The sequence below is a fragment of the Lytechinus pictus genome, chromosome 15, assembly GCF_037042905.1.
Source record: "Lytechinus pictus isolate F3 Inbred chromosome 15, Lp3.0, whole genome shotgun sequence".
NCBI lineage: Eukaryota > Metazoa > Echinodermata > Echinoidea > Temnopleuroida > Toxopneustidae > Lytechinus > Lytechinus pictus.
The window spans coordinates 29,580,001-29,638,884 of NC_087259.1; the positions used below are offsets into that span (position 1 = coordinate 29,580,001).

The 58,884-nt window shown below is 34.3% G+C and overlaps 3 protein-coding genes across 3 annotated transcripts; 2 read left to right on the forward strand and 1 right to left on the reverse strand.

Moving 5' to 3' along the window:
* Positions 1-6,130: 6,130 nt before the first annotated feature.
* Positions 6,131-19,937, reverse strand: LOC129278061 (uncharacterized). Its single transcript, XM_054914275.2, has 4 exons — positions 19,563-19,937; positions 13,836-13,996; positions 9,573-9,694; positions 6,131-9,104 (listed from the first exon to the last, which is right to left on the reverse strand). The coding sequence occupies exons 1-4, from the start codon at positions 19,779-19,781 to the stop codon at positions 8,410-8,412; spliced, it is 1,197 nt and encodes a 398-aa protein (XP_054770250.2). The 5' UTR covers positions 19,782-19,937; the 3' UTR covers positions 6,131-8,409.
* A 2,378-nt stretch (positions 19,938-22,315) lies between these two features.
* Positions 22,316-33,332, forward strand: LOC129278062 (procollagen galactosyltransferase 2-like). The gene is made up of 4 exons (XM_054914276.2): positions 22,316-22,727; positions 25,676-25,904; positions 26,476-26,610; positions 31,348-33,332. The coding sequence occupies exons 1-4, from the start codon at positions 22,483-22,485 to the stop codon at positions 31,603-31,605; spliced, it is 867 nt and encodes a 288-aa protein (XP_054770251.2). The 5' UTR covers positions 22,316-22,482; the 3' UTR covers positions 31,606-33,332.
* Positions 33,333-44,256: 10,924 nt separating this feature from the next.
* Positions 44,257-55,494, forward strand: LOC129277560 (probable inactive glycosyltransferase 25 family member 3). The gene is made up of 6 exons (XM_064109909.1): positions 44,257-44,415; positions 45,338-45,527; positions 45,983-46,115; positions 47,000-47,127; positions 48,382-48,585; positions 50,418-55,494. The coding sequence occupies exons 1-6, from the start codon at positions 44,268-44,270 to the stop codon at positions 50,764-50,766; spliced, it is 1,152 nt and encodes a 383-aa protein (XP_063965979.1). The 5' UTR covers positions 44,257-44,267; the 3' UTR covers positions 50,767-55,494.
* The last annotated feature ends 3,390 nt before the right edge of the window (positions 55,495-58,884 follow it).

Consider the following 58,884-nt stretch of genomic DNA (forward strand, 5'->3'; position numbering starts at 1 on the left):
TCAATTTTTTTCTACCAAAAACTAAAACAAGTGGATTGAAAATGATTAAGTGCATTAGTTATTTATTGCCACAACTTGTTTCATCATAATGGAGACACATCATTTACAAATTTATTTCATGTACATACAGAACTTATAAAAAGGAAAGTGGGGTTGTGACATCAGCCCACCTAATGAATATTCACGAAGACATGCCTATAACTGTTTCACCAGAATAATACAAATCTTTAAAATTCAATATCTTTGTTATTTGTTATCCGACTTTGATGAAATTTAAGCATTTTGCTCTGTGAATTTTACTCTACTTATTTAGATATAAATATCTTCAGCCCGGAGTATCCCTTTAAGTTATACATGACTTTGCACAGTACCAGTGTCCTATTCTGCCAAAAAGAAAATCTTTTTTATTTAACCCTAATCAAGTTATAGGCATACATCAAATTCTGAATGTTGCAATCAGATTATTTTTACCAAAAAGAATTATGTACAAATTATCACATTTCAATTTAAGCTGAGCTGATATTCATCAAAATGGTTGAGAATTTGATATATTGCCTAAGAATTGGTCACCTGTCTTGTGTGATGTCTTGTAAAGTGTGATTACACCATGTGGTAATTGAAAACATTTTATCTTTTTTTCAAACCACACTTCTATTTGAACTCCAGAATATCTTACTTTGTGTTCAGTTTACAAGGTTGCTGCAGTAAGGTGGGGTTATATTGGGTAACCACAGGAAAGTCTTTCAGATGTTAGAGAAACTACCATGAAATCTTTGATAATCAGAATAAAGATATGCATTCTGTAGATACAGGTTCGGATCCAGGGCAGTGGCGTGTCTAGCCTGTGGTTCAAGGGAAACATACCCCCTCTATATTTTTAGAATCACAAACCCAAAATACATGTATATTAATATAGCTAAATATAAGAAAATTGTAATCTGTGCCCCTTTATCTTCATATTTTCTTGTTGTTCCCCCTCTGTTTCAAATTCCTGGATCTGCAACTGCAGGTTTGGGGGAGGGGACTTAGCCATGGTGTGCCCCGCCCCCTTTGCCCCCAAAATGTACATTTTCGTGTATGTTCCACCCCTCTTTCTTTGAAGCTAGTATCCCTTTGTTCTTTTGGTTGTCATGCTATTTTTGGTGGAGGCAGTTGTGTTCTTCCAGGGAGTGAGAACTAATTTATTTTATCTCATAAATTCTTTTGAAAATTTCTAACCCCTCCCCATGAAATCCTGGATCCAGGATCTGCCCCTGTGTAGATGGTAATAATCTTTCTTGATAGTGTGGTCAGTTGTTTTGTGTATTGTTTTAATATTTCCTTCCATTGAAAATATAAGAAAAGATTGTGCTGGTACGTGGTACCAGGTGATTCTTTATATGCGATATGTATGTAGCACTGAGAGTAATACTACATCTTATGCATCATTATTTCAAAGCGTGAATTAACTCTTTGAATATTATGTTCCTAAATATTATACTTATATTTTCTTCACATGATAATTGTAAAATATTGATAGCAGTTTCAAGCATTTTTTTTGTTAATTAGATGTGCATGTTATGTTTTAGGTTTTAACTCTGAGCATGCATAGCTATGTATAAATATATGTATGATATAAATTGATGAATTTGGAAGGTTTTGAGGGTCAAATGAGAAAAAAAAGTGAGAGTGAGTAATAATGATGCCATTTTCTTACCATCCTCATATAATCTTGTCCTGATTTTGATAGCTTTCCATTCTTTTGTATGTACTGGGAATTAATAGCACTTGGTCTAGTTATTTAATGTGATGCATATATTTCAAAACTGCCAAATCTTTGAAAATTTACATTAAGGGCGTTCTTGCACTATAACAAAGTATATTGGCAATTCAATCAGAAATTATGTCATTTTCACAATACACCACGGCTCTTGATGATAATGACTATAAGTCTTGGTTTTGTTAATGTTTGTGGACGAATCAACTGTATGTTAATTCTTGCATGGTAGAACAACTCAAGATTAATAGAATTGACTTTCATTTTTTTATTTGTATAACTTTTATCAAGTTAATGACATGAAAAAATGATTTGAATATAAATATGTGATCATATTTTGTGACTCCATTTTCAATTTGTATAAAAGTATAAAAGATGATGTTTTCTTCATTGTTTGAATTGTGACAAACTTCTTACATATATTTTTGTGATTTAGGATAAGTTAGTTTCATATTGTAGAAGAAATACTGGAATCAATGAATAGTTTATTTGTTGCTACATGCACTTTTAATGTTTAAAGTATGCCTTTGACAATTTCATTCTAAATCTATGCAAAATAAGAAAAATATATATATGACATATCTTCTTTCTCAATACTTTAAACACACTCTTTACAAAAATAAATGTAAAAATCAGTGTATTTCCTTGTATTATGTCTTGCCCAATCAGAGGTCGTCATTCCTAGTAAAATCTGTTATTTTGTTTCTAAAAGACAAAAATTCCTTTTACTATTATCTTTCTATTGATGTACACAAAGATATAAAGCCAAAATGGAATACATATAAATTATATATGCTGTTGTGACGGTGCAAGAACGTCCTTAGCAAAACATTTTCGCGCAAGGCAAAGGGCGTTTTTGTGTGCATGTAAAGCGTGAAAGTGTGGTGTTAAGGGCGTTCTTGCACCATCACAACAAAGTATGATTGACTGTTTCTTCATATTCACTGCTATGGAGTTTAAAGATGCCTTGTAATGTTGTGTACAAGTAATAATAATAATAATAATAGTTGGATTTATAAAGCGCTTTTTGCCAGAGGATACAAAGCGCTGCTATTATTACCCCGGCTTTAGCTCGAGCTACCATCACCGGCGCTCAGTGCATGCAAGGAATTACTCCTGCCGGGTATGATAGAAAAGTAGTCACATTGTCTAAAAAATATGTGCCTTATTTCAACATTATGCAGCATTGATGTATATGCTGTACACATGTCATATGAAAAGAAATGTTTTTCATTGAGGACAAGTGTACCTACCTATTAAAATATGTTTGTAATAAATATGTCCTGTACATTTAAATGAATGAGTAAGGTGTTTTTTTTTTCTTGTTTGGTTCATCTCTGTCGCCCATATTCTATTCTTTGGGAAAATTCAAAAGGTACATAAAACATATACTTTCACAATACACTTAATATTCATTTCTTTTGTTTATATCTCTGTATTGGGTAATTCTTAAAAGAATTATTTGATGATTGAGCATTGCTCAAAATTCAGTTCAAATCAAAATCCATACAAAGTGCATTTTATCATTCAGATTCATTGTAAGATTTTAGTGTTAGATGGTGCATGTGTATAAGTGACCATTTACCAAAGTTTTATACCGGGTTTGAAAATCCCTTTGCTCTTTATGACAGAGTTAAACAATATCTAAAACTGAATAAACTGAACAAAATATATTTTTAAAGTGCCTTTCAGACCTGAAAGAACTCTAAATGCGTTGTGTATAATTCATTCTGCCATCAAGATACACATGTATGTAAAGAATGTTAATTATGAGGGACTAATTTACTAAACATGATTTCAGTGAATAGTTAGGCATTTTTTTTGTATAAGTTGATTCCTTGGCGATAAAAGCACCTGGGTAGCTTTTCATGAAAGGTCTTGTCAGTAATTTTCATTGACAGATGTTAATATAAGCTACTGAAAGTCCTTGTATCTGATTGGATGAGAGCGAATCGGTTGCTGATAATCATCAACAATATTCTTTGTGAAATCCTCCCTTGAATGGGAGTTCATACAGTCGAGTCGTGAAGTGGAAGACTTTCATTGTATGCTATCTTTATCAATCTTTCATCCCCCCTCTCTCTCTCTTCTCTTCCCCCTCCTCCTTCTCACATCTTCCTCTCTATAAATACACATTGAAAATTACTTTAAAATGGTATAATATTGATCACATTAATTAAAAGAATTGAGGCAGATATCAGAAATAAATTATCATGAAACTTTATTTAGTTATAACTATCACCAAGTCATGGATTCTTAACGCAGAGCATTCATTACAAAATCAACATGTACTTAAAAATATTGATGACCTGTATTAAATCTCGGAATGTGGGATTTTGTCATTTCTATTTACAGATATTTAAAATGGATAGATTTCATCATAATGCTGAGAAATATATGGACAAGATTGAAAAGTTATTCTGTGCAGTTGAATGACAAAGCTTTATTAAATAGTGATAAGAATAACACTTAATAATATATATCAATAAAAATATTTAAAAAATAATAGTAATTATGATTGATGGTGATGGTGATGACAATGATGATGAGTATGATGATGGTGATGACAATGACTACAGTAATGTGGCAGAACTTTAGTTTTTTTTTAAAGAATATCATAATGTCACAATGCCATTACCAAACTGTCTTGGCACTTTTCAAAGTAGTACAATAAAAAAGCCACTTTTCCTGTAAACCAATAATGGCTCAATCCCTATTAGCAATCTCAAATTAATGAATGATTAGATCTCCATGTAGTAGACCAATCAGATAAATGGGATATTCAATATCTACAATTCATGTCATTGAGTATTCATACATTGCTTGGTGCAATATTAGGCAAACTCATGGAAAGGCTGTCTTTCTTGACAAATCAAATCAAATGTAGGCCAATACTGGTCCATATTATTTAACTCAACATTGTTTTGGATCACCTGTCTTGACTACAGAAATAAAGAGGTTATAATTACTTTACATTCCTGTACGAAATATAGAATGACTTGCAGTAAAACAAAAACAAATTGTCTTGTTTTGCACATGAATACAGTTTTCAGTTCAAAATCATCCACAGAAAAAAACAATTTTCTGTAGTCTTGGCCAAAACATTTTGCATTAGAGTGAAAATTTTTTATAACATGATCAATTATGATTAAGGCTCGGAGTTGGTGCAACAAAGCTAAGCCACATTTTTTTGTGAATAAAGTCAATGAGATATGATGAATAAAAAAAATATATTGCAAAACAACATAGCAACAGAACACTGCATGCCATTAAGATTCTTTTTCTGAGTACAATTTATTTTTTAAAGATGTGCTGAAATTGCATGACATTTTCTTAAAGACAGATGGAATCATAATACAAGTCTTAACATCATAAGGAAATCTTCATGATGTCACAAGTTTTACTTTGCATTTTTTTCCAAATTCAGACTTGAAACGTAAAATGGTGGTTTGTCAGCATACAGATCGCACATGTTGGTGGGACGATGTGTCTCAGAATGTCTCAATACTATGAAAATATTGCTGAGCTCATATCTGAACATGGCTTTCATCTTATCAAAAGTTTGTTGTCTGCCTTACCAGATCATTCTTAACTTATCCATTCCAGATCACATTTTTTCCAATGATAAATCTGAGCAACGCCTAGTTTTGAAAGTGTAAACAATAGTGTTCAGCCTAACTAATATACATGTACAAAACTTGTCTGTTAGTGTATCCTATCTAGAGAAAGTCACAAGGAAACATTATTCCTGCAATTGATCAAAAGAACAGACAAAATGGAAAACATTAAAAGTGCATGTAGCAACAAATAAATCATTCATTGATTTCGGTATTTCTTCTAAACAAGGGATGTGACATGATCTGAAAAATTAAAGTATTAAATTTGCACCATGATTTCGAATTGGCATGATTTAGGAAGACGATTCTGTTTGAAAACAATATTATTGGCTTATCTCTGCTAAAATACATATAGGTCTGATTGTTAAAAACTACTAATAACCATTTATGCACATAAAACCAACAAAACAAGAAAATTGTAAGGGTCTCCATTGCCCTTTACATTATAATATGGCTATTTTGTATTAATTCACAAATATATTCAACATCAAATATCCTTTCCATCTTGAAGTGTACATCTCTGTGCTGTAACAAGTAGGTAGTGCAATAGAACTTGTGTCCCTTGTTGTCTTTTGCAATATTTATACCTCAGTCACATTTCCCCTACAGCGGCCGTACGGCGAGTTGAAAACAAAAATTTTATTCATTTTTATACAAACCACCTACATGAAGCTGGTACAAAAAATGTTAAGATTGTCGTTTTTGGTTCGCCGTACGGCCGCCGTAGGGGAAATGTGACTGAGGTATCCCCAGTTACTTGCCCATTCCCTTCTTGTTTTGTTGAAATGGGATTTGGAAAGAAAGCACGCTAGAAAGTAAAATACATGCTGAAAGATGCGTCTGAAAAATCACTATTGGAGTGTTGCAAGAAAATTGCAATTGATTACAGGTCAATGTTAGAACCCCCAAATCAATTCTCGCTACCCCAAATAGGAACAAAAATCTCATAATGCGCGAGACGAGATAATTTTCACTCCGTCGGGTCGTCATCACAACTTCCGGTTCAGAGTCAGGCTCGCGCGAGGTTCGCGATACTGAGTTTTCCACCACGCTGAAATCGATGCCAATCAGCGTAATATGTACAGATTATAATACTTTTTATTTAATTTGGTCAGTTTTGATTCCATTTGAATTATGAATAAAAATATAAAATATATTTCACGTGAAAATAATTTTTATTCATGTTTTTATCTGTTGATCTGAATGGCAAAACAGTGCATTGGACTTCCGAACAGGAAGTTGTAATACCAAAAAAGCTATCCCATAATGCAATGCGCGTTACAGGGATTTTCCCGGATCTCGGCGAAATCGCTATTTGGGGTAGCAAGAATTGAAAGTCATAGGCCTACATTTCATTGCAAATTTATAATAGATTGATAGCCTGCTTCTTGCATCAACAAGTAAAGTGATTTGCTTTCAGGTAGATCTAAATTTGAAATTGAATTAATTGCAAATATTTTCTTGCAAACTCCCTTGGAATTTTGATAGAGGATTCAAAATGAAAATGATTCAGTAACAAATTTGATCATAATCGCAACTAGGCTCGCAACCTTTAAGTCGTATAACCTTTAAGTTGGATATAAAGGGCCAGAGCTTTATATATCAAAACCAAAAATGGTCAATTATTTATCCAGGTATCTACAATGTTAGGCACTCCTGAGTCTTCTACTCCTTTTGTGCACAAAATTATTAAACTGCCCTTCTATTCAAAAGTTATACATGTACTATAAGAATAAGAACCCGTAAATACATGCTGTTATATATTTTCATTACTGCCTAACAGGAAAATTGCTTATTAAAGGAGAAAATCATAGGTAAATTTGTGATAATCAATTCCATGACAAATCAGAGTCGCCTTACTTTCCTAACCTATGTCATCATGTAATATGTATTCATCAAGTTGCCAATTTGAGATTAGCAAAGTCATAGGGATTTAATTGTTCAAACGAAACGTACATAGCTCTCTTATAGTAACTGGACTGCTCAAAACTGATCTAAATGTATCTTTCAAAAGCTATAAATATACTAGGAACATCTTACCAAATATGTATAATTAAAATTACCATGACATAATAATAGCAGCTACAGAATTAGAATATGGTGCTAAGATAAGAAAGAATACTTTGTGAATTGAGAACAATCATCAAGCTGCATAAAATTCCTGAAAATTTTGTACACTTATTAGTTTCCCCTATTGATTTTTATTATTTGTGTTTTCATCAACACCATGAATAAATAAAGATATGTGGCTGTATTGTTCATACATACATCATAGAAAACTTTCTTCAGAAATACACCGGACAGTAAGAGTTGAAAATAAAGTCATTGTAAATATTATTCAAAATAAATATTGAAAATCAAACATGGGTAATTCCTTTTCTTTTTTGGTAAAGCAGGGAGGTGTTCCACAATTCTATTTGTAAAGTTACAAATATCTTTATGAATGGCTGAAATATGAAGCGCAATTATGCAAGCCAATAGAGTATGACTGTATTTCAAATAAAGTAATATCATTGCAAATATTATTTTTTGCTTAATCCACCACTTGGCTTCCAATTATAAACTTAAACTTCTAATTGGCTTGCCATACATGTATATCAACCTCAACTTCTGACAGGTTTGTATATACCAACTTAAGCCCCCACTTGGCTTTCCTAATAATAACTTACATGTAAGCCTCCATTTGGTTTGCCTTACATGTATATCAACATAGGCCCCCGTGTGGCTTATCATACTCAAGCCATTCATAAACTCAACCTTCGTTGCTCATTAAAAACACAATTGAATTTCCTGTAATATCTAGGAGTCAGTGGATCAACTGTTGCCTCCATGCTGAACGAATGGAGATTTAGGAATTACAAATGAAACATACTGTATCTTAAAATTAAGTTCAGGTACCTCTCTAATAGCTCAAAAAATAGAGCTGCAAAAGCCAAAACAAGTGAAAGGAAATAATTATCAACACTATAAAGGTGAATCTATAATAAACTTGTTTTTAAAAAAGAACACTGTCGTAGTACTTCTTGAATAGATAATCTATCTTCTTACAGAGAAGAGTGTAACTTTGTTGCCTTCGGGATCTCTTGTTGACCAATGATCATCATTCAGGCGTTCTGCCGTTCCAGCCTTGTTCAAATTCCTTATATGAAATCCCAATGATAATGAGTCTAGTGGATATGGTTTCAAACCAGGATAATGAGCTAGTGTGAACTCACAGCGTGTTGACAGGGTATATGTACTGTATCGGAGTGAGCTGGACGTAGATTTATGCTCTAGAGGAGTGACGCCAGTGAATTCTTGATAGAACTTGTCCATGTCATCAAACTTGCTTGAATGACGGACGAATAGAAGAAGTCGCACACCAGGTGAGGGTGCTCCTGTACGCACCCCCCAGAATGGCAGTGCCCTCTCCGTGTGGACACAGAACTTGGTTGCAAACTCTATCTGGGAGACTTCATCAGATAAGGCCTGGCGTTTCCAAGGTGGGTTGGAGAGGACTTCCTCTACTCTACCTGCACCTGACGTAAACATCATGACCACGCCCATTGACGGAATGCCATCGGGGGACACAGCAATGGCAGGAGAGTTCTCTTCCTCCATGATGGTTGCATGAGTGAAAGCTCCAGAGAAGTGTGACAGAAAGGATGATATGCTATCCCTCGTAGAATCACCTTGGGCACGATGCACAGAGATCTCTATCAGACTACGTGGCGGGTTAGTCAGTTTGGCCGCTGAAAAAAATATATAAGAAATCATTTAACGTACATGAAGATTAAAAATATGTTTGCAAATTCAAAGCAAAATATTTTTTGATGGTATTACTGTTCTTCCAAATATCAACGAGTTGTGCAAATTGAGCCCTTTGAGTTCCTTGAGCCATTTGAGTTCTTTCCAAATTCCCTGAACATAATGACTTATAAATGCAGCAATCAATGTTTACATGTAGCCTGTAAACTTCTGAATTGTCTTATTGGTCCAATATGACCATATCCCTGTTTTGACAATCTTTAGTGGGATTGATTTCAGCTTAGAATTCAGGATTCCACAAACTTAGGTTTTAAATATAAACTGAACCAGATCTAGATCTAAAATGATTTAGTCACAATTAACCTTGATTTTAAAGACATTCTCAGGAAATCATTGTCTGCTCCAACTTCCTTTTAGTTTTAAGAGAGCAATCAAATTAACAATTTTCTCACCTTCTACCTGCATAACCTTTGATCCTGCACAGTCATCCAGTTCTTTACGCATAAAATGTTCTCCTAAACGTTGGTAATCATTACATGAGCTAAAGTATAGTAGAAGACATTGCTGATCCCATCTATATGAAAGAAAGCAAAACAAATCCCTTTAAAATAACTTTGTTATATCCTAAATAAAAAAATGAAATCCTAATAAATTCTTTCATGGATTACTGAAAACCTGAACCAATATTTTTAAAATCAATTTTCTCATGGGGAACTTTCCCTTTAACTGACTATTTACAAGTACATTCTTCCCAAGACAAACTGCAAATACCAGTGAAAACAAAGTACATGTATTGTGTTCTGTGATGTTTTTTTATAACTCTTTCTCTTTGCATGATATCAGACATCTCATGTAACTGTCTATTGAAACTTCTACCCATGTATGGGTTGAGTTCTCTTGATTTGGTTCCACTTGAAGACCCTCATTATAGTACCAATGTCTGTTCTTTTTGTTCTTTACAGAATGTTCATTCTAGCATTCAAATAACATGAAATAATAATAAAGTAATGTTGAAAAGAAGTTAGCTCTTATCATTGTCAGATGTAACATGGTAAGAATACAAAAAGGATATGACCAAGGAAAATAAATTTGGTAGTACCGATAGAGGTGATATTTATGTTTTTTTTTTTTTCTATCAATGAAAATAAAAATGAACATCACGTAGGCCTACATGTATTTAACAGGGCATAATGCACTAAATGGAAATATGCCACACATTACCCCTGCCATTTATATCATATTCCTTATAAAATGTCTGTTTTTACATATTTATTTCAAAATATATATATACAACTTTAAAAATAAAAATGCTCTTACAAGAAGAGATCCTTCTAAGGGTGTGTTTAAATGCTTCCATTGCGAGGACAGAATCAGCATTTTCAAACATCGATTCAAAACGCCGATCGTAAACGTGGTTCTGGGAGTGCTGTTTATGCTTCACTTTTCAGAGGCGAAATCACGAACTCCAGCTGGCTTCGCATCGTAATTTTCGTTGAGCAGGAAAGCGAGGTCAAATTGGGCGCGCCCTTTCTCGAAAGTTTTTTTTTCCGAGAGTTGTTATTGGGAAGGTACGTTGACTGTTATTTAAACATCGAACAATTTCCGATATTTAGTCATTGCATGGAGCTACTTGACATAGCCATATATTTTCCACCATGGTGAGGATAATAGTGAGAAAAAATAAGAATATTAAAGTATACATAATAAAATAATAAAACATCTATTTGTTTATAGGCATCGGGCGATGTCTCCTCATTATAACTCATGTTCCAGGTTTTTTTTTTGTAAATCCCTCAGCATTCATCGTGATGACAAATTGGAAGAGTAATACTAGTGATAGTACTTAAATCAATTATCACACATGCAAATGTAACAAGGGAGATGAGAGGTAATGATCGAGAGTTAACATGCGACCATGGAGCAATGCGACTGTATTTGCCCGCGGATTTTCATCTCACCGGAAGCATGCACCAAATGACGTCATTTAAACACGTTTACGATCGTGGTTCTGTTTATACTTCCCCAGAAAGCCTGATTCTGGTCAAACGACGTTTACAAACGCACCTTTTTGTGAGTTTACGATCGGCGTTTTGAAACAGCGTTTAAATGAAAGTAAGCATGGACGCAACCGTGTTTTGGACTTATCACGTTTGGAAACGCTGATTCTGGCCTGAAATGTGGAAGCATAAACACGGCCTAAAAGGCTAAATGTAAAACATTAGATCAACTCTAATCAAAATCAAAACACCAGTAGCGACCGCACAGAAACACTGTTAGTGAAGGTGTTGTTAGTGCTAACAAGTCACTAACAAATCAGCCACTAACACCATGAGCAGAATGAACGCACAGAAAGCGCTGTTAAGCACAGGTGTTGATAGTGGGTTTGAGCCTTATAGTTAGGCAAAATCTATGACGTACTATAGTGATCTATGTGTGGATTGATACAATATAAGGACCTTTATCCCATAGGCTCAATGTATTATTCCCATTAACCCAGGGTTCGGATTTGCACCATTAATTCTAACTTTGTGATGACATTGTACCGCGGTGTTAATTACTGAATTCTGATTATTTTAACCATAGTAGGTCCATGTTTTAACATAATACATAGACCTTAACATCGATGAAAAAATTATATATTAACGGCAAAAGTCAATAATTGTTTGATAGGGGAAGGGGGCTGTATATGTTTGCTCGTAGAGTGGAAGAATGACTTCCGTCTTTGGAGGTGTAAATCGGGAAGCATGATGTGGAGTATAGTCATACAAACAATCGAACATTAATCAAATAAAAAAGGCATTTAAAAATATGTGATATAGTTTTGCATAACTTACGTAAAAATTATATTACATATTATATTTACTATATAGGCGAGCTGATGATGTCATTTGTCATTTCCCCACTTCATAATTTGTATCATGGACCAATGAAAAAGATTGACGATTAACGCGAGTATTTCTTTGATCCAATGATAGTCACCGTCATCTGGTTATGTGCATCTTAATGAGAACATACAGGTGTTGTTACATTAGTACCATGACTACCAAGGGTATCTGATCACTCAAATACGGAACAGTTTCCCGGTCCTGATTTTTGTTGGCAGATACCCTGTTTCAGCATTTGCCTTTCAGTCAACATGCTTCATAATAATGGAGCAGCAAACTTGAGGAGCAGACGATTTTTATGATATAAAATATGATATTATTCGATCCGCTAACTACCGCTCAGACATAAGGACCTCAATAACACTGAGAGATACACGATCTATAAATGTTGTGTGCCACGTATATCTGGAATATTATGGAGAAACTTGGGAAAATTGAATTTTAAATGGTAAACAATCAATCACAATATTGCCTCTATATTAAAATATGCGGACATTTCCCCCAAATAAAACACATGGAACTAAGATTACCAAAGGTTAACAAAAACTGCACATCAATTTTCCATTATTTCATTGATTTGTTATCAACTGCGCATATAATTTGTGAAATATAAATGTCCAATCACTAACTGCTTCAGTCCCTTCTCACGGTGACCATCATAGGACCAAAGAAGACTAGTATGAAGATGTTATTCAGATGACAATTACAGTCACCTGTTAGTGAATTCATTATCTAAGCGATGGATGTCCATCTCTTCATAGGTCCATGTTTGTATATGAAATCGTGTTCATTTAAACTGAATTTGTCCTTACAGTTGAAAGTAAAGATGACCACTGCTTCAGTAATCATCATGACCATTTACAAGTTTTAAATAGGCCTACGTGTAGTGTTGAAACATAAATTTACCAGTTCACGGTCAAATCAGGAAAAGGGGAATGGGGTATGGGACCTTTTCTATTCATGACTTATATTGGTTTTGCAATCACAATCATAATCACAACATGTACATAATGGGGGGAAACAGGGTAATAACAACAGTAATAATAATCATAAAATAAGAAAATCGGACTTGGCTTCGTAATTCTATTCTAGGATATTCATGGTGGCATGATAGGCATCAATGTTTTCAAAAATACTGTACAGTATTCACTTCATTCAATTCATATTTTATTTATTATTCTTCATTATTTTCCATTTAAGAATTATGTTATTGATTGTAATTACAGCCTTCTCATCTAATTTCATTCTGTTTTCTCCCACACGTATTGGGGATTGGAGCATTGGCGGATCCAAAGCAGTAATCATAATTTTTAATATAAACATGCCAGCCATTTTTACCCAAGTGTGCCCCCCCCCCTTTGAAGCAATAAAAGACCCTTTTTTGCATGTCAGTTTTTGTTGGGACAACAATACCTTCAATTTTAGACGTAAACCTTTTTTTGCTTGTCATACTCTTTCTCGGGAAAATGTGCCCCCCTCCCCCTTTCCGGGCCCCTTTTGGAAGAAACTGGATCCGCCCCTGGACTGGAGTACCCTTTTAATTCTATCTAGGTCTATTTTAAAGCACTTGATATACAAGTTTTACGCAAGACACGCAATAGATATTCACTAACATTGTCACTATCGGTGCCATTGGCACTGTTAGTGAATAGTTCAAACATTAGCGCTAATGTTAGCTTCTGTGCGACCTTGTAATGTTAGTCTAACAGCGCTAGCTAGTGATTGGGCTAACATTATGCTTCTGTGCGGGCAAAACCTCGCTAACAGTGCTGTTAGTGCTCTGTTAGCACTAACAACGTTTCTGTGCGGTCGGTACAGAACAATACTTACTTTAGAAATTCACATTGAGTATCCTTGAGTAGATGTTGAATGTAATGTGCTATTCTTTTGGCTTTATCCTCATCCAATGCTTGGTCATCTATCGTCAAGAGAGCCATTATACCAAGACCTTCTACTCTGCTTGACACACTCTTTCCCCATTCCCTGTGAATCTGTGAAAGATGAAACAATGTGATAAAACATACTGCAAATATAAAAGGTTTGGGGGAGGTTTCACAAAATGATTGAAGTTGAACTTTAATGTCAACTGGATCTCATTCATTCATGGCAGTGCAGTCTGCTGGCAGTGCTTTATCTCATCATGTATAAATAGTGTCAAGTAAAACTAATATTAGAGTTAATTAATTAATAATAGAGCAATTAATTCTAAATTTTCTAACAAATACATCTAAAACTATCAAACTGCCCACAGAAAGACATGAACTTTAAACCCTGATGCTTATATTGCCATGTCATCATTAAAAATCTTTACCAGACCAATACAGATATGGCAAAATAACCAAGGTTTAAATGGTATCAATGGAAACTTGTAGTTTGTGTTCATCCCACCGCTGCCATAGCATAAGTGAAAACAGTGAGAAACAAATTATTGTCCTCACTGCATCAGAGTTCTATTACACAATAACAATAATTAAAGGAAAGGTGACAATTTGTTTAAGATTAAGCACTTACTGTCCTTTGATATCATGAAGAAGCTGTACTTTTCTATGATTTTACATTACATTGATTACTGTATTACATCTTGGGGAAGCAGTGCAAAAATACATTTAGATGAGATACAAAAACTTCAAAATAAATATGCCAGAATGCTTTTGAAAAAAGATTATAATACATCACAAATTTCTTTGTTGCAGTCACTGAAGTGGCAATCAGTAGATCAGCGTATAAAATATCAGTATTGTGTTCTTGTATATAAAATAATGAATGATTTAGTTCCAAATTATTTAAAACCTTTAGTATGTAAACGGCCCGTGAAATACGATGCCCCCTTCAGCTTCCCAAAGCTAGAATTGAACATAAAAGAAAATCTTTCGCATATGTCGGACCCAAATTATTTAATGCACTTCCTTCAAATTTACAAGTTTGTACCTCCTTGTTAGTTTTTAAAAAATTATGCAAAGCCTTTCATACGAATTGATAAAGAGCGAAATGATATTCCATTGATTTACAATGCTATGTATGTTTAAATTGTCACTTCCCACTCTATATTTTGGTGTTAATTGTTTCTGATGTTAGATATTTTGTATTTTTGATGTTGTTTGTTGTTGTTTTTGTTGTTCATAGTTATCTTGACATGTATTTTAAACTGCAGGGTGCCTTTGTAAAGCAGTTTTAAGAACTGAACAGGCCTACCCTGCAGTATAAAATAAATAAAACAAAATAAATAAATATATAAATAAATAAGATAGTCATCTTAATATGTTCAAAAGTGAAGAATAAATGTTATTTATGCCCAAGTGGGTGTTACACATGTATGTTAAGCACCTGTAATCAAAGCTACACTATGTGGCAAAGTTACTCTTGCAGAGGTTCGAGGTTCAAGACCTGGTCACTTCTTTCACATGTTGACGTTAAAGGTTGGCCCCAGATGCATATGTAAATAATCTGATTGATTCAAGATTCAAGATTGTTTTATTGGTCCATGAATGCTAGGCATACAGAGAAATTTAGTTTCCAATGGCTTTAAAGTTTAAACACATAACATACACACAAAAATGCAAAATAAAATATATCATAGCAATCTAACTCTACATAAACAATACAACTTAGTGATAACTTTTCTGCAATAGGTTGATAACCCTTAGAATTCATAATTCGAAATTCATAAATTATAAGAAATAGGTGATGAGATGTCTGCATGCTGCTAACCCCACCCCCCATCCTAGTATGCGGTATATAATCATCATAAATAAAATTGACACTTACAAAACACCCGTTCAAAATAGAGTGATAGATACATGTATGTAGGAAAATATGAAAGGAAGCTGGTGGGAAAGGTAAAGTGTAGAAGAAGAGAAGGAAAGGGAAAAGAAAGAAGGAGAGAAGGAGAAAAAGAAGAAGCAGAAGAAGAACTGAGTAGGAGAAGAAGAAGAGGAAGAAAAAGAAGGAGAAAAAGAAAAAGTAAGAGGAAGAAGAAGAAGAAGAAGAAAAAGAAGATGAAAAATAAGAAAAAGAAAAAGAGGAAAATATATCATCGTGTTACTTTTGAGTTATACACATGTATAGAATTAGGAATAAAGGAGTACCGGTAGCGTGAAAGGCGTGTGCGGGGGGGACAGAGTCGTATTCCTGAACGATTAAACCGGAACCAATCATTGAGGAGGTGGTTATTGTCTGCCATTATTTTTGTCTGCTATTATATTTGTGATTACACGTCTGATAAAAAAATACTGAATTACACACAAACAATGCGCCAATTCCAGATGCAATCAATTTTCAGGCACCTGAGTGCCAAATCATAACATGACTGCTCATGAAAAGTAAACAGAAATGTGTGCATTTGTATAAGACATAACACCTCTTCATCCCACTGCTGCCATATTATCAAGAAAAACCTGGACAGACCAATGGTGTAAATGATGCAAAAGACCAATGTTTGAATAAATATTCTTATAGCAAGGCTCGACATTAGCGGTGGCCCGGTGGCCCGGGGCCACCAGAAATTCACCTCGGGCAACCATTATTGAAAAAATATTAAGTTTTGGTGGCCCGAATCGGGCAACCAATAATTTTCAGAATAGCGCAATTTTTCTCCCCATTTTGCACGCATTTATCAACTTTCTACAGTTCAAATTGCAAGCCAGTTCGTCATGCGCCCTTTTTGTTGATCTACACACAAACACACACACAAAATTGGCCTACCGCTATAGCATTAAGTAGCTTTTATCCAGCCGGCTGCGCCGGCCGGCTGGCGTGAGCTTTGCATGCTTCAAGCAGCTGTGAGTCAGCAGCCTATTCAGACTCGGGGAGCTGCAATACGAAATGTTGCTGCTAAGAAATCTTCCACAGAAGTGTGAAAATCCAAGTCAAAGTCACATTTTACACCAATGAAATGCCCTTCTACAGACCTTTTTGCTAAAATCTGGTGTATCCTGATTATTTGCAAGCATTAAAAAGAGGAATCATGACCTCTCTTTTGACTCAAAAAGACCGATTTCCAAATGAAAATAATACACATAAAAACACATAGGTGAGTACATCACAGTCCCACGTGTGCATTTGTATGTATGTTGTTACTTGGTTTCTTTCGAAGCTGTGTCTTTTCCGGTCTTTTCTAGCCAAAAATAAACAGACAGTTACTTTCTTTCTTGTTTATAAATGACTTCTTAAACAACTCTTGAGAAAGTAAATACTTTGGGAAGGCATTTCATTAATATGAAATGTGAATTTTCCAACATTTTGGAAAATATAGGGAAGGAATTTTCTCACACTTTTTTTTTGCCGTTTTATTATTTTCTTTCATTTTTTGACAGTGGTTAAACCATTTATACCCATTTATTAATTTTTAATGTTTTTCTTTATATTTTTCGGGCCACCAAACTTTAATACCGGGCCACCAAAAAAAATTATTTGAAGGTTTTGGTGGCCCGAACGGGCCACCACCAAAAAAAGTTAATGTGGAGCCTTGCTTATAGGCCTACTGCTTTGCCAAAAATGTCAAGACAAGCCCTTATAACTTACAAATGAATTTATTAAGGCCATATGCTTATGTAATAGAAGTTACTACTGGTAATGGTATTAAAAAACAAAACGATGAATAAATTTATTTTCCAATATTTGTTCTTTCAGACACCCAAGGCTTTACCCTACATTTATCCCGGGGGGGGGGGGGTACTTCCATTGACGAGTGGATACCAGGCACATTCATAGGGTTTTAAAAAGCACCCCTAAACAAGTATTTTCCATATTCTGAAAATGCACCCCTTAACAAAATTGGCGTGTGAAACCCAACCTTTAACAAGTATTGGAAACAAAACGGTAACCTTGACAAGTATTCCCTGAACCAACCCCCTAAACAAGTACAGCAATATTTTAATTGATATGCCATGGACGTCAGCTTTACCTTTAAAAGGATGGTCCAGGCTGGAGAAACTTATATCTCAATAAAAAGAGTAAAATTCACAAAACAAAATGCTGAAAATTTGATCAAAATCGGAAAACAAGTAAAGAAGTTGTTGAATTTTAAAGATTTGCATTATTCCGGTGAAACAGTTCTAGGTATGTCTTTATGAATATTCATTAGGTGGGCTGATGATGTTATATCCCCACTTGTTCTTTTGTATTTTATTATATGAAATTAGGTTTATTCCATTTTTTTTTACCAAGAACTAAAACAATTGGATTGACAACTGATTAAGTGCATTAGTTATTTATTGCCGCAGATTATTTCATCATAGTGGACACATCATTTCCACATGTATGAAAAAAAGAAACATTTATGATTTCATGTAATAACATAAGAAAAAGGAATATGTGGAGATGTGACTTCATCAGCCCACCTAATGAATATTCTTGACGATGTGCATATAACTGTTTTCACAAAACATTGATAAACTTGAAATTCAATAACTTCATTATTTGTTATCCGATTTTGATGAAATTTTCAGCATTTTTCTCTGAATTTTACTCTATTTATTTATATATAAATATTTTCAGCCTTGACAATCTCTTTAATTACATAGGGTTTTGTACCGCCCACCTCCCACACCTCGCTCACATCGGACCCTGGGGCAAAAAGTACATCCTTCTCATGTCTGAGAAGCATTTGTCTTTTTTATACCCTCGCAAATTTGACGGCAAACACGTAGCTTTCCTAGCAAAATATATACCCTTTTTTAGTATTTTAGTGTTTTTGACACCCTTATTTAGTTAATACATCATTTTTACGTGTTTTTTTTACGCGCCTGGTATCCACATGTCAATGGAAGTGCCCCTCCCCTGGACATTTATCATCTCCCTCTCTCTCTCTCAACCAATTTAATCATTGATAACGTAAATGAATTTTAAAGTGCCATTGGATTATTTGAAATTCCAATAGAAAGTTATTAGTAAGAATAAAGACAATCGAAGTAGTGCCTATGTAACATTAAACATCATAATACAAGAGGATGCAACACACTATAAGGTTTATGGCTAATCAGAACCGCAATGCATTATGGGATCACAAAAGGGGCCGTTGCGCACGCGGACAGTCCGCAGTACGCGTGCGCAGAACTACATGTAGCTAACGGCCCCTTTTGTGATCCCATAATGCATTGCGGTTCTGATTAGCGATATACCTTATTGGATTTGGAATCGAAGAAGTATCAGACTGAAAAAGCCCTGTATACAGGCCTACATGAAGTGAAGGCTTGATACAGCAAGTCAGCAATACAAATTTAATTTTTCAATATTTCAATAAAAATGAAAAGAAAATTTACGAAATAATAGAAAAGAAAATACTAGTAATTCAAAATAAAAAAGTTGAAAAAATTAATCATTTACGCCCACTCTTCTTTTTGGTAGTTTTCCATAGGCATCATGCATTTCAAAAATAAATTCCTAGTTTCAAAATTCAAGTTTAGCTTTGATGCCCTCCATCAAATTTGATTAAGACTAAAGTAAAGTAAAGGCTAAACTAAAGCAAGGGCCTAATTTAATTATTTACAGTTGACAATGCATAGACAATGAACATTATATTTAATGTTTATTCTATTACAATTTTGAAAATGATCTTACCAGTCTGTGCCTTGAGGCTGGTTTACTCGCAGGCATCAAGCTGCACATATCTTGTGAATGGGGAGAGAATATCCTATTCCGGAAATACATTGGTGGGATTTCACAGGTTTTCACCAAATCAATAACAGCCCGGGGGAAATCTGTTTCGTCTGCCGAATTCGTCGATCCTCCTTCTAAGAACTTTCCATCGCAGTCTTCTACTACTCCAAAGGTTGCCATAATTGCATAAAATCTGATAAATATCTCTCATTAAATACGATAATCAAGCAGTGGTTAATAGAATACCGCTGGTCGGCTTGGCTCCTGGCTCCCGATAATATTCGAGCTGAAGTATATAGCGCGCATATATTGTAGATCAATATAGTTTACGTGATTGAGAATATTTCGGATAGAGACAATTCGTCCTGCAAACAAATGGTTAAAAAATCGACCCAAAATTATTTTGACGACGCAAAGTAACTTCACCTGTAGGCCTTTAAGTTCAAGTTTTAATTTATTGAAAAAAACCCACAGACATATTACGAGTACAAACAATGAGCAGTGATCAAATGACACAAAAATGCATGATATGTATTCTAGGTATTTGTAGGCCTATACGCTTAAACATATTTGTATCATTACTATCATTATTGTAATTATTATTATTATTTTTATTATTATTATTATCATTATTATTTTTATTATTATTATTCTATAATCATGTCCAGGACTCGTGTCAGACCGTTCTATGCAGTTTGGCTCACTCATTTAGTGGTAATCAACGTTCACTGTCATTTTTTTATTTTTATATGTTTTATCTTCTATTATATACGCGTGCAGAGTGAGGGAAGTATATAGGACTATTTTGTCTATTTTCGGTACTTTGTCTATTTTTCTATACTTCAGTATAGATCTCCTTCCCATTCTTGCCTCTGTCATTTCCAGTTATGCATCAAGCCGGTTTTTATGATTTGCTTTCTGAATATGCAATCTTCTCCCAATGTTGCAATGCCTTAATATCAAGTTATTTTAGCCCGGCCCCACCGGCCGCCCTCTAGCTCTATCACACTCTCTCGGTTCCCCTGGCCCTCGATCCAGTTTCCCTTTCTTTACTAAGTCCTTATGGTATTTTCTACTCTCTCTCTCTCTCTCTCTCTCATCTGCTAACCTTCAGTCGTATTTCCGTTCCCGGATTTTATTTCACCTAGTTTTTTTTTTTTTATTCTTGACCATATGGGTAAATTATTATTTACCAATGGGCCTTTTCATTGCATTGCAATACTGTTTTCCTTCAATGCTTATGGATTGCCCAATTTACACGTCTTTATTATTATTGTGTATTATGTACTGTTAGTGCAATTTCTATGTTTTAAATATGGAACATGAATCTGAATACATAGTCTATTATACCGTCTATAAGAGCCCGGGGGGGCCACTTCCATTGACGAGTGGATACCATGCGCGACCACGGGGTCTCGAAAAGCACCCTAAACACGTATTTTCCAAATTCTGAAAATGCACCCCTTAATAAGTATTGGCGTCTGAAACCCTACCCTTAACAAGTATTGGAAACAAAACGATACTCTTGGCAAGTATTCCCTGAAATGAACCCCTAAACAAGTACAGTGATGGGTCCGTCGGTCGTCGGTACCTTTTAATACACACCATTTGGTTTAGTACGGCCCCATGCACCTTCTACACCTCGCGCAAATCGGACTCTAAACACGTAGAGCTGGGGCAAAAAGGACATCCTTTATAAAACATTTTAATTTTGTTTTATCATCCCCGCAAATATGACCCTAAACACGTAGCTTTCCTAGCGAAATAGGAATTTTTTTTCATTATTTTTGTGTTTTTGACACCCTTATCACGTTACGTACGTAACGTGCCCTATCATGAAAAAGACATCCCTTTTACGTGTTTTTTTGGTCGCGCATGGTATCCACTCGTCAATGTAAGTGGCCCCCCCCCCCCCCGGGTATAAGAGCCAGGGGGGCAGCCTGGAGTGGAGCCAGCGGGCAGATCGCATGCCCAGCGCCATCATTGTATGCCGGAATCGCAGAACGGAATGGTGGTATGAAAACAGTGACCCAGTCGGGTTAAACACAATATCATTTTACAGCCCATTTTATGTTTCGATTCATTATGAATCACATGACACTTATTGTGAGACAAGCAATTCGAAATATTGTCATATTTTGATGATTTTCTCAAATTATTCTGAAAGTCCAGAAAATGGATAATAATAGGATAAAGATTTATTTCAATGGGTCTTGGAATTTCTTTTGGGATGAATTTGCCTCCTGTGATAGCTAAAAAAATTGATTTAAATAATTTATGATGTAGGCCTTTAGATACCTACATCACATTAGCTATAAAATTTCAGCTCCATGTATCCCTATATTGCGAGTTTTTTTGGACGAACTGATTGTTGTGCCCATTTTTACCTCGGCAAACGGGCTGTGTGTTATCAATGCAGTTACGATTAATATGCCACACATTGTTCGAAGACAATTCAGACGCGTCTATTATTTAGGGGTGTTTATTTATCCTAGAATTAAAAAAAGTTATAGAAAGTGATAATTAATAAGATTATTTTCTGATATTTCAATCATCTTTATACATAAACCTTATATTGTTTTGATATATATTCAATTCAATTTTTATAATCATTACTATTTAGTCAGTCGGTAGATATATTTATCCCCATAAAATAATGCACTTGTCCAATTACTTGATTGCATTTATTATAGCACGTCTTTCTGCTACATCTACAGCCGTAAAGAAAGGAAGTATAATGTTAGATGTATCACTCTATACCCAGCCGGGCGGGTCAGGGTGGAACTCCAGCTGGTTTCCGAACAAATTCATCGTTGTCTGCTAGAATATTTTTACGCCACGTAGCGTAGGTACGCCAGAATCCTCTGGAATATCTGTCATTATGATGGCGAAAATGCGGAGTTCTTGTATCTATTTACAGCTCTTCTGCTGTATTTTGCTGGGATTATTCACGAGGATTACGTGGGTGTTAGCGGCGACATCATCGCCGGAAGTTGAAGCCGAAATAAAGATGAAGAAACCGACTGTTTTCATTCCGATATTAGCTCGGAACAAGGCACATACCTTGCCCCATTTCTTCGGGTACCTGGAACGACTCAACTACCCAAAAGATCGCATTCACTTGTGGTGAGTATTATTCCCATCATCACTTTTTCCCAGTTTTAATCCTGCACCGTAGTTTATGTACATTATGATTGCTCTCTAGTCTTGCTCTTTTACACCCTGCATCTTTTCAATTCAAATTACTCTGCACCCCCTGCTCATCTCTCCATCTGCATCTTTCCCTCTGTTTTTTCTTCTTCTTCCGTTGAGTACAGTCCTCTTTACAGAGTAGTCGTACTTGTATTTGTTTCCATCACCGTTCCAATTCCATTCCCATTCTTCTTTCATCTCTCTTTCTTCTTCTTTTTCTTCTTCTTAATCTCGTTCTTCTTCTCCTCCTTCTCCTCCTCCTTCTTCTCATTCCTCTTCTCCTCCTTCATCTCCTTTTCCTTCCCCTTCTCCATCTTCTTTTCTTCTTCAACTTCTCTCTTCCTCTTCATCTTTTCCATATTACTTTGAACAAAAAATTAATCCTTCATATATCCTTTCATTTTCACACTTTTCTTCCATTGACATTATTTTAATTCTTTCTTACGTTCTTCACTCTATATTGTTACTATTATTATGATTAATTAATGATATCCTCGTGCACCTTTATATCATCATCATCATAACTGTTATTTGTATACCAATTATTACTATTTTGTTGATCATTATTATTTATTATTATTATTATTATTGTTGAACTTGTTGTTGGTGTTGTTGTTATTTTTATTGTTATTATAAGAAGTATTATTGTTGTTCTTGTTATTATGTCATCATCATCATTTCTTATTGTTAATGTTATTATGAGTTTGTTGACTTCTCTCATTTATAATTCTTACTAGTACTAATTGTATTTTATTTTGTCACTTTGTTATTATTGTTTAACCAGAATGATAATATTCAAAATTTACATGTGTACAGGGCTTAATGGTGAAAATCTTTCCAAGATTTTACAAACATACTCGCCTTGAAGGTTTTGAGACTAATCAGTTGCAACATAAGCCTATGGGTATATCAATTCAAACCCCTTTAAATTCACAGTCCATACTAGTCTAGACTGGAATCTTCACACTTGTCTCTAGACATTCCTCATATCAGTGCCCCTCTGTAGTCATAAGAACAGAGCATGCCTTTTCATGGTCAAGTTCAAAGTGTAGAGAAAGGTTGAACCTGGTTTATCTGGGTACCATTTGATCATGATGACAGGAAAAGAGATCAGTTAGAGGAAACGTTCTGTAGTTAGGATGGTCATCTCTCATCTCTTGTTTCCGATTGGTGTCTGGCTTTTGTTATGTCTACTTCACTGCGTTCGAGTCCCTTTTTCTTTCTTTATATTGTCAGATTTTGTATACATGTATGGTTGGTATAAATATAGTTAAACTTCATTCTGAAAGCTGTGATGATATGTAATGTGCATACGTGAGGGATGCAGTCGAGAGGAGAGGAAGTAAAGGAAATTAAAGACAATTAGGTAATTCATACACTATGTACACAGTGATTATGCACACAAGAGGGTTAGTAATAAAAAGGGTCAAGGATGTGAACAACAGTGCTCTCATCAAGGGGTGTTAGGTTATGTCAAGTTAGTGAATTTGAATCTTGAAATAGTTTAATATTAAAAAAAAAGTGTTATGAATTATAAGGGGAGGCCCAAGCTGGCTTCAAATTGTTGGTCCTCATGAGAGCAGGAGAAACATGCCAATGAAAGTTTGATGAAAATCCATAAGAATTTACAGCAAAGTTACATGTAATGTATGAACACTTTTAAAGTTACATCTTGGTAAATTCCATCTAAAATATTTCACTGATGTTGTGGAAGTGATGTGATTCAAATCAGTACAGAAGTATTTAATATTTTGTTGTTATTATAATCGATGTAAATGTTGTTCATGTTAAATGATAATGTTAAGTGATAATGTTAATGATTTGTCTCTTGAGAATTTCACTTAATATGGTGGCAGCAGTGGGATGTACCAGTGCCCATAACACAAAGTTTCACGATTGATTTATACACTATATAGTTTGCACACGTATGAGTGTTAGTAATAAAAAAGGGCCAAGGATGTGTGTGTTGTAATGTAAAGGTTATGTCAAGTTAGTGAATTTGAATCTTGAAATAGTTTTACATTAATAAAAGTATTGTGAATTATAAGGGGTGGCCCAAGCTGGCTCCAAGTTGTTGTTCCTTGTGAGAGCAGGAGAAACATGCCAATGAAAGTTTGATGAAAATACGCAAGAAATTATATAATATTAATAATATATAAATTTATAGAGCGCAGAAACTATTCCATGAAGTATACTGCGCTTTATGGGACTACTAAAATGCTTGTTATGAATTACATGTAAATAGATGTGTTTTGAGCTTTGATTTAAAGTTGTTTACGGATGGTGCTTTCCTAACATCCAGGGGTAAGCTATTCCAGAGCTTTGGGGCTACACAAGCAAATGCTCGATCACCTAGCGTTACTTATAACAAAGTTACATGTAATATTTGATGACTTTTAAAGTGACAATTTGATAAATTCAATGTAAAATGTTTCAATAATGTCATAGCAGCAATTTGATTCAAATCAGTACAGAAGTAGGCCTATCATTTGTTGTTATTTTATTGTAATGTTGTTCTTGTCCTTATCAATGATCTCTTAAGAACTTCACTTTATGGTGGCAGCGGTGGGATGAAAACCAGTGCCTGTAACACAAAGCTTAGTATTTGATAGTAGGCTGATTTCTATGATTGATTTCATTGATTATTTTGTGTGATCAATCAATGTACAAAGAAGTTCTACAATAGATTGCTGAGCTATATGTTACAGGGCCATTACCATTTGTTTGTTGTAGTCATTATTGTAATGATTGAATGATTTGTCTGTCAAGAATTTCACTGATGGCAGTGGTAAGAATCAGTTCAAGATGACAATTTTTTTGTAACATTCCCGTTATTGTAATGTTCTTAATGTTGTTATTTGTTCATTTCATCTTTCACATAGGATCCGTGCTGATCACAGTGTAGACAACACCATCCCTATGTTGAAGGAATGGATTCAGAAAGTTTCCCATCTCTACCACACTGTTGATTATGCCTTTGAGGAGAACCCTAAGGTTTATGCCTTAGAGAAAGGCCCTCATGATTGGCCTGCAGCAAGGTTTAATCATCTGATCACTCTCAGAGATGATGCTCTCCAAGAAGCTCGTAATGTGTGGGCTGATTACTTCTATGTAAGTGAGAAATTATCTTATCATATATGTAATAGATGATGATTGCAACACATTGCATAATGCCATCCACTCCAGCCTCTAAACACTTTGCAAAAGATTGCAAGACCAAGAAGGAATATCTGACTGATACTTGTAATATGTTCCATGACAGAGAAGGATTTATAAACTTATTATCTTTTGAGGAATCTGGCAATAGATTAATGGAAATCCTTAGTGTAGAGAAAGTTAAGGATATATTGATAAACATGATCTTTAGCAATTTCTTTTTAACATACAGTGTACATGTATCCGAAATGATAAAATTACATAAATAAACAACATTTGATTTCTAGTAAATTAAACTTAATCAGACTTTCATATTATGTCAATGTGTTCAAATTCTCTATTCTTTTAGGAACAAATCAGTCAAATTATATTGTATGTGAGGCACTTATTCTGTTTCTTAAGTGCATTATATATTTTTTGTATGCTGTAAAAGTAACTTTGGAAATTATATGTAAATAAGGATTGAGAAATATTCAAAGGAATGTGACAATAAATCTGTTTATTTGTTTTATCTTATGTTCAAAAGACCATGGATGTTGACAACTTTGTTTGGGACCAGGACATCTTGGCTACTTTGATGAGTGAGAATAAAACCATCATCGCACCCATGCTTCAGTCTACAACATACTATTCTAACTTCTGGGGTGGAGTCACATCAAAAGTAGGTCATAATGTTTGTTCATCCTTCTGTTGAAATTGATGGTAGCAGTACTAGAACTGATTGTCTGCAGGCCATTCAAGGCTTCATGTTTGCATGTCTGTCTTCATACAGCAAAATGTTATGAAACTTAAAGCCAAACTCAGTAGTGATCTGTTTATTTTAACAAAAGTGTAAATGTAGGTGAAAAATGGTATCACATCATCATCGATAAAGATCTATTCAGTCAGTTTGGTCTGACAGAGTTTGACCAAGCCAAATATTGTAAAATGCTGTCTGAGATCAATGTACGCTGAAAATGGCATAGCATGGACACATGATTTTGAACATAATTATTTTTTTAAAGACCTGTAGGCCTATAATATCTGAATGATTTGTTCATTCTGATAATCAATCAGCAATTTCTTTATTTTCTACCAGAATTATATGTCACATGATATCCCTCCTTCCTGCAGAAATAGTGGCCAGTTTGTCATATTAATTTTTTTTATCTTTGTCTGGCAAAATTGGAATTCATCTTTCATCGCTTGTATCATCAAGTACATGTACAAATACAATACTTGCAATTTTTGTGAAAAAATTATTATAATCTACGAAGGCGAAGATCGAGCATGCAATCTTAAACACATAGGAGTTATGCCGAAAATTTATTTACAAAATATTATAATCTAGTTCTTGAATTTATGGGAAATAGTCATAGATATGATATTATGATCAAGGTTATTTATCAATTTCAATGCAAGATAGACAATACGGAACTTTTATATAACTTTGTTTTTTTGTTTTTTTTCTACAAATGGGAATAGAACTTGTACATGTCAGATGACATAGTGTATTCCTTTGACTGACAAATTGATAATGAGGTTCTATTAAATGACATTTTGTAAGTTTAAGAGACAACTTGTGGGAAAGATATAATTTGCTGATGCAGCTACTTTCAAAATGCCATGGCTAATTTAAGATTTAGAGACCACTAGCAACCTATCATTCATTGATTGGTTTTATTGAATTATGAAAAAAGCCTGCATAGTTTGATATGATTATCTACCACTGCTACAGTAAATGTTTGGCTCAAGTTTGACATTTCCAATTATACTTGATTTGATTGTGCAGAAATGTTCCCCCAAAGGACCTCCATGCATTTGTTTTATTTCCCATTTATCATGAGTAGTTCTATAATGCACTGTTTTCAACATTTCAAAACTCCCCTGCAAGCTAGCAAAATGAAAAGCATTATAAAAATGATTATTACTTATAATGGTGCCATGTATGCCTATTAAAATGTACTCCATGTAGGCATACATTGTAGCACAATGACTACATCCCTGGATTAGCCAATACCCTCTCTAGCACCATAAATTCATCTTCAAAATAATAGTCTATATTGTTTTTACAAAGTTAAAGGTCTAATTTTCTATTCACTACTACAGTACAAAATAGGTTTAAACTTTAAAAGATACATTTTAATTCATTTTACTTCAAATTGGAGAAATATTCTTTTATTTACATTTAGATTCTGCTCATAATTGAATTGAAAATTACTCAAAATTAAAAAATATCAAAAGTATACCAATCCAATACTAATGTATATAAAATAAATTCATAGGAAGGATATTCAGGGCAGTTTAAAAAAAATATATATATATATTTTTTTGATTGATCCCAGCTGAGACAGGTCTAGTCATTTTAACTTTGTGTGCCTTTGTTAACCTTAACAAGTTCTCATCAGGAGTTCGGAAATTGGAAATAATCATCAGTCTTCTTTTCTGCTGCTAAAAAAAGTGTAGGCTGTAGCTGAAAAAAGATGAAGCATACACCAGGAAAATTGAACATTAGTCTTCAGTTTTGTGGTTTAAAATTGGTTTCATATCCACAATTCATAGTATGCAGTACACAATGAAATTAACTCAAACCAGTTTTGTTTTAATTTTTGAAGCATAATGTGCATGTTACTTTGGTATTTGCTTAATGTGGTAATACTGAACAGTACATGCACAAGTTTGCATGTAGCTTGATAGATAGTGTATTGTAAAAGGCTTTTCATGTTGGCATAGAGAATCAGTATACTCCTGTACCATGTCTTTTTTCTACCCTATATGTACATGTAAACAAGCATTTAGAATGATCCTATCTTTTTTTTTAAATCAAAAGAAGGAAAAAAGGCAATGTTCAGATTGTGAGTCAGAACACGTCTTATTGAATTTACTGTGCCATGAAACATAAATCAAAGCTAAAGATACTTTCACATTCTCCCTGTAGAAATCTATGCACCTGTTGTCTCAGATATAATGTCATTATTAATCTACTTCTATGATGTTAGGCCAAGTGTATTGATCTGAAACTGAAAACATTTGTCAAATATCTTGATGCACAATGCAATTTATTCATTACAAAGGCATAAGGCCTATGTTTCACAAACTGGTAGAAAATAAAAGATCTATAAAAAATCTTTAATAATACATATTTTTTCAATTTACTTTTTTTTCTTCATATATTAACATTTTAGACTAATATGTTTACCTCACAGAGTTTTAGAACATCAATTTACAATGGTGAATTGTAAAAAATGCCTGAAGAATGTGAGTTTTCTTTTTTTGATATATTTCAATGAAATATTTTTCTCTTATACAGGGCGCGACAAACCCGCTTGCCCGGAGCAAGTGAAATTGATGTGCGGGCAAGCATTTCTCAAAGTCAATTGCCTGATCAGGCAAGTGGTTGTTTTGGAAATAAAATATCAGTAGACCCTCTAAATTTCAATATCTTTTGGATAATCACAACTATCTCTCAGATTATGTCAAACCAGTAAAAAAACAGTGGAAACTGATGTAAAATCAGCGCCAATTACCAATAATTTATCGCCAGGTACCTCGTACCTCGAAAAACCGTGCCATCGCCTCTTACGTTCTATGTGTGCGATGACTGCGCATGTGCGACTTGAGCAATTTGCCGATGCACACCAAAAAAAAAACCACCAAAAGTGGCTAAAATTTCACATTTTGCAAAAATCCATGAAATGGCCATCTATTTTCCATATTACCTTGAAATTGTTTTGATTTAGTTGGAAACTACTGAAAAAATGAAGAATATTCAGCTCTTTCTTTACTCTGGTTTATGATGATGTTACACTCCGTAAATGTTTTGTGGTCCCACATGCAGACTTTCATGTTGACTAAGTGTAAAACGATCAAAACGATTAAACGATACGATCAATGCTGCAACACCATGAAAAAAAACCCTGAAAGTCTACATGCGGGACTACAATTTAAAAAATATTGACCGAGTGTAACATCATAAAATGATGAAGGAAAGACAAGAGAGAGGTGAATATTCTTAATTTTCTTGATAGTTTCTAACTGATTTTTTTTTTAAATCAAGGAAATATGGAAAATAAATGACAATTTCATGGATTTAAAGATGCAAAATGTGAAATTTCTCCACTCTTGAATTTTTTTTTTTTTAAACATAAAACGATCTTTATCAGAGTCAATAAAGAGTTGAATATTTTCACTGGCTTTCTTTATAGTTTCCAACTAAATTCAAACAATTCTAAGGAAATATGGCATACAGATAACCATTTCATGGATTTAAGGATGCAAAATATGAAATTTTAGCAACTTTTGGTGAAGGTTTTTTTTTAAACCTTAAATTAAGCCCCATTTATAAATAGCGAAAAAAATTCAAAATAAACGTAATGACTCAGGCCTACATGTACGTTGCTGAAAATAAAGTTTTAATGTGTGTTATTTTATACTGTACCTGATTCTCAATTGTTGTTATTTTGTATGACCTTTAAAAATAAGATTAGTGCCGTCATAATTTAAAAAAAAATAAAACAAATAGGGCAAGCAGTTTTTTTATCGGGTAAGCAAATTTTTTCGACGAAAACATTTTTTTGTAGAGGCCTGCTTATAGAAAACCTTCAGAAGCATTAATCTTATAACTTTATCAAGCAGTATGCTTTATTAATTGTAATGATGCCTGTAGGTTCACTATGATTGTTTTCTCTTTTTTTGTTCTTTCTCATTCCACCTTTTTAGAGTGCCAAGAGACCCTTTGTAATATTATTGTAATTAATGTAATATAATTAGTCTCATTATATGCCAGTTGTGAAGCAAAGAAGGATATGATATTGGCTGATACAGTAGTTATTAGTTGGCATGACTGGTGGAAATAGGCCCTACATACATGTATGATAGTAATGGAAGTTATTGCCATCTGTTGGATGAAAACTGATCTTAGTACAGGTTTCTCCATTAGGACTGGGTGATTGAGTGATTGCCTTGCAAGATATAGATGGATGAATATCAATTTCAGTCCCGTCTGACTTCTATCTCATGACCTTTGACCCGTTCAGATGCTCTTAATGCCCTGTTCAGACCAACTGAAATTTATTTCTGTTATCAATTTCTTTCCAAACCTATCTGAAAAAGAAATTGAAAAAGACCTTACTTGTAGGTACTTGTTTTTTTTTCATTATTGTAATATTCATCTCTCATTCTTATTTGGGAGGAGTGGGGTATTACAAGTGAAGTGCACCGCTGAGTATGTGCAGATCGTCAAACATTACATAATGGGATGTACTTTTAAGGTTCCCGTTATTCGTTCATTCTCTCTTATTCTAGGGTTTTTAACTTTACGAAGGAATATGAGATGATGGCCAAGCGTAACATGGCGGAATGATATAAGGTTCTCATAGTTCTTTCTTCATGTGACATTAATCTCTCATTCTTATTACAGGGATTTTACAAGCGTACCAAGGAGTATGTGAAGATTGTCAAGCGTAACGTGACAGGATGTTTTAAGGTTCCAATGGTTCATTCTACCTACCTGATCAATCTCAATCATGATGCTACAGACCAACTTACCTATAGACCCCTCAGAGATTTCCTTCAAGATCTTGATGACATGCTTACATTCGCTCATTCAGCAAGGAAAGCAGGTAAGAAACCAATCATGTTATATTTTATATGGGACCAGAGATGTATTTCTCTGTAAATAAGCCAATCAGATTCCTTGTTACAGACCCCACAGAGATTTTCCTCAAGATCTTGATGACATGCTTACATTCGCTCATTCAGCAAGGAAAGCAGGTTAAATATTACAGAGGACCACAGATTAATTTCTTGAGTATTAGCCAATCGGATTCCTTGTTGAGACCTGTAATTTGCTCATTCTACACAAAAGCAAGTACCATTATGATTTAAACCAATCAGATTACATGGTATTTAGAATATCATATGTTTCTTATAGTCCCATCCAATCAGATTTTATTTTACTGGTATACATGTATCTCTCATTGCCCATTTGACAGACAAAGCAGGTAAGATCAGTTGATAGGTAGTAAATTTAATTTTGGGGTGAAATGTTGCCAATTCATATCACCAGAATTTCCACTTGGTATATTCCAATTGCTGCATACAAGTAAATTGAACACCAAGATGGTAATTATGCTAGGTTGGTACAAAATAAGATAATTCTGAATGCTTACATATCGGTCTATGCAGTAGTTCTAGCTTGAAGTATTACAAAAGACCATACCAGAAGAGATCCACTTCTAGGCCATTTACCACATAAATGATCAAGATACTTCTACACCATATAAATGTAGATGTAAATCAGTCTGAAAAAGAATAAGACCTACTGATGACTTGAACCGCAATTCCATCACTTTGAATGTATACCGTAATTGGCATTGTTTCAAAGTCACATAATTCAGAAGGTGTGATAGCAAGTTCACTAACCAGTAGATTTAGTCAGTTAATGTTTCCAAATACCCTGGAAATATACCCTGTAGAAGTACATACATCATGTAAAACACTCAGGTTAATAACACATGGACAATTGGACTTGACAGAACCAGGGGATGTTCACATGGCAGTTAATTTACTTTCATTCAATGCAGGTAAGCTTCAGATGATAAGGGAAGTCATTTTCACACAAGAATCTGTGTTTAACATTAATTGAAATTCACAGGACAGTCTGTTATTTTAAACTTGATCTCATGGTGGTATAGTAAGGGCCAAAGACTGCAGAATTTGTGTTACAATTTCCATTCCAATAAAATCTAAACTTGAAATTGTGAGTTTGTAACAGTCATGACTGCTGCTAGTGACTTGAAACATACAGTTCTGGGCCCTGTTGCATAAAAGTTACCATTACTGTAACTTTGCAATCCAATGGTGACTTGCATTAAATCCTTTATTTTGATTGGCTGTTGATCAGCGTTTCCATCGTAGTTACCATTGGATTGCAAAGTTACCATAATAGAATTTTTTATGCAACGTGGCCCAGTATTGATATCTCCATGCTTGAAGAAACTTTACTAAACTGCTATAGTCTTGTGTGAACTACTTTAGTGTTTGTGGATTGACATTTGAACTTAAAAATTACCACATTTTCACGTGAACATAGCCATAGATACATGTAGCTTCTAGCTGCTATCCTGGAGAGCATATGGAAGTTGGCTTTGACCTTTTGTGACCTTGACCGTTCCTGTGGAGTTGAGAAAGTGGTATTTGGAGAAAGCAAAATGGCAGTTTCACTCTAGAGATATGTGCTTTCAGACTGACTCGATCACCCAAAAACCAATAAATTTACAAGAAGTTGGTCAGACCTTCAAACATCTGATAATTAATTTTCACATTCATACCTATCCAAACCAGGCCCTTTCTGGCTATTAAAGGAGAAATTCACCCTGACAAAATGTTTATGGTCATGATAGCAGAAAAAAAATTAATTAAAAAAAATTGTTGAAGGTTGAGAAAAAATCCACCAAAAAATTAAAAAGTTATTAGAATTTTTATTATTTGAATTGTGACGTCACATGTGAGCCGCTTTCCTACCTATTGTATGGAAAAACAATAATTGAATTGTCATTTTCTCAGAAAATTTAAAATGGTTTTTACTGTATCTTCAGTATGTCAGAAGACAAATCATTTCACACCTGTTCCTATAAAGAAAACAATAGTAAGTCATCACAAACCATAAAAAAATGAAATTTATGCATTTTATATTCCATAACATATAGGACAGCTGCTCGTTCATGACGTCACAAATCAAAAATGTAAAATTCTAGTAACTTCCTTTAATAGACTTTAATGGATTTTCCTCAAACCTATGCCAGTATTTTTATTATATTTTCTTCTATTTTTACAACAAACTTTTCTTCAGGGTGAACTTCTCCTTTAAGCTCTTATGCCCAAAATGGTTAGCAGTAGCGGTGTTGTGGACCTGTGGATATGTCTATGGACTATGTACCATGAGGTCCAGGGTTCAAATCCCACTGCAGCACTTGCATCCTTTGGCAAGGTGTTTTTCTACATTTGCCACTCTCCAACCAGGTGAATAAATGGGAAGGCCTACCAGTTAGGGCAAAATTCCTCTAATGGATTGAGCGCCTAGACAGCCCAAAATAAAGCCAGTGTTCAAAGCCCGCTGGAAGAACAGTTTTTGGAATATAAAATTTGAAGTGTCTACCCTTGATACATATATTATTTTCAATTATTATTGGATTTGATACCATTTTCCATAATTGCAAAGTAACAATAATTGTAACTTTTTTATGAAACAGGCCCCAGGGGTACATTTTCTGATGAGGGAATACCAGACATTCTCAGTTTTAAGTCGATCTGAAAGCACTGTAGTTGTATTTGTCACCATTCTCTAGAAGTTTCCTGTGCAGTTGGTTGGCTGGTTATTGATTGATGTTTTTCACCAAATAACTGCTACTAAAAGAAGCTATGTGTATTTTATTGCAGAATTGCTCCATAAAAGTAAACATTTTCCTGTTGGCTTTGCCTATTATATAAATAGTGTACAATCTATTGTACAATATACTGGATTATATGTACGACAAATATAATATTATCCCGAGTACAGGTTAGACCTGCACGAGGGATAATTTTATACTTGGAGTTCATTATAGTCCAGTAATATTGTATGATAGAAAGTTCAGTATTTATTATAGTAAATTGTACAAGCCTACTTAGCTTGTTGTACGCGAGCAAATGGGAGGCTGAATGTCAAACATTCGTACCGTTGCACATGTACACATACCATCCCAAATGTACCCTCCATAATGTAAAGTTACACAAGTCAGATAAAGGCGACGTCACTATGAAAATGAAGATTCAACGCATTGCATGCGCTTAGTAAATGCAGATATGCATGGCTTACTGGCTAAATGCGCATTGCCATTAATCGATATTTTCCCCATTCATTTAACATGGGTTTTACCCTCCAAAAATCTAAAGTTATATTGTACATCATTATGTACAATTTTTAACTTTTTGAGGGGAGGTCATGTGGTACCAATCTAGCCAATCACAGCTCGTATTTTACTACCACTTTTTACTATAATTTGATTGAAGTTATATTGAAGGGATTTATAGTGTGATTATAGGTGGTTTCAGACCGCCTCGAAGTTCGTCAGTTCCAGGTATTCTCTGATCGGGAAATCTACCACGATCAGAAAATACCAGGTATTTTGGTAATGTGAAAGCAAACTACGCGTAATTTCCCCGAAAGAAAATACCCGCTAAATAGTAGGTACTTGGCGAAATTACGAGAACTTTCGCTGGGATTTTTCCAAGGTCGCAGGTATTTTGGCAATGTGAAAGCAATTTACGGGAACTTTTAGCCCAGCGTGTCGTTGGGCGCGGGCGCCGTGGGTGGCTGCTGGGCTAGTGGTTTTGAATCTCGCGCCTTGCCTGCTTATTAGACCATACTGCGCATGCTCCTAACTTCAGGAATTTATCCCGAAGGGTATGTTTCGGGGCGGTGTGAATGCAGGAATAATTAATGGGTATTTTTTAGCCTAAAAATGTTCTCTTAATTTAACGGGGATTCTTGTGATCGAGGCGGTTTGAAACCACCTATTGATTCTGGGTAATTTGTATTCTTGAAATGCTGTAAACTGCACCATGTAAAATGTCATTCTTATGTTTTGTTTACCAATTGGCCTAGGCTTTATGTGATCAGCAAATAATTACTGTTGGTGAGAAAACAAAGAGAAAGACTATTCCTCTTAAAAAAGTGATGCATTAATTGAAATTATATTATTTGAGCCCTAAATTAAGGCAAATCCTTGTCCTGGGTGTGCATCCTATTTTGCTTGTAGGGTGATCATGTTTTTGCTTTTCTTTGTAATTGTTTGTTTTGGTAATGTGCACTTGAAAACACTAAAAACAGTGCAGCAATTTTTGTCTTGTACCAAAGACAATATAATAATGCCAAGATCATATCATCAACAGAATCAGACAAGTAGGTCTATACTTTAAATGAATGATTTTATGAAAATCCAATGTAAAAAAAGAAAGTGATTGCAGTATTTAGATCAAATGTAGACCTATTATAGTGTATAGTTTCAGAAGGAAATTCTATAGCCAATAGGCTTACATCTAAAATATGCAAGTACATTTACTAGCAGACCAGTCAGTCGGCAAGTCCCAAGAAAGTGGCTTCTTTCATCCAAGTGATATTCATGACTTGAGAAGTTTTGCATGGTTAATGAGCTTGATGCAAACCAAAACACCTCTTTTCATTCGGTCATTGCTACTCTAATTGTGCATCAAATTTCATGATTTTGGTATCATTGTAAAGAAGAAGAATCATTCTTTTATGTTATATGTTTGAATTTATTCACAGATTTTGTAATATAGGTTAAAATTTTGATCTAAAATATGCTACAAAATGATTATTTTCACCTGACAAAAGCTGCTATTTTTACACTTTATTTTTGTTTGAGCCCAAATGATTTTTAGATCATGATAAAGCTGAATATGCTTTCAAATGATATAGGTTTCAAAATAAGAATTGGTTTAATCGGGTCAAGATCACACTTTTCATTGGCCAAGTACATAAAGCAGCTTGAAAACAAGAATACTGCACTCTGATTGGTCAAAGAGACCACACACTGGCAAATTCCAACAGTTCCAGTGCCTGGGTTCATGGGAAGGTCACACTTCCCATGTGGTAATCTCCTCAAATTACCCGCGCCTGTTGTTCTGTGAATCTTATCCAGCCAATCAGAACTCTGGATTTCATGCAAGTACAACATTTCAGAAATCTCGTCTTGTACCTTGGTGGGAAAAGTGTGATCTTGACCCGATTAAAAGGTGCCGCATATCAAGAGTGGCATTGTGAGAAAGTACAGAAGTTCAGCTTAATGGTGATATATATATTATTGAGGCTCAAAATAAAAAGTTTTGCACAATTTGCAAAAGAAAACAGAGGAAGAAAATTCAGTTTTGAGGCACATTTTCAGGCCAGAAATTCACTTCTTTATCAAAATATTGTATACAAAATAAATGACTAAAGAAAGAGTGACATTTACTCTATCTGATGGTGCAATGATATTTCATTTTACTCGAGGTTAAAACAGGTAAATTCTTAGAGATAGAAAATCTCACGAATCACAAGATTTTTGCAAGCAGGAGGATTCAGCCACGAGATGATGTGGATGAATCTGGCCTTTTTGCTCATTAGCATCTATAGGGACCTGCGGTCTGTTACCACTTGTATTTTTTTAGGTCAAAGGCTTGACTTTATTTATGGTCATTTAAAATCTGATGGTACTTGGACACTGTGGTTTCTACTTTTCAAAGAAATTGATCATAAATTTAGCTATTTTTTGTTTTATTGTGATAGGATTAATTACATAAATTAAATCTGGGTTGTAATATGGTTGGAAAATTTATGGATGTAGTGGAAAAAATAAGAAGAAGAAATTCTTATGAAGGAAATGAGTGGTATTTTTTTACATCGAATTTGACCTGAGCATAGCTGGCTTGACCTTTGAGAGAATCATCCCAGCTGATTTGAGGTGGGGTATTTTACCTGGCCAAATACACTTTATCTATCTCCAATTGATCTCACATCATATTTCATGGCAACTATTACTAAAATCAACATCCTATGTTTTTACATACACATGTAATGTTGGCCTGTGGGTCATTTCTAACTAAAAATTTTCATGTCACTTTTTTGTGCTCAAGAAATCTACTGCGTTTTTATTTTACTAATCAACCTCCTCCTTTGAGAATATTTTTTATCAAAATTTAGAAGTCAACCTTAGTCTAATAAATAGTACATTTCAATACAGTGCGTATCAAAAAAAAGTTTACACTTAGAAAAAATCCTGTAAAATTATACATTTGTAATATCTTGAAGATTTTTCCACATTTTAACATTGGTACAGATCCATTTAAGCAAATGACGATATAACTGTCGAAAAATATTTCCGCTTGAGTGAGCACCACTTGCTTTTGAAAAGTTAGTGAAAAATGATTTGCGCAGAACTTTGAAATAGTTATGCGAATAAAAGTAGACCTTAATCATGAATAACACGTGGAATTTAGCTAGTAAAATTGATTTGAAGATATCTTTTACCCTTTTAACTTGTTTCCTTGCCCAAACCACTTCGAGGAGTGCATTGCGCCCCACACACCGAGGCCATCGTGACGATATTTGCTTTACACCGAGCTGTGATTTACATAAAATGGCTTAGGCTTGATTTTCATTTTGTTAATCATTGTCAAGCTTGGGAAAAGTGTGGCGAAACAAGTATTAAATGAAAAATGAAATGTAAACCCACTTTAAATGATAAAAACTTAGTGGGAAAAATGCTAGAGATGTCTGATATAAACTTTTGTTCAGATTTAGTTATGTCCTCAGATCCAGCTGGCACAAAAAGGGTAAAGGTTGTGTTTACTAAGTGTTGAAATTTCAATTTGGGTGGCAAAATTGTTAGAAAATGCTTGAATGTATCCGTTTAATTTCAATTGACTATTTAAAAGTACAAGGGAAATGTAAGAGAAATATTTCGCAGGGTAAGTTTGATTTCGCCCTTTCCCCTTGACACAGCGTACAAACGAGCATTTCTGCGCAAACAGATTTCTGCGAGCTATACAAAAATGGACAGTGCTCACTCAAGTGTGATATTCTGTCAAAACTTTTACTTTCATTGGATAGATGAGACCCAAACCTAAGATTATATGTGAAAAAATTACCCATATGTTGTATATTTTTTTAATTCCCAACGCTTTTTCAAAGTGTAAACTTTTTTTTGATACGCACTGTACAACACTTTGCAATGTTATCCCCATTGTACATTTTCTTCAAATTATTTGTGGACTTTGCAAACTTACATTAGGTGGTTTCAGACCGCCTCGAAGTTGGTCAGTTCCAGGTATTCTCCGATCAGGAAATTTACCCCGATCAGAAAATACTAGGTGTTTTGGTAATGTGAAAGCAAACTACGCGTAATTTCCCCGAAAGAAAATACCCGCTAAATAGTAGGTACTTGGCGAAATTACGAGAACTTTCATGGGGATTTCTCCAAGGTCGCAGGTATTTTGGCAATGTGAAAGCAATTTACGGGAACTTTTAGCCCAGCGTGTCGTTGGGCGCGGGCGCCGTGGCTGGCTGCTGGGCTAGTGGTTTTGAATCTCGCGCCTTGCCTGCTAATTAGACCATACTGCGCATGCTCCTAACTTCAGGAATTTATCCCGAAGTGTATGTTTCGGGGCGGTGTGAATGCAGGAATCATTAATGGGTATTTTTTAGCATAAAACTGTTCTCGTAATTTAACGGGGATTCTTGTGATCGAGGCGGTTTGAAACCGCCTATTGAGGCTCCATGTAGCATACATGTATATGAATGATCCGAGGCTTGCAAGTATTCATAAAATTATGAAATACAGGTGTGGTTTATGTGTTCCAATCTGCGCTTGTTTTTCATGCAAACGTTGCATATTTTAGCAGAGATTTACTTTGTCTGGGACAAGTTTGTTCTGCCTTTTCTGGAACATTTGCAGTGTCTGACCTTTACTTCTTGACCCAGAACATACCTTGACCTCTTGTGTAACTATGGGAACTAGTTGATTTTAATTGTGAACAGAAAACCGTTTTGTAGCTGCTAAAAAATATAAAACCTCCATTCTCAACTTAACAAAAGTCGTTGTCTTGTATTGTTAAAGAATAAAAAATTTGATTTTTTTTTATATACAACAAACCCTTCATTGAACATTTGGGAATTACTTGAATGATATTAAGTTGCATGATCTAGGTGCCTTAATTTTTCTTAATAAAAATTACAGGTTTGATAATGATTTGAATAATTAGGCCATATTTTCTGATTTCAACATTAAAAACTTTTTCAAAGTTACCAGGGTAATGAAAGACTAGTTTAAACAATTTTTATTTTTCAAACTCAAACAGATGCACTCTGAATAACATCCAATCCAATATGACAATATAATAGGCAAAGTACATGATCATTTTCAAGAAAAATTCAGATTTTTAATATTTCATCCACATGATGGCATAAAAAAAACATTTGAGGTGTTGAGAGTTTGACTGACTGGCATAAAACAAAGTAGATAATGTGTTTTCTTTTTACCACCCTTTCCAGCATCTATTATAAAAGTTTTATTTTCTCATATTTAGAGGTTGGTAGAGTTCAAAACGATATCCCTGGTATTATCATCAATTTGTTTTCATGTGAACCTAGTGCTAATTGATGAGTTTAACTCAGTATGAATAAATCCAATGATGTGTGTTTAGTATTGTCGCTCACTGTTGTTTTTAAGAATAACATATATTGTCTGAGTCAGCATTACTGGTACTGGTAAAAAATGAAACCAACAGATACTTTGTTGACGCCCAGTTTTCAGATCCCTAACACAATTTTGTGATCATGTCAACCAGTTCAGTAAATTGAATTTGTTGAGATTATATTATATCAATAATCTGTTTTTTTTTTTTTTTTTTACTTGGAAATGATATTACATTTGGCCCTTTACATGTAGATGGTTTACAAATACAGGTCTATCTCAAAGTTTCATATTGTACTATCAATGAGAAGCAGGTATGTCCCGGGGGGGCCACTTCCATTGACGAGTGGATACCATGCGCGACCACGGGGTCTCGAAAAGCACCCTAAACACGTATTTTCCATGTTCTGAAAATGCACCCCTTAACAAGTATAAGTATTGGCGTCTCAAACCCTACCCTTAAAAAGTATTGGAAACAAAACTATACTCTTGGCAAGTATTCCCTGAAATGAACCCCTAAACAAGTACAGCGATATTTTATTGTTGTGTCACGGGTCCGTCGGTCGTAGTTTACCTAATTTACACACCATTTGGTTTATAGTACGACCCCATCTTCCTCACCTCGCGCAAATCGGGACTCTAAACACGTAGTGTTGGGGCAAAAAGGACATCCTTTATACGACATTTTAATTTTGTTTTATCATCCCCGCAAATTTGACCCTAAACACGTAGCTTTCCTAGCGAAATAGATACCCTTTTTTCATTATTTTAGTGTTTTTGACACCCTTATCACGTTACGTACGTAACGTGCCCTATCTTGAAAAAGACATCCTTTTTACATGTTTTTTTGGTCGCGCATGGTATCCACTCGTCAATGTAAGTGGCCCCCCCCCCCCCCCCCCCCCGGGAGGTATGTTTAGTTTGTAAAAAGTTTGAATTTGAAACCAATATTTGAAACATTACAATCTTTTTAAAAAAATGTAACTTATTTTTTTTCTTCAATATGTGAGGGGCTACTAGAGTTGAAATTGGTGGAGTCAAGTTGTTATATTAAGACTATTTTAGAACAGAATAGAAAAAAATCAATTTGATGTACCAATCTTCAAATTATTTTAGAAATACAGTGTACATGTCATGTATGCCTGTGGGTCTAAATACATGTACATGTAGCTCTACATTTTCCAGAAGGTACTGTTCACAGGAATAGCTACAAGTATTTCTTATTTATTTGATTTTAAAATTTGTAATTTAATTTTTGTCTTAATTGAGAAAGCTTGGGTTTTATGCCTAGTAGATTTTTTTTTTTACTCTGCTTATATTTAACCAGTTATGATGCACTTTCCGAGCTAGATCCCTGGAGGTAAATACTATATTAACCTTCATTGATGCTTACATATACATACAGCATATCAAATGTTCATTGTCAACCATAATGTTATCTTTTTCTCATGAGTGTCGTAATAGATAAAGTGCATGAACCAGCTCTTAAAACATGGATTTGATATGTTAACAGCTCTAGTTATTTCAGAGGGTGTGTTTTTAGGATGACATTGAGAGTTCATGTAACCTGGCTCCTAGGATTAATGGGAACTGTGCATGAGTCATCACCAGACAGCAAAGGTCATAGGTCAAACCCATTCTGGTTCCACATCATCTTGCAATGTACAGTAGCTCATGCTTCATCAGAGCTATTACAGAGCACAAAGCTTGGCAGAGGATGCAGCGATATCGTCTTTGCTGTCATGCAAACTGTAGCGATACAGTATGTCTGATTCAGTGAGACTATCAATGGCTGAAGAGCAGTTACCGCCTACATATCAACAAGTCCGGTGGCAGTTTTTCATATGTAATCTGCACTGAATCTTTAGTCGATTAAAAAATCAGGGGGGTGTTTCACAAACATTTAAGTGTGACTTAGAGTCGCACTTAAATGCCAAAGCGTACATGATATGAAAGTAACGCGCGATCTTATTGATCAATACGCAGTAGTGCGCGTCCTCTTGGCATAATCTGACCTATGCGGTCATGCCTTTTATACCGCACGTAACTAGACATTTAAGTGGGACTCTAAGTCATACTTAAATCTTTGTGAAAACCCTCCAACAGGATATAGGGTATAGAGGGTGGGTGCTTTGCACAGTTTCCAGTGTGTAGTCTTGCCGTATCAGACGGATAATTCAAATTATATATAATTGCTATATTGTTGCAATCTCTGCCTAGATTAATGGGTTACATCAGCTCAAGTTTGTTCAATCCTGAGATTCTCAAATTCACATAATAGTTTGCTATTTTACACATATTGGTATAAAGTTTACATGGAATTGCAATCTCCAGAGAAAGTCAACAAAAATTTTCACTGATTGCATCTCCATTACAAGTAATCTTGAAATATTGGCGGATCAGAAATAGCAGGATAAATTTAAAACTTGGGCTGGTGCAGAATAGATCTTAAAATTGTGTGAGCCTGGATCCAGTATCTCATTTTGGGTTGTTTTTCAGAAATCATTTTGTGGGATTGTTATTCAAGGCAGAGCTCTGCCCCGGAATATGAAACAGAAAATTTGTTAGAATTGTCATATCTAGGTCATACACCCCTCCTCGACCTGTCTGTGATAGCTTTGTGAAAAACAAGATTAAAGAGATTTTAGAAGTAGCATATGGAATTCCTGATTTAAAACTTACCAGTAGTTTTCTAAATTTAGATTTTGGGTATGCCCTTAACATGTGAAACTCGTACACTGTAAAAATTATAAATGAATTTCTTTCAACTGTGCGAGCTTTGTTTGATATTAGTCGTGAACATTCAGTAACTTTCTGCAGTATCAAAGTTCGCACTTTATTTCATTTCATTTAGATATAATTTGTATTTCTTTATTTTACGAGTCTGGAAATACATGCAGCTTCCTTCAAGTGTGTTTTTTTAAGTCTTATATTTTGTTGATGTAATCGGTTACTTGTACAAGAAAGGGAAGACAAGTCCGTAAATTCTATTCTAAACCTTATAAGTTTTGAACCAACTCCTTCATGTTGAATATTTTCAGTAAAATGGTAGGGTGTACATGATGTGTTAGTGCTAAGCAGACAATGTAACAAGGCTGCCGTCTGTTTTTCATCTTGCTGGCATTGTTGGTGATGCCCGCCCCTACTGTTAAGTAAACTTGACTTTCGGTCTCAATACTTTGACCTCCACCCCCTGTTTATACATGCATGGACATTTAAACCCAGCCCAGAGCTGGCTTTAAGTATGAAATGAAAACCAGATTTAAATCACTTGCCTACAATTATAAAGAGAATAAAAAGAAACTCCAAGAGTATGCTGCACAGTTTAATATTGAACAATGTAAATTATCACTGAGTCTGTAATTTACTTTTTTAAGAATGTGATCATGGATATAAGACTGATGATCATGTAAAAAAATAGTCTATCACTTTTATCGTAGATATTGTCAGATTTTCTTACCCTGTTCCTATTCACATGACTGACTTTGATGTCATAAGATTTGTGACTGAATGTCAGCTCCACGCTGAGATCAAATCTCAGAGTTACATGATTTGACTAAATAAAACTAACAACTTTTCTTTAATAATTTGAGTGAAGTCATTTGGAATTGTATATTTATCAAGAGAGATCTCAGTGAATATTGCATCTAGCTGACAAAACATAATCTTAGTGGAGCGTCGTGGCCCAGTGGATTAGTCTCCGGACTTTGAAACAGATGGTCGTGGGTTCAAATCCCAGGCATGGCATAATTTCCTTCAAGGAATTCATCCACTGTGTGCTGCACTCGACCCAGTTGAGGTAAATGGGCATGAAGAAATTCCTCAAAAAGCTGTGTGCACCTGTAAAAGGTAGCCTAGCTTAGCCAGGTAATAATAATAGCAGGGCCCGCTGGGAGAACAGTTTTCGGAACTGAAGTGGCTACCCTGGGTAAATATACCGTCATTATTATTATAAACTCATGTATAAGATTTTTAACATCCATGGATTACACAAGGTATTATACATTAAATGTTTTATACTTGAAGTAGATTGTATAAAATGTTGTTTGAATATCCTCAATCTGACAAGTTATAGATAAAAGTAAGTCTAGTCTTACTGAATTCCATGACGTTTTCCCATTTTATCCTTTCAGGTATTCCCTTCCACATACTGAACAAAGATCATTATGGAGCCATGTTGTATCCCCCTGAGTCTCATCATCCATTGAAAGAAGAAGTAGAACAGATGTTACATACTAAACTAGAAACTATGTGTAAGTTTATTACATGAATGAATGACTACGACTTGTTTGCATAATATTGTCACAAAGGAGTAACACTTAATTTGAGGGAAGTGGGATGATTGTTTAAATGTAGTACGATTTACCTTTGATTGTTTCTTTTAAATATTTGCTTTTCTGAAAATAACTTGGCTGTTATTACTGCAAGATAATTTCATGCAAATTTCATCATTTTCTTCATAAGGGTCATAATCATCATCATCATGATTATAATGATAATCATCATTATCGTTGTCGTCGTCATTATCATCATCATCATTATTATCACAGTCGCTATAGCCTATCTACTTTCTTATCATCATCACCATCGCTATTTTCATCATCATTATCATTATCAATATTGTCATCATTATCTTCATCATCATATTTACCATCTTTATTATCATCTTAACCATCTTCATAATTATATTTATCATTATTTTAATATCTTCACATCTTTAACATATTGTCACCTTCACAATCATCAGTATCATTATCACTGTAATTTATTATCATGAATAGATCTTGATTACATCATATTTCTGCATCAGTTGTATGTTCTGACAGACAAACTGTCAATTTCAAGAACTTTGCAAGCAATATTTAATAAATTACATGTATTTGAAAGTAATGTCAGGCAATATTATATAAAGCACAGACCTCACAATCATTTTTACTAATAAGCATATTTGATGTACCGGTATGTTGAGAAAACCCAGAGCACAAAATCATTTTTACTAATAAGCATATTTGATGTCCCGGTATGTTGAGAAAACGCAGAGCACAAGATTATGTTTTCATCTGTGAAGAATCTGGATAAGAGAGTTTCCATTAGATATCAAGGACAAGATGCTACAATTCATCAGTCATTTGAGAGCTATTCCTCACTATCTCTGTATTTTTTTCTCATTGGTAGTGGAAGATTACACTCCGATGGCGACGTCACCTTACATCACATTACCAGAGGAGAAACCAGCAAATAAGATGGGTTTTGATGAGATTTATCTTGTCAATCTTGAGAGGAGACCTAGTAGAAGACTTCGCATGCAAGCAGCTCTTAAACTACTAAGAATTGATTTCAAACTTTGGAATGCTGTAGATGGCAAGTGAGTAGATTATATTATGTGACTGTAATTATGACTTGAAATGTTTAAAGAGGAATAAACTGAAGCTGTCTTCATGTATGAAGCCTTGTAATCAGGGGTTGATCCAGGTTGTATCAGGAAGGTGGGGGTGGGGGGTGAACGAAAAGATTGACAAGCAAAAATAAATATTATCTCCATGAGTTCACAGGGGGCATTTTCTTGTGATTTCTATTTGACAAGCAACAAAAGTCCTGAAAATGTGGGAGGAACAAATCATGTCCCTCTTGATTGGCACCCGACTCTTTAATGTGTTCTGTTAACAAATTATTGGTACTTGATATCTGTACATCTAGGCTAAGAATAGTATGTGATTACCTTGAAGCGCGTTCCATTCACTAATATGTAATATTCGCTTCATGATTTTTTTCTCCAAGTTTTTATGTAGGCCTATGTTTTGAAATATTATTTTGATTCAGGCTATTATCACCTGATATGCTGAGAGAGATGGGTATTGATATGTTACCAGGCTACGCTGATCCTTACTGGGGAAGAGTACTCACCAAGGGAGAGATTGGTTGCTTTCTAAGCCATTACAACATATGGAAAGATGTAAGACCATTACCTTATACATTGTCCTTTACGTGTTTGTTCCCTATGCACCATATGGTTTTCATATTCTCTCATGTTTCACAAGCCATTACAATATATGGAAAGATGTAAGACCATTATACATTGAACTTTATTATATTGCATGTTGCTTCCCTATGCACCATATGGTTTTTGCAGTGTTTGATGTTTCACAAGCCATTACAACATAAGAGATATCATAGTATAAAATGGCAAAAAGAAGCTGCTGAAAACTGCTTATCTAATAAAAGAGAGCCAATGGAGTAAATTAGAAAGTCAAAAAGGGGCCTAAGCTTTCGATCCTAGCAGAATCTCCGACGAAGATTCTGCTAGGATCGAAAGCTTAGGCCCCTTTTTTACTTTATAGTATAAAATTAATAGTTCTTTGATGTATGTATGCCACATGTTTTTTGTTTTGTTCAAATGCTTTACGAGCCATTAAACATTTGAAAAGATACTAGACCATTTCCTTATACCCTTTCTTTGACTTGTTTATGTCATATCCATCAATGTGATATGATTACCATACTCCTATGAGATATTGTACATAATGCCCTATTGGGTAAGAAAATTGCAGTTAATATATTGTCCTTTTTTATTGGATTTAGCCAAAAAAGAAGCCTTAAAGCAAATTGTACATTATGTTGATGTATCATTCTTTGGCCCAGTGGAATATAAGGAAAGGAGTCCATTCATAAAAGATTGTGATGAGATTTCTATCTCCTTACATACTGACTTAAGATGCACCATTTTTAATCAAAATGTTATTGTTCTGCAATTAATCATACTATTACACAGATAACTTACTCTAGAAATATAATGACTAATTATTAATCATGTTATTATCTTTTTGTTGTATTTTACAGGTTGTGGAGAGAAACCTCTCACGAATCCTGATTTTCGAAGATGATATAAGATTTGGTGCTCGTTTTAAACCCCGTATGGCAAATATCATGGCTGAAGTTGCAGCAAGGAAACTAGAGTGGGATCTCATGTAACTTTGCCTACAATTTTTACACTTTTTATGCAGTGCATGTTTCTTTTAACACTTTTTATGCAGTGCATGTTTCTTTTAACACTTTTTATGCAGTGCATGTTTCTTTTAACACTTTATATGCAGTTCATGTTTCTTTTAACACTTTTTATGCAGTTCATGTTTCTTTTTACACTTTTTATGCAGTGCATGTTTCTTTTAACACTTTTTATGCAGTGTATGTTTCTTTTTACACTTTTTATGCAGTGCATGTTTCTTTTTACACTTTTTATGCAGTGCATGTTTCTTTTAACACTTTTTATGCAGTGCATGTTTCTTTTTACACTTTTTATGCAGTGCATGTTTCTTTTTACACTTTTTATGCAGTGAATGTTTCTTTTTACACTTTTTATCCAGTGCATGTTTCTTTTTACACTTTTTATGCAGTGCATGTTTCTTTTAACACTTTTTATGCAGTGTATGTTTCTTTTTACACTTTTTATCCAGTGCATGTTTCTTTTTACACTTTTTATGCAGTGTATGTTTCTTTTTACACTTTTTATGCAGTGCATGTTTCTTTTAACACTTTTTATGCAGTGTATGTTTCTTTTTACACTTTTTATGCAGTGCATGTTTCTTTTTACACTTTTTATGCAGTGCATGTTTCTTTTTACACTTTTTATGCAGTGTATGTTTCTTTTAACACTTTTTATGCAGTGCATGTTTCTTTTTACACTTTTTATGCAGTGTATGTTTCTTTTAACACTTTTTATGCAGTGCATGTTTCTTTTTACACTTTTTATGCAGTGAATGTTTCTTTTAACACTTTTTATGCAGTGCATGTTTCTTTTTACACTTTTTATGCAGTGCATGTTTCTTTTAACACTTTTTATGCAGTGCATGTTTCTTTTAACACTTTTTATGCAGTGCATGTTTCTTTTTACACTTTTTATGCAGTGCATGTTTCTTTTTACACTTTTTATGCAGTGAATGTTTCTTTTTACACTTTTTATCCAGTGCATGTTTCTTTTTACACTTTTTATGCAGTGCATGTTTCTTTTAACACTTTTTATGCAGTGCATGTTTCTTTTAACACAAGTTCACTGGTATACTGGTAATAAAAGATGAATATTCTACTTGATTATCTCAAACGAGAATAAAAAGCACATAGCTTTCAATCCCTTTCAAAGGCTCATCCATGAAAATAGGCCTAGGTTCCCTACTTCATTTAATTTGAATTCAAGAACTTATTATGTTTGTCAATCTTTTTTTCAGATATGTTGGACGTAAGATCCTAAATATGAAGGGAGAGAAGTTCTTGGAGGGGTCAAGCCAGATTGTGAAGCCGAGCTACTCCTATTGGACGTTGAGCTACATGCTAACACAAGAGGGCGCTAAGAAGTTATTAGCTCAGGAGCCACTCGGGAAGATGGTTCCGGTTGATGAATTCTTACCTATCATGTTTGATAGACATCCAGAGTAAGTTAGGATTAGATAGATAGATAGATAGATAGATAGATAGATAGATCAATAGATTTTAGATAGATAGATAGATAGATAGATAGATAGATTTTAGATAGATAGATAGATCGATAGATATTAGATAGATAGATATATATTAGATAGATAGATAGATAGATATTAGATAGATAGATATTAGATAGATAGATATTAGATAGATAGATATTAGATAGATAGATATTAGATAGATAGATAGATAGATAGATATATAGATAGATAGATAGATAGATAGATAGATAGATAGATAGATAGATAGATAGATAGATAGATAGATAGATAGATAGATAGATAGATATTAGATAGATAGATAGATATATAGATAGATAGATGGATGGATGGATAGATTGAGGGATGGATAGATAGATAGATATATAGATATATATTAGATAGATAGATAGATATTAGATAGATAGATAGATATTAGATAGATAATAGATAATAGATAGATAGATAGATGGATATGATTTAATTCATCAGTCTGATTTTTTATTTTATTAAAATTATTTAGTTCCTAGGTATAGGAACATTTTGTCAAACAAACCAGTCATTTTTTCCAGAAAATGAATAATTTGAATCCTTAATTGATCAGGCTATTTTCCAATATATGGCTCTATAAAATATATTTGCAATAGCTTAGTTTTTTTTGTTCATATAAGGTGCAGACATGACAGACAAGTTGTTTAAAAAGCCATGAGAATATTTCAAATGTGTATATCATGCAATACATAATTTATAAAACTACAAATCTCATATTTCTGTATGGAATTTAGTGCAAACTTCAACAAAGTCTTTCTGTTAATTTGTCTTGTTTTATGAGAATACCAACATAATGTCATTGTGGAAATTTACATTTGTAACAAAGCCTTTTACTGGAGCACTTCACCTTCTTTTCAGTACATTTCATTTGTGGGTTGGTGTCAAGTTAGAGGAGGACAGAGTCATGGGGATTATCTCCTGTCCTTTCCTCCTTCCTGTGCTTCAATACCTTAGTAATATACATGTACTCAAAAAAGCAATAAAATCATAATAAACTTGCTGACGTTTGAAGACATTTACCTTCAATTGACCCATCAACTTGATGAGTCATATAGCAACAAGAAATGTCATGTGCTATTTGGACATGACCTAAACCTTGTTTCACCCATCTTGAATTTCTGAATATGAATATGAAGCCATTTTAAAGCTTTAGTAAATGGTCAATAATGTGAAGTCTACTTGAGTATCATATAACATTCAATCATACATGTTAAATGTAATGGTTATTAACGTTTTAATAGCTTCTGTTTCTCATTGAAAGTTTGAATTTAGAATTTTGGATATCTAGCAAATTCTTTTGGTTCTATTTGTCAACTATGTAATTCATCTTTCAAATTTAGTAATTTGTTACCTGAAAATTACATACAAAGACCATATCCTGAAATTTTCAGCCCACTCCATACCTGAGAAGTGGTTTTATATCAAATCAAAAAAATTTGTTGTTATGTGTAGTTTGATAATTTTGATGAGATGCCCAATGAAAACAAATTTAATTAAAATCATCCTCACTATTACAAACACTTTTAGGACAAACGTGCTAGTAGTAATGAAGTGGAGAAGTGGAAGACATTTTTTTTAGGAGGCTTATCAATATTTAAGAGAGGCTTTAGTGCTATATTGGAATAGAAGTTGATTCATCCTGTGATCTGTTGAACATTATCATGGTCTAGTGGTTCAGGCTCTTACCTTTCAAATAGTGGGTCATGGGTTTTCATCCCAGCAATAATGATTGTTGTTTTTATTGATATTTCCAGGGATGATTGGCTAGAAAAGTATGAACCTCGTGACCTGAAAGCCTTCTCAGTTGATCCTCTCATGGTCTCACCCACACATTACACCGGTGAGAAGAACTACTTCAGCGACACTGAGACATCAAGCATATGGGAGGAGGTTGAGAAGGGTAGGAACGGTAAACCGAGTGTGGCTCAGAAGAATGAAACAACCACCGAAAGCAAGCTGCAGAAGGATCAGACACCAAGCGAGGGGGTGAAGCATTCAGAAAGCCGTAAAGATACCCCTAATGAATTTAATCAGATTACTCCGGGGTCAGGCCAAAATGGTATGGACAATGGACAAAAGCATTCAGGTCGTGATGAGTTATGACACCAATAATCAGCACCCTCTATGTCAGTGTATTTATATTCAGCAACAGGTGGTCTTTTATCAGCTGTTTTGTAATGTACCATGTTATGTCTGCATTGGATACAGTATGTATCTTTAGACAGTCATTCTTGTTTTCATTTAACTTTTGAATGAACTCAGTAACATTTCACCTCGGCCTGTCATCATCCTTTTTCTACTTCTGTTGACATATAAATAATAGATATATAATTTTCCAAGTATTAATCAAAATTTTCCCTCAATTCCATAATGGAAGTTTATTGATAAGTTTTTTAAACATTAAAGTCCATAGCCAATTAAACATGAATAATTTTGTGCATTTGATTCTGAACTAATGTTTTAAAATCAAACCTCATGAACTTTTATATACAATGTACATGTAAGTGCACTGATATTCAAACATATGCAATATTTTTATGGAAATGAAATATTGGAAATATGAACTGGATGCAATTTTTTCAATTGATTTTTTTGTTTATGAACAACTACAAAATATAGATATAAATAGAAATCTTAAATCACTACAAGTACCATCCTGCATCATCACCACTGAAATTCCCAGCTACATCCTGGTGCCCTTTGATATCTTTGATAGAAAACTTGTATTGAAGACATAACCGACCTGCAGTTGCTACATATAGGAATGTTTTGCAGATTGTTTTATCAAGGAGTTCCCCACCTAACTATTTGTATTTCACCTTTTAAATGATCTAGTATTGTCATGTGCCACCTAAAAGTATTTAATTCTGTCATATCAGTGATATTATATGTATTAGGTTCAAGTAGGGAATTATATTCAAATATTAGAATTATCCAAATTGGCCTTCTGCTTATGAGAAACAGAATGTCATTTTCCACTCTTTAAATACCTGTGGGTGTTTCATAAAGCTGTTCGTAAGATAAGAGCGACTTTAAGATCGACTGGTGATCCTTTCTTTTGGTAAACGGTATACACCATTGGCGATGGTTTAGTGCGTAAGAAAGATTCACTAGTCGTTCTTAAAGTCGCTCTTAACTTACGAACAGCTTTATAAAACGGCCCCCTTGGTCCAATAATATTCATAATATTTAAATCATGAAGAAGCTATGTATCACAGGAAATAAGTATTATTGTACATATTGAAGTTGAAGTCTTCAAATTTAAGGCTCTATTGGAGGATATTGGGGACTTGGACAGACTCTGCAACGGGCTTTCCAATTCTCATATTGAAGAGCTAATAGCATGAGTGTTCCAAATAGAAGTATCGTTCAAATACTTTTTCCATGAACTTTCAAACTGGTTGATTATTATTCATTCCCCAGGCATAGTTGCAAGGCCCATATATAGAAATGATATAGATAATAATATAGGATGCTCAAGATGCTCCTATAAGTGAAAGTGAAGAAGTGACATTGTTCAAAATGGCATTTTCTGTTTATTATTAATGACTATGAATTTGACCTCGATTTGGAGACAGATGTAAAACAAAACAAAAAAAAGGCTGAGGATAACTGGTGCTATAGTTTGAATATGATTTCAATCATTTTTTTTTTCCATTGTGAATGACAGTCTGTTATACAATGTCTGAATGACCATCCATGAATGTAATACATGTGCATCTTTAGCAGTACATACTGTGCAGTACTGTATCTTAAAGCAAACATTGTGTGTGCTAATCTATCTATGCATCTCATCTTGTACAAATATGCAAACTTACTTACTCATGCTGCGTGTATCTCTCAATATATTGCTCATTTATAATAAATGTAGACAATGTTGAGTTAGAATAGTTTCAGTGTGAGGCATTTAAGTTGCCTGGATGTAGTGGACAAATCTTTGCAACAGTAGTTTAAATCAAGCTACATGTACAACTGTTTCCTTTACCTAATATCGATCAGTTTTGTTAATGCATGTAGGAAACGCAACACTATATGCCCAACCTTGGTCACTGATGTATTGACATAATTCATGACGCACACAAAATACTTCCAATATCTGGCACGGATATTGGTGGCATACAATAAATATCTCTCTTTATATTTTAGAAAGGGGCAAAATCACTAGTTTTAAGTTCCATTAGCTTCCATTCACTGCCATAACCCAATATAAAAATGCCATTATTTACATCCCTCACTTTGACCAGTTGGCGTGCAGCTTATTTTTAACTTGTGTATACAATATAGATGCCATGCATGTACTGCTGATGGTAGAACTGTATGTCTTTTGTCAACAGAGGGAGACAGATAAACTTTAAATATGAATTCAGAACTTGACTGTACATTTACACATTGCTTATTAATAGCTGTAAATACTTTGTTATAACATAGAATTGTAGTATAGGAAACTTTTTAAATCTGTCATAGTGCATTATATATATAGTGATTGGTAGATTCAAAACACAAAAGTAATATTCCTGCTTATTTAACCATTGCCTATTGTGTTGCTTTATAAAGTTTTCCTGAAGTTAAATTTTACAATTTTTTTAATTAAAAAAAATTAAAAGTGCTATTCACTTGGGCAAACATTTCCAATTGAATATGTTTTCATCACCAGAATGAATTATGTAAGATTTACTCATCAGTGGGATCTACAATCACGATATTGAAAATGACTTTTGTATAATCTTTTAGTGCTATGTTTTAGAATACATACGCTGTATTTTTTCAAAGTACATTAAGTGAACTGTAGAAAGGATAAATATAAAGCAGAGAAAATGATTAATTTCATTCCAAAGTGTTTCAAAAAATGATATCGTTAGTTACAAAGGGCATTAAGAAGTATATAAGATTTTAAAAAAAAGTATCATGTTTGAGTAACTTTTCCTGTAATGGTTTTAAACTCACCGACACACAAATAATGGCTTTTGAAATTAATAATTTATTATGTATGATCTTTATTTGACCCCTCTTTAATCTGTTTCTGATTGGAACAGGTTGTCCCTGTACAAAGTCTATGGGAATTACAGAATTCAGTTGTCAATTGGTTAATATAAACCATTATAGGCAGAGAGAGTGTCCTCTTATGTGCCTTTTGTTATTCCAATCTTAATGTAAAATATTTGTGTGCCTTATTATATAGTTGATGGTGAACATGTTTTATAGGTTGTATTATTACTAAGTGAAGTAACAGATAATATTGTTTTATATAAAATGTTTTGTAGATAAATGTGAAGTTCTCTATTGAAATATCTTCTTTTTTTATCAGGCCTGCGAATCCTAGATATTTGTCAGATTTAGTGATATTTTAAGCTCAAATTAGAGGATAAGATACTTGATATTTTTCTTTTCTTTATAGGTGCACCATGCACATTTAAACTGTCGTTTGGGACCTTTTTGTTATTCCTTTAGGGCTGTATTGAATTGTTACCATTTTAACATCAGGAGATTTTATTTTAAAGCAAATAAACTTATTTTCCTTCTTTTCTTATATAATTTAGATTTTCACTCACAAATTAAGGTGATTTATGTCACAAAGCATTTGACAAGCAAAGAAGAAAAAAAATTCCTCACTTTCATTCGCCTGCCCAACATTTTCCACTCATATACTCTGTAAGGCTCTCAAAAAAGGGGGGGGGGGCGCAGGCCTGATGTTCGCACCCCCCCCCCCCCCCTCCACTTCATTCGCCACTGGTAGTCCAATCTGTTAGGTATAACAATCCTGGCATGCCGCAATTATATATAAAAAAATGTTTTTGAATAAAAATGGAGGTGGATGTATGAGGTTGGAATACTTTTAGAAGTTACATATTTCACTATATATTTGCCATACTTGCCATTGAATATCAATCATTCTTTCTAATATTCACACTATTTTCATTGTATTTACTGTTTCATGTCATCCCAATACAATTGGGAAATGTCACCCGCTAATTGATTACTCTGAAAAACACTCTCTTTTAAAACATCTTCTGGCTCTAAGTAAAGATTTGTCACAAACACAAAAATTTTTGCCTGTTTTGGTAAGCTTTCACTTGCATGCATGGTATCAGAAGATGCATGCTATCTTCATCAGAACTTTGTCAGGTGGCGTAGATGTTGATATAGCGTGATGTAGTATACAATTTGTGATTGTAAAATAGGAATGCTTTCTTTAGTCATCGCCCAATTCAGATAAACCTTTTAAGTGATCTGACACTTTGGAGAGCAATCGTTTATTTTACTAACTTTTGTTTTTTTGTGTCATATTTTTTCATAACCATACTAGACTGACATGTAGGTGTATGTAGGAATTAGTTTTGTGTATTGATATCTGGTTTTATTCACATTCTTTAAAAAAAGTGTTCTTTTTGCGTGGGCCAGTTATGGAGAAGACAGAAGTCTACCTTTGTCCCCCCAAAAAATTATATCATATTTGCTTGTATCATTGTAGAATTTCAATGTGGAAACTTTAAAAATGTTGTGCAACTTCCCTTCAACTTGGGAAAGCTGTTATGGTGCTACTTTTTTGATGATTTTAATTGTGAATTAACATTTCTGAAAAAGGATTTTTAATCAGTCCTTCAATCATAATTTATTAATCTTTATTTGTTATGTATTTCTTTATTTGCTGCAATGTACTTTGTCAGTAAATATTTGATTCATCATTCACCGTTTTGAATAGAAATGTGGACTAATGTTTGATGTATGATTTATTACTACAATGTGACAGACACAGTGTAACAGTTTTCATAATATGCGAAAACTTTTTAGATTTTTTAGATATCTTATTAAAATGTGTGCTACTTTGAGTAACTTGACTGTTTGCAAATTTTCCTTTTGTACAAGATTGTTGAGATTGAAAAAAAAATGGTAATAGCTCCCAATAATTGTATCTTCCTGATTTATTCGGGGTCTGTTTCATAAAAGACTTGTGATTTATTGTACCATGGTAACTGGGCACAGTAGCCAATCAAAATCAAGGTTTCCATGGCACAGTAGTAAACAATAATGGCAAAGTTACCATAACTGTAAGTCTTTATGAAGCATGCCCTGTTTTTCTACTTCCACATGATCCTCTTAATTTTATTTTCTTCAGACAACCATACACTCCCTTTTGAGAAGAAATATTGGTCTTTTGCATGTCTTTGAATCAAACTGTAATGTCCCTAGATAAAAGAAAAAACAATATTTTGGTGATAAGATGTTTTTTTTTCTTGCTCCATGTTTTTAGAATTCTTTTCCAGCCTACATCTGTCGCTTCTTGAATAACGTACAAAATTACACAGAAACTGGCTGGGGATAGGACTTTCACTGTAACAGCTTCCAAATATTGGAATAAGCCTCTTTCACTCAGGCAATCAACATCTCTCTCTTCATTTAAAAAGGGACTGAAGACATTTTTTTTCCAGTCCAGAGTTTTAGGATTACAAATTTCATTCTCTACGTGATGTGTTGTTTTGTTGTAAGCGCTTTGGGCCATTTTGGGAAAAGCACAGTTCATACATGTAAGTAATAATAATGATAATATCTTCTAGTTTAGATCACAATTAAGAACGTATCTCACATAAAAGGCCTAAAAATCTAGCTCTTATACATTGTTACCTGTTCATGTTACCTTGTGTTTTCCCTTTGTTCTGTCATCTTATAACATCACATTGATGTATATTGCTTGAAAAGTACTGCGTCAGTTCATTATGAAATATATCATGTACACACACATTGACCTCACAAACTCGTGTGCCAAATCACCCACATTATATTCCATGTTGATCTCACCCACAGTCATGCCCCCCACCCCTCACACTTTCAACTTATTATCCTATTATATCATGTCAAGCCCCAGAACTGTTTCCATACTCTTCTCTTCCTCAATATTTTATCATTTTGCTCATCCTTTTATTAATGCTGCTGATAATTTCTTCTTTCACTCCCGCCCTCCCTCTCATTTTCCCTGCCATTTACCTTTTCCTTTGCTTCTTGCCCTGTCTTGTGTTTTTTTTAAAACAAAAATCACCTAGACACACCCAGTATCACCCCACCCCCCTCAACTCAACTTGTCCCCTATATTCTCACTTGTTGTACACCCCCATTTTACGAAATCACTAAACATCACATTTTTATACAATCACCGATGGATGACCACGATTCATTGAATCTTTTCACCATGGTCCGAGATGTTTCCTAACCCCATGCATTGTTCGACTGGTACATAATAGTACAGAGAAGCCTCGTTCAGACGCGTTCTATTATCTATGATTGAAAGCAGCGTCTTCCTCGGAACATAATCACTGTCATAACACTGAACAACTTATCTTATTCATGGATGACAAGTAGTATGGTGTTTTATCACACTTTATTTATATTTCGATTTCTCTCGAAACAAATATTTTCATCCATTTTCGTTCATGTTCATTAAAGTAATCCGATGGCAAGAATAATGTAGTACTCGAGGATGCATTACTGGGGAGGGTCAGTTACCAAATAGTTTTCTATAAAAGATCCTCCGTGTAAACATCGCCCATGGATCATAAATTGGCATGACAATAGTTAATAGAATGAATACCATCCATTCTTCACATTCCATTCCCCTACCACCTTAGATACTATTCATTATAACTTTCTAAAGAATCCACAATTCGCTCAAAATAAGGGTTCGTTATAAGTATTAAGAACGGCTTATTAATCATTTCGGAGCTTTATGTGAAGGTTCGTCGTACTTTGGAAATTTGAACCAATTATCAAAGAATACAGAATTTCAATTTTCTTATCAGTCATTAATGTTTTGGAAACACCTTACAAAATCTATTCAATAATGTCTGTTTTGATAATTCTGTTAGCCAATTTCTTCATGATTTCTTGTAAGGTATGCATAGTTATTACACTATAAAGAAAAAAGAAAAAAGGGTAAACCAATATGGGTGAAAGGGTGAACATGAATGTTTGTTGGTTCTAATGACGCCCGATGCTTTTGCGCACTTTTTTTGAGAAAATTACCCATAAAACGCGTTTTTGGTTTGAGATTTTTTTTTATTACCCAACAAACATACATGTTCCCTTTTGATTATATTATACTGTGAAACTTTTGACTCGACCCTCTTATAGCGTATCGGGTTTTTTTTTTTCAAAAAGAAAATAAAGACGGAGAGTAACTGTATACGCGCACACCCTTTCTGAGTATATATTTAACAGCTCTTTCATTTCCTCTCCATAACAGGTTTTCATTAACAGAATCAATGCATCATAAACATATAGGCCTATACTATATGGAGTATAAAATCAATGGTCAGAAAGTTGGAAATTCCTTTTTTCATGCACTCTCTCTAACATGATTAATATGATTTAATTACCCCCCCCCCCCCATTGACAACATTCCAGAAGTGCAACATTCAATCCTAAACACATTAATTAACATTCATACCACAATATTTGCCAATTAAAAAACAAAAACTTTACAGTTAAAATCCATCATAGTTAATTAACAAAATTAATGGCAAGGAAAATAGTTACCGATGCTTGAGCACCTTGTTCACATTGTTAATTCACATTTAAATACCAGTAAATAAACTTGGTTTCACACACACAAAAACGATGTATAACATGGGTGTAATACAAATATGGGACCAGGTGTATAGCCGAGAAAATTGGAGTAATCATCCCACCCTAAAGTAGATTTCATTAAATAATTAGTATATAGATAAATGAAAGTGACAGAATAAACGAGAGCAAAAGGGAGACAAAAACGAAAAAGGGAAATGAGAAAAAGTAAAAGCATGTTGAATGTCTTTGATTCCGGTCCACACCTTTTCATGGTTCGCCTCAGGCGAGTGGATCCAAGGGGGACGAGCCGGCCCGGCCCCTCCCCTATTTTTTGGCAAAAAAAGTCCTTTTAACTTGATAGAAACGCTGAAAAAACAAAAAGAAAAGTAAGAAGGAGGTATTATACCCATGTTTTTTATTTACAGCCTCGTAACGACCGGCCCGATCCCAGACCTACTTGCAGTGGCACCGCATTCTGCTAGTTCACATAATGTAGGTAAACCACGCTACCGCAACTGCGCGCATCAAGACATTCTCCTCCACTGTCTCGACAGTGGGTCTCCTGCACTCCATCAACGGCCAATTAGCTCTGCATAGGAGGATTATCATAATGTGCACAAGTAGGCTGTAAAACAGTTGTTAACGAATGCTTAAAATGTCCTGTAT

Bases quoted from the DNA above. Each gene is read 5' to 3' on its own strand.
- LOC129278061 (XM_054914275.2), bottom strand. From the start codon at position 19,781: ATGGCAACCTTTGGAGTAGTAGAAGACTGCGATGGAAAGTTCTTAGAA. The intron at 9,695-13,835 runs GTAAGTATTGTT...TCTTTCATATAG, and splicing joins ACTCAATGTGAATTTCTAAA to ATGGGATCAGCAATGTCTTC. The intron at 9,105-9,572 runs GTGAGAAAATTG...TATTTTTTTCAG, and splicing joins AAAGGTTATGCAGGTAGAAG to CGGCCAAACTGACTAACCCG.
- LOC129278062 (XM_054914276.2), top strand. From the start codon at position 22,483: ATGATGGCGAAAATGCGGAGTTCTTGTATCTATTTACAGCTCTTCTGC. The intron at 22,728-25,675 runs GTGAGTATTATT...TCTTTCACATAG, and splicing joins AAAGATCGCATTCACTTGTG to GATCCGTGCTGATCACAGTG. The intron at 26,611-31,347 runs GTAGGTCATAAT...TTCTTATTACAG, and splicing joins GGGGTGGAGTCACATCAAAA to GGATTTTACAAGCGTACCAA.
- LOC129277560 (XM_064109909.1), top strand. From the start codon at position 44,268: ATGACGTTTTCCCATTTTATCCTTTCAGGTATTCCCTTCCACATACTG. The intron at 44,416-45,337 runs GTAAGTTTATTA...TCTCATTGGTAG, and splicing joins TACTAAACTAGAAACTATGT to TGGAAGATTACACTCCGATG. The intron at 46,116-46,999 runs GTAAGACCATTA...TGTATTTTACAG, and splicing joins ATTACAACATATGGAAAGAT to GTTGTGGAGAGAAACCTCTC.